Here is a 60,948-nt window from a genome sequence, read left to right as displayed (position 1 = left end):
ATTTAATCATGTTGCATAATAAAGCTCAAGTAAATATAAAAATACCCAGTATCCAAGAAGGTAAAACAAAAAGCCACAATCACCAGGCACACAAATAAGCAAGAAAATATGACCCATGATATGATAAAAAGCAATGCAAACTCAGAAAAGACGGTAGCAAGGATATTAAAAGTTATATCAGGATTCCATATGTTCAAGGAAATAAGAGGAGAGATTGAACACATTTAGGAGACACAAAAGATTTTTGTTAAAAGATGTAATTGAGAGATTAAAATGACAACACTTGACATGAAAAATAAACTGAATGGGATTAAAGGCAGAGCAGACACTGCAGAAGATTAATGAACTTGAAACTATAACAATAGAAACTATCCAAAATGAAACAGAGGAAAAAGATTGAAAAATGAAAAAAAAAAAGAACATCTATTGTCTCTTTAGAAGATAATAGAAGGCTTAAGGCAAAATGGGATTATTTGGAAGGAATGATGCTAAAGCAGTACTTTGGCCACCTCATGCGAAGAGTTGACTCATTGGAAAAGACTCTGATGCTGGGAGGGATTGGGGGCAGGAGGAGAAGGGGACGACAGAGGATGAGATGGCTGGATGGCATCACTGACTCGATGGACGTGAGTGTGAGTGAACTCCGGGAGTTGGTGATGGACAGGGAGGCCTGGCGTGCTGCGGTTCATGGGGTCGCAAAGAGTCGGACATGACTGCTCCACTGAACTGAACTAAGGCAAAATAGCAATGTATTGTGGGGTTTTAACACATGGCTAAGTAAAATGTGTGGCAAAAACAGTATAATGCCCAGGATAGGAACAGGAATGCAAAAGTAGGAAGTCAAGAGAATAATAATGAAATAACCTGGAATAACAGGCAAGTTTGGCCTTGGAGCACAAAATGAAGCAGGGAAAAGCTAATAGAGTTTTGTCAAGAGAACACACTGATCACAGGAAACATTCTCCTCCACAACACAAGAGATGATTCTACACAGACTGCACCAGATGATCAATACCGAAATCAGATTGATTATACTCTTTGTGACCAAAGATGGAGAAGCTCTATACAGTGAGCAAAAACAAGACCTGGAGCTGACTGTAACTGAGATCATGAGATCCTGTTTGCAAAATTCAGGCTTAATTTGAAGAAAGTAGGAAAAAATACTAGGCCATTCAGGTATGACCTAAATCAAATCCCATATGATTATACAGTAGAGGTGACTAATAGATTCAAGGGATTAGATCTGGTAGACAGAGTGCCTGAAAGAATTAGGGATGGAGGTTTGTAACACTCCAGAAGGCAGTGACCAAAACCATCTCAAAGAAAAATAAATGCAAGAAGGCAAAGTGGTTGTCTGAGTAGGCTTTTTAAATAGCTGAGAAAAGAAGAAAAGGCAAGGGAGAAAGGGAAAGATGTACCCACCTGAATGCAGAGTTCCAGAGAATAGCAAGGAGAGATAAAATGACCTTTTCAATGAACAATGCAAAGAAATAGAGGAAAGCAATAGAATGGGAAAACCTAGAGACCTCTTCAAGAAAATTGGAGGTATCAAAGGAACATTTCATGAAAGGATGGGCAGCACAATAAAGGACAGAAATGGTAGGGACCTAACAGAAGCAGAAGAGACTAAGAAGAGTTGGCAAGAATACACAGAACTATACAAAAAAGGTTTTAATGACCCAGATAACCATGATGGTGGGGTCACTCACCTAACAGCCAGACATCCTGGAGTATGAAGTCAAGTAGGCCTTAAGCATTACTGCAAACAAAGCTAATGGAGGTGATGGAATTCCAACTGAGCTATTTAAAATCCTAAAAGATGCTGCTGTTAAAGTGCTGCACTCATTATGTCAGCAAATTGGAAAATCCCCTATGATGAAAGGACATTTTGGGGTTTTTTTTTGGTGTTAGTTCTAGAAGGTGTTGTAGGTCTTCATAGAACTGGTCAACTTCAGCTTCTTTGGCATTAGTGTTTGGGGCATAGACTTGGATTACTATGACTATATTACTATTACTTTGCCAACAAAGGTCCGTCTAGTCACAGCTATGGTTTTTCCAGCAGTTATGTATAGATGTGAGAGTTGGACCATAAAGAAAGCTGAGCACTGAAAAACTGATGCTTTTGAACTGTGGTGTCGGAGAAGACTCTTGAGAGTCCTTTGGACTGCAAGGAGATCCAACCAGTCCATCCTAAAGGAAATCAGTCCAGAATGTTCACTGGAAGGACTGATGTTGAAGCTGAAACTCCAATGTTTTGGCCTGATGCAAAGAGCTGACTCATTTGAAAAGACCCTGATGCTGGGAAAGATTGAAGGCAGGAGGAGAAGGGGATGACAGAGGATGAGATGGTTGGATGGCATCACCAACTCGATGGACATGAGTGTGAGTGAACTCTGAGTGTTGTTGATGGACAGGGAGGCTTGGTGTGCTGCAGTCCATGGGGTTGCAAAGAGTCAGATATGACTGAGCAAGTGAACTGAACTGAACTATGACTATAGAGGATACACAAAATAATTTGAATGTTTCTAAAAACACTGAAAACAAAAAATAGCAACATCTTTTAAAATTAAAACTTCTTTATTAATGACATATTCTAATCATTTAGGCTTGTTCTTGGCATTTATTCTCAAAACTGTACCTACCTATGTTGCCTTTAGTTAATAGTAAATCCAGCAGTTTTTAAAAGCACTGGATTTTTTTTTTAAAAAGGCATCCAAATTGGAAAGAAAGAGGTAAAATTTTCATTATATGCAGGTAGCTGAATTAGGTCATCAGTTCTAATAATTTTTGTGTGGAGTATTTATGGTTTTCTATATAGAATAGAAAACCATAAATTCTATATAGAATTTAGAAATACTAAATTCTATAGAAAACCATAAATTCTCTCTCTATATAGAAAACCATAAATACTCCACACAAAAGTTATTAGAACTGATGAACTAATTCAGTAATGTAACGGGATATATGATTAACATATAGAAATCTGTTGCATTTCTTTATACTAGCAATGACATATCAGAAAAGTAAGTAAAAATAATGTTTTATAATCACATAAAAAAAAAAACCTAGGAATAAATCTGACCAAAGAGGTGAAAGACTTATTTGCTGAGAACTATGTAAATGATAAAAGAAGTTGAAGATGATTCAGAGACATGGAAATATATCTCATGTTCTTGAATTGGAAGGATTAATATCATTAAAATGGCCATACTATACAAAGCAATCTACAGATTTAATGCAATCCCTTTCAGATTACCCATGACATTTTTCACAGAAGTAAAACAAATGATCCTAAAATTTAGATGGAACCACAAAAGACACAGAGTTGCCAAAGCAATCCTGAATAAAAAAAAACAAACCCTCCCAGAATTCAGACAATAATACAAAATTACAGTAATCAAAATAGTGTGGTCGTGGCACAAGAACAGACATATGGATCAATGGAAAAGAATAGAGAATCCAGAAACAAACCCACTTATGGTCAATTAACCTTTCACAAAGGAGAAAAGAATGTAGAAGGGAGAAAAGACAGTCTCTTTAGTAAGTAGTGTTCAAAAGCTGGACAGTCAGCCGCATGTAAATTAATGAAGTTAGAACACTCCCTCACATCATACACAATAATAAACTCCAAATAGCTTAAAGACTTAAATATAAGGCATGCCACCATAAAACTCCTAGAAGAGAACATAGGCAAAATATTCTTTTACATGAATAATAGCATTAGTCAGCCTCCTAAGGCAAAAGAAATAAAAGCAAAAATAAATGGGACCTAATCAAGCTTATAAGCATTTTCACAGCAAAGGAAACTATTAAAAAATGAAAGAACAACATACAGTCTGGGAGAAAATGTTTACAAACAATGTGATTAACAAAAGCTTAATTTCCAAAATGTACAAATAGCTCCTACAGCACTCTCTCTCGCGCGCGCGCGCTCTCTCTCTCTCTCTCTATATATATATAGTAAAAAACTGGGCAGAAGACCTAAACAGACATTTTTCCAAAGAAGATATGCAGATGTTCAACAGACATACAAAAAATGCTCAATACTGCTAATTAGTAGAGAAACACAAATCAAAACTACTGATTTATCAGCTCCCCCATTTAGAATGGCCACCATCAAAAAGTTTACAAAATATAAATGCTGGAGAGGGTGTGGAGAAAAGGGAACCCTCCTACACTGTTGGTAGGAATGTAATTTGGTGCAGCCACTATGAAAAACATATCAAAGTTTCTCAAAAAAGTAAAAATAGAACTACCATTTGATCCAGCAATCCCACTCCTGGGCACATATGCAGGAACAATGAAAATTCTAAATCTAATTTAAAAAGATACAGGCACCCCAGTGTTCATAGCTGCACTATCTACAATAGCCAAAACATGGAAGCAACCTGAGTGTACATCAATAGATGAGTGGATAAAGATACACACAAACATGCATATATACACAATGGAATATTACTCAGCCATGAAAAGGGACTGAAATAGTGCCACAGCAACGTGAATGGATCTAGAGATTATTGACTAACTTCAGTTCAGTCCCTCAGTCGTGTCTGACTCTTTGAGACCCCATGAATCGCAGCACGCCAGGCCTCCCTGTCCATCACCAACTCCCGGAGTTCACTCAAATTCACGTCCATCTAGTCAGTGATGCCATCCAGCCATCTCATCCTCTGTCATCCCCTTCTCGTCCTGCCCCCAATCCCTCCCAGCATCAGGGTCTTTTCCAATGAGTCAACTCTTCGCATGAGGTGCCCAAAGTACTGGAGTTTCAGCTTCAGCATCATTCCTTCCAAAGAAATCCCAGGGCTGATCTCCTTCAGAATGGACTAGTTGGATCTCCTTGCACTCCAAGGGACTCTCAAGAGTCTTCTCCAACACCACAGTTCAAAAGCATCAATTCTTTGGCGCTCAGCTTTCTTCACAGACCAACTCTCACATCCATACATGACCACAGGAAAAACCATAGCCTTTACTAAACGGACCTTGGTTGGCAAAGTAATGTCTCTGCTTTTGAATATGCTATCTAGGTTGGTCATAACTTTCCTTCCAAGGAGTAAGCGTCTTTTAATTTCATGGCTGCAATCACCATCTGCAGTGATTTTGGAGCCCCCAAAAATAAAGTCTGACACTGTTTCCACTGTTTCCCCAACTATTTCCCATGAAGTGATGGGACCGGATGCCATGATCTTCGTTTTCTGAATGTTGAGCTTTAAGCCAACTTTTTCACTCTCTTCTTTCACTTTCATCAAGAGGCTTTCTAGTTCCTCTTCACTTTCTGCCATAAGGGTGGTGTCATCTGCATATCTGAGGTTATTGATATTTCTCCCAGCAATCTCGATTCCAGCTTGTGCTTCTTCCAGCCCAACGTTTCTCATGATGTACTCTGCATATAAGTTAAATAAGCTAACTTAGGCAAAGACAAATATTATATCACATGTGGAATCTAAAAAGATGATACAAATGAACTTAGGTACAAAACAGAAATAGACTCATGGACATAGAAAACAAACTTATGATTACCAAAGGGGAAAGGGAGGTAGGGATAAACTAGAAGTTTGGGATTAACAGATACAAATTACTTCATATACAATAAACAACAAGGACCTACTGTATAGCACTGGGAACTACATTTGTTTTTTTTTTTTTTCCCCAACTCTGCCGCAACTACATTTGATATAATAATCTATAATGGAAAAGAATCTGAAAATAGAACATATACCCATACATATATTACCATTTTGCTGTGTACTTGAAACTAACACATTATAAACCAACTATACTTCAATAAAAATACATTTCAAAGCTCATGATTTAAAAAATTAGCACTGATTTTTTTTTAAATTAGAAAACTTTTTCATATATATATATATTTAATTTTATTTTATTTTTAAACTTTACATAATTGTATTAGTTATGCCAAATATCAAAATGAATCCGCCACAGGTTTGTAATGGGAAACATTTTAAGTCACTAAGAGGGGCTATGCATGGGAACTCCTCCAGATCTACAGTTAATCTTTAACTAATCTCTTACATATTGCTAAGTCACTTTAGTCGTGTCCGACTCTGTGCGACCCCATAGACGGCAGCCCACCAGGCTCCCCCGTCCCTGGGATTCTCCAGGCAAGAACACTGGAGTGGGTTGCCATTTCCTTCTCCAATGCATGAGAGTGAAAAGTGAAAGTGAAGTCGCTTAGTCATGTCTGACTCTTGGCGACCCCATGGACCGCAGCCTACCAGGCTCCTCCGCCCATGGGATTTTCCAGGTAAGAGTACTGGAGTGGGGTGCCATTGCCTTCTCCCACTCATTACATATAACTGCTGTTAATAGAATCCAGGCCATGAGGTGCTTGCCTCAAAGGATATTTAGGGTGGTTTCAGCTCTTTATAATTCAGTTCAGTTCAGTTCAGTCGCTCAGTCGTGTCCGACTCTTTGCGACCCCATGAATCGCAGCACACCAGGCCTCCGTGTCCATCACCAACTCCCGGAGTTCACTCAGACTCATGTCCATCGAGTCAGTGATGCCATCCAGCCATCTCATCCTCTGTCATCCCCTTCTCGTCCTGCCCCCAATCCCTTCCAGCAACAGAGTCTTTTCCAATGAGTCAACTCTTCGCATCAGGTAGCCAAAGTATTGGAGTTTCAGCTTTAGCATCATTCCCTTCAAAGAAATCCCAGGGCTGATCTCCTTCAGAATGGACTGGTTGGATCTACTTGCAGTCCAAGGGACTCTCAAGAGTCTTCTCCAACACCACAGTTCAAAAGCATCAATTCTTCAGCACTCAGCCTTCTTCACAGACCAACTCTCACATCCATACATGACCACTGGAAAAACCATAGCCTTTACTAAACAGACCTTAGTTGGCAAATATGCTTTTGAATATGCTATCTAGGTTGGTCATAACTTTCCTTCCAAGGAGTAAGCGTCTTTTAATTTCACGGCTGCAGTCACCATCTGCAGTGATTTTGGAGCCCCAAATAATAAAGTCTGACACCGTTTCCACAGTTTCCCCATCTATTTCCCATGAAGTGATGGGACCAGATGCCATGATCTTCGTTTTCTGAATGTGAGCTTTAAGCCAACTTTTTCACTCTCCTCTTTCACCTTCAACATTAAAGTCTTTAATTATATATAACTTCTCTCCAGAACTACATTTAAAAACAAACTGAATCCAGGTAAGGAGTGAATGTAAGAAAATGTATCTGAATAGTAGACATTCTTGATTGGTTGAAAATTTTTTTCTTTGAAAATTCTATTCCCCCTTCAATGTCAATGGAATGTCACAGTAAAAACTACTATACTAAGGAGTCAGAAGCAGAATTCTTGATAGCTTTGTCTAACCTGGTGCCATAAAGAGGAACAACCAACATTATTGGGGATTTTTTTTTTTTTTTTTTAATGAAGTAACCTGGGTTAAAGCATTTATAGAAAACAAAGTACATAATTGCTATTTACTAGTGAGACTACTAAAAGCCAGGTAATCTAGATGTTTTTAATCACTCTATAACATAGATATTACCCCCAAATAATTCCAAGTAAGGAAGTACAATTACTTTAAAGTAACTTAGGGGTCTCTTCAAAATGGCAGAGGAGTAAGACGTGGTCACTTTCCTCCCCACAAATACATCAGAAATACATCTGCAAGTGGAACAAGTCCTACAGAACACCTACTGAACTCTGGCTGAAGACCTCAGACTTCCAAAAAGGCAAGCTCATGTCCACATAACAAGATAGGAAGGAATTGGGACAAGATTTGTGCTTTTGGGAAGGAGCTGTGAAGGAGGAAAATTTTCCCCACTAGGAAGCCCCCTCATTGGCAGGGACAGTGGAGAGCTTTGGAGACTGTAGCAACAGGTATGCAGAAGGCAAAGCAGAGAGAATTCTGCAAAGAGATGAGTGCCAACCAGCATCCCCACAGCCTATGCTTTGCCTTTTTCTAGTTTGCTTTCTGCATTTGATTTGCTCTTGGTTTTGTGTTTTTACCAGTTTTTAGTTTTGTTTTCATTTATGGGTTTGTTTGTTGATTTGATTGCTCTTTTTTGTTGCCTCTTTCTTTTTTTTGTGTGAGTGTGAAAGTGCCTTTCTTTATGTGTTTTTGTATGTTTAGTTTTGCTTTCACCATTTGTCAGAGTTTTGTCTGTTTCTTGTTTGTTGGTTGGTTTTGTTTTTTCTTTTTTTTCCTCTCCTGTGCCACATTGCTTGTGGGGTCTTGATGCTCCAGCTAGGGGTTGGGCCAGAGCCACTGAGTTGGGAGACCTGAGTCCAGCGTTTTGAACCACCAGAGAACTCCAGACCTCTTGGAATATTTGTGAGTGCTCTCCCAGAAGCTTCCATCACTACACTAAGACCTGGCTCCACCAAATGGCCAACAAGCGCCAGTGCTGGATGATTCATGCCAAACAACTAGCAAAACAGTAACACAAACCCACCCATTAGCAGACAAGCTGCCTAAAGCCATACTAGGTTCATAGACAGCAAAAACACACTACTGGATGCAGCACTAATCATCAGAGGGATAAGATTCAGTTCCACCCACCACAACAGAGGCACAGTCCCACCACCAGGAAGTCTACAGAAGGCAATGGTACAAGCACACCCACGGGGGGCAGACACAACGAGAAGAAATATAACCCTGCAGCCTGCAGAAACGAGACCCCAAACAAAATGAGTAGAAAAATATGCAGCAGATGAAGGAACAGGGTAAAACCTAACAACCCGAAACAAATAAGGGGAAATAGACGGTCTACCTGAAAAAGTATTCAGAGTAATGATAGTAAAGATGATCCCAAATATCAGAAATAGAATGGAGGCAGAGATAAAGAAAATGGAGGCCCTGATCAAGAAGATACAACAAATTTTTAACAAAGACCTTAAAAAACTAAAGAACAAACAATCAGCAATGAACACAATAACTGAAATTAAAAAATACACTAGAGGCATACACTAGCAAAATAACTGAGGCAGAAATACACTAGCAAAATACACTAGCAGAATAACTGAGGCAGAAGAAGGGATAAGAATGGTGGAAATAAGCAGAGCAGAATAAAGGGACAAAAATGAAAAGAAATGAAAACACTCTTAGAGACCTCTGGGACAACAGTAAGCACACCAACATTCAAATAATAGGGATCCCAGGAGAAGAAAAGAAAAAGTATATTAGAAAATATTTGAGGAGATCATAGATGAAAACTTCCCTACCATGGGAACAGAAATACCCATCCAAGTCCAGGAAGTCCAGAGAGTCTCACATAGGATAAACCCAAGGAGAAACACGCCAAGACACGTATTAATCAAACTAACAAAAATTAAACACAAAGAAAAAATATTAAAAGCAGCAAGGGGAAAGCAATAAATAACTTACAAGGGACTCCTCATAAGGTCATCAGCTGATTTTTCAAAAGAAACTCTGCAGGCCAGAAGGGAGAGGCAGGATATATTTAAAGTGATGAAACAAAAAACCTACTACCAAGATTACTCTACCCAGCAAGGATATCATTCAGATTCGACTGAGAAATTAAAAGCTTTACAGACAAGCAAAAGTTAACAGAATTTAGTACCACCAAACCAGCTTTACAACAAATGTTAAAGGAACTTCTCTAGGCAGGAAATACAAGGTAAGGAAAAGACCTACAAAAACAAACCTAAAATAATAAGTAAATGATAACAGGATAATAGATATCAGTATGCATGCTAAGTCTCTTCATTCGTGGCCAGATCTTTGCGACCCTATGGACTGTAGCCTATCAGTTTCCTCTGACCATGGGATTCTCCAGGCAAGAATAATGGAGTGGGTTGCCATGCCCTCCTGCAGGGGATCATCCCAACCCTGAGATCAAACCTGCATCTTTTCCATCTCCAGCATTGGCAGGCGGATTCTTTACTGCCAGTGACATCTAGGAAGCTCTAATACATATCAATAATTACCTTAAATGAAAACGGATTAATGCTCCAACCAAAAGACACAGACTGGCTGAATGGATGTGAAACAAGAACCATATATATGCTGTCTAGAAGAGATCCACTTCACATCTAGGGATACACACAGACTAAAAGTGAGAGGCAAGAAAAAGATTCCATGCAAATAGAAATCAAAAGAAAGATAAGAGTAGCAATACCCCTATCAGTTAAAATAGACCTTAAAATAAAGACTGTTACAAGAGACACATGATCACTTGGTACACAGCACCAGGTAATTCAGTGAAACTATGAGCTATTCCTTGCAGGGCTACCCAAGATGGACAGGACATGGTGAAGAGTTCTGACAAAATGTGGTCCACTGGAGAAGGGAATGGCAAACCACTTCAGTATTCTTACCTCGAGGACCCCATGAACGGTATGAAAAGGCAAAAAGATTTGACAATGGAAGATGAGCCCCAAAGGTAGGTAGGTGTCCAATATACTACAGGGAAAGAAGAGCAGAGAAATAACTCTAGAAAGAATGAAGAGAATGAGCCAATGCGGAAACGGTGCCCAGTTGTGGATGTCTGGTGGTGAAAGTCTGATGCAGTAAAAAACGATATTGCGTAAGACCTGAAGTGTTACGTTAGGTCCATGAATCAAGGTAAATTGGATGTAGTCAAACAGGAAATGGCAAGACTGAATATCGACACTTTAGGAATCAGTGAACTAAAATGAATGGGAATGGGTGAATTTAATTTAGATGATTATATTTACTACTGTGGCAAAGAATCCCTTTGCCACGGAAATGGAGTAGCTGCCATAGTCAACAAGAGTCCAAAATGCAGTACTTGGGTGCAGTCTCAAAAATGACAGAATGATCTCAATTCATTTCCAATGCACATCATTCAACATCACAGTAATCCAAGTCTATATACCCCAGCCACTAATGCCAAAGAAGCTGAAGTTGAATGATTCTATGAAACCTACAAGACCTTCTAGAATTAACACCAAAAAAAGATGTCCTTTACATCATAGGGGATTGGAATGCAAAAGTAGGAAGTTAAGAGATACCTGGGGTAACAGGTAAGTTTGGCCTTGGAATACTTAAGAAGCAGGGTGAAGGCTAACAGTTTTGCTAAAAGAACACAGTAATCACAGCAAACACGCTCTTCTAACAACACAAGAGATGACTCTATACATGGACAGTAACAGATGGTCAACACCAAGATCAGATTGATTATATTCTTTGCAGTTGAAGATGGAGAAGCTCTGCACAGTCAGCAAAAACAAGACCTGGAGATGACTGTGACTCAGGTCATGAGCTCCTATTGCAAAATTCAGACTTAAATTGAAGAAAGTAGGGAAAACCACTTGGAGAAGGCAGTGGCACCCCACTCCAGTACTCTTGCCTGGAAAATCCCATGGACAGAGGAGCCTGGTAGGCTGCAGTCCATGGAGTCGCTAAGAGTCCGACACGACAGTGACTTCACTTTTCACTTTCATGCATTGGAGAAGGAAATGGCAACCCACTCCAGTGTTCTTGCCTGGAGAATCCCAGGGACAGAGGAGCCTGGTGGGCTGCTGTCTATGGGATTGCACAAAGTCAGACACGACTGAAGTGACTTAGCAGCAGCAGCAGGGAAAACCACTAAGCCATTCAGGTCCTAAGTAAAATTCCTTATGATGATACAGTGGAAGTGGCAAAAATATTCAAGGGATTAGATCTGATAGACTGCCTGAAGAACTATGGACAGAGATTGGTAACAATGTACAGGAGGTGGTGACCAGAACTATCCCAAAGAAAAATGAAAAATGAAAAATAGATGTCTGAGGAGGCCTTACACATAGCTGAGAAAAAAAGAGAAGCAAAAAGCAAAGGAGAAAGGAAAAGATATACCCAGCTGAATGCAGAGTTCCAAAGAATGGCAGGGAGAGATAAGAAAGCCTTCCTAAGTAAACAATGCAAAGACATAGAACGGGAAAACCGAGAGACTGCTTCAAAAAAAAAAAAAATTAGAGATACCAAGAGAGCATCTCATACAAAGATGGGCACAACAAAAGAGAGAAATGGCAAGGACCTAACAGAAGAAGAAGAGATTAACAATGGGTGGCAAGATTATACAGTTCAGTTCTCTCGCTCAGTCGTGTCCGACTCTTTGCGACCCCATGAATCACAGCACACCAGGCCTCCCTGTCCATCACCAACTCCCGGAGTTCACTCAGACTCATGTCCATCGAGTCAGTGATGCCATCCAGACATCTCATCCTCTGTCATCCCCTTCTCCTCCTGCCCCCAATCCCTCCCAGCATCAGGGTCTTTTCCAATGAGTCAACTCTTCGCATGAGGTGGTCAAAGTACTGGAGTTTCAGCTTTAGCATCATTCCTTCCAAAGAAATCCCAGGGCTGATCTCCTTCAGAATGGACTGGTTGGATCTCCTTGCAATCCAAGGGACTCTCAAGAGTCTTCTCCAACACCACACTTCAAAAGCATCAATTCTTCGGCACTCAGCCTTCTTCACAGTCCAACTCTCACATGCATACATGACCAATGGAAAAACCATAGCCTTAACTAGACGAACCTTTGTTGGCAAAGTAATGTCTCTGCTTTTGAGTATGCCATCTAGGTTGGTCATAACTTTCCTTCCAAGGAGTAAGCGTCTTTTAATTTCATGGCTGCAATCACCATCTGCAGTGACTTTGGAGCCCAGAAAAATAAAGTCTGACACTGTTTCCCCATCTATTTCCCATGAAGTGATGGGACCGGATGCCATGATCTTCGTTTTCTGAATGTTGAGCTTTAAGCCAACTTTTTCACTCTCTTCTTTCACTTTCATCAAGAGGCTTTTGAGTTCCTCTTCACTTTCTGCCACAAGGGTGGTGTCATCTGCGTATCTAAGATTATTGATATTTCTCCCGGCAATCTTGATTCCAGCTTGTGCTTCTTCCAGTCCAGCATTTCTCATGATGTACTCTGCCTATAAGTTAAATAAGCAGGGTGACAATATACAGCCTTGATGTACTCCTTTTCCTATCTGGAACCAGTTTGTTGTTTCATGCCCAGTTCTAACTGTTGATTCCTGACCTGCATACAAATTTCTCAAGAGGCAGGTCAGGTGGTCTGGTATTCCCATCTCTTTCAGAATTTTCCACAGTTTATTGTGATCCACACAGTTAAAGGCTTTGGCATAGTCAATAAAGCAGAAATAGATGTTTTTCTGGAACTCTCTTGCTTTTTCCATGATCCAGCAGATGTTGACAATTTGATCTCTGGTTCCTCTGCCTTTTCTAAAACCAGCTTGAACATCAGGAAGTTCATGGTTCACATATTGCTGAAGCCTGGCTTGGAGAATTTTGAGCATTACTTTACTAGCATGTGAGATGAGTGCAATTGTGCGGTAGTTTGAGCATTCTTTGGCATTGCCTTTCTTTGGGATCGGAATGAAAACTGACCTTTTCCAGTCCTGTGGCCACTACTGAGTTTTCCAAATGTGCTGGCATATTGAGTGCAGCACTTTCACACCATCATCTATCAGGATTTGAAAGAGCTCCACTGGAATTCCATCACCTCCACTAGCTTTGTTCGTAGTGATGCTTTCTAAGGCCCACTTGACTTCACATTCCAGGATGTCTGGCTCTAGGTCAGTGATCACACCATCGTGATTATCTGGGTCGTGAAGATCTTTTTTGTACAGTTCTTCTGTGTATTCTTGCCATCTCTTAATATCTTCTGCTTCTGTTAGGTCCATACCATATCTGTCCTTTATCGAGCCCATCTTTGCATGAAATGTTCCCTTGGCTATCTCTGATTTTCTTGAAGAGATCTCTAATCTTTCCCATTCTGTTGTTTTCCTGTTTCTTTGCATTGATCACTGAAGAAGGCTTTCTTATCTCTTCCTGCTATTTTTTGGAACTCTGCATTCAGATGCTTATATCTTTCCTTTTCTCCTTTGCTTTTCGCTTCTCTTCTTTTCACAGCTATTTGTAAGGCCTCCCCAGACAGCCATTTTGCTTTTTTGCATTTCTTTTCCATGGGGATGGTCTTGATCCCTGTCTCCTGTACAATGTCACGAACCTCAGTCCATAGTTCACCAGGCACTCTATCTATCAGACCTAGTCCCTTAAATCTATTTCTCACTACCACTGTATAATCATAAGGGATTTGATTTAGGTCATACCTGAATGGTCTAGTGGTTTTCCCTACTTTCTTCAATTTCAGTCTGAATTTGGCAATAAGGAGTTCATGATCTGAGCCACAGTCAGCTCCTGGTCTTGTTTTTGTTGACTGTATAGAGCGTCTCCATCTTTGGCTGCAAAGAATATAATCAATCTGATTTCGGTGTTGACCATCTGGTGATGTCCATGTGTAGTGTCTTCTCTTGTGTTGTTGGAAGAGGGTGTTTGCTATGACCAGTGCATATTCTTGGCAAAACTCTATTAGTCTTTGCCCTGCTTCATTCCGTTTTCCAAGGCCAAATTTGCCTGTCACTCCAGGTGTTTCTTGACTTCTTCCTTTTGCATTCCAGTCCCCTATAATGAAAAGGACATCCTTTTTGGGTGTTAGTTCTAAAAGGTCTTGTAGGTCTTCATAGAACCATTCAACTTCAGCTTCTTCAGTGTTACTGGTTGGGGCTTAGACTTGGATTACTGTGATATTGAATGGTTTGCCATACAGAACCATACAAAAAAGGTCTTAATGACCCAGATAACCATGATGGTGTGATCACTCACCTAGAGCCAGACATGCTGGAGTGAGAAAACAAGTGGGCCATAAGAATCATCACTAGAACAAAGATAGTGGAGGTGATGGAATTCCAGCTAAGCTATTTAAAATCCTAAAAGATGATGCTGTTAAAGTGCTGCAATCAATATGCCAGCACATCGGGAAACTCAGCAATGACCACAGGTTGAAAAGCTGTTTTCATTCCAATCCCAAAGAAGGGCAATGCCAAAGAATGTTCAAACTATCATACAGTTGTGTTCACTTCACATGCTGCCAAAGTAATGCTCAAAATCCTTCAGGGTAGACTTTAGCAGTATGTGAACCGAGAACTTCCAGATGTACAAACTGGGTTTAGAAAAGGCAGAGGAACCACAGGTCAAACTGCCAACACCTGTATCATAGAAAAGGCAAGGGAATTTCAGAAAAACATATACATCTGCTTCATTGACCATGCTAAAGCCTTGCACTGTGTGGATCACAAAAAGCTGAGGAAAACTTCTTATAAGCATGGGAATACCAGACCACTTTACCTATCATCTGAGAAGCTTATATGCATGCCAACAAGCAACAGTTAGAACCGGACATGGAACAACGGATGGTTCCAAAATTAGGAAAGGAGTATGTCAAAGCTGTATATTGTCACTCTATTTAACTTAAATGCAGAGTATGGGCAGTGGAGAGGCCAGGGCGCCCTCTGTCCTGGACAGCATATCAGCCCCAGGGTGGCCAGTGGCAGTAGTGACGGCAGGGAGCCGTCCACTCCTGGTCATCCTCCAACATCAGGTCGACTTCCCTGGAACCCCTTCCCCGTGACTCCAGCAGGGCCTCTGCCTCAGCCCCTGAGCAGCATGGTGATCAACATCCAACAGCTGGTGAAGGTTTACACACTCAACAAGGACCAGCAGTGGGACAACCAGGGTGCCAGACATATCATCCAGCTATGTGGAGCAGCTGAAGGGCATGTCCCTGCTAGTCAGGGCCTGACAAAATGTGGTCCACTGGAGAACGGAATAGCAAACCACTTCAAGATTCCTACTTTGAGAACCCCATGAACACTATGAAAAGGCAAAAAGATATGACACTGAAAGATGAGCACCCCAGGTCAGTAGGTGTCCAATATACTACTGGGGAAGAGTGGAGGGCAATTACTAATATCTCCAGAATGAAGAGGATGAGCCAAAGCGGAAACGACACCCAGCTGTGGATGTTGTCTGGTCGTGAAGGTAAAGTCCGATGAAATAAGGAACAATATGGCTTAGGAACCTGAAATGTTATTGGACGTGGTTAAACAGGAGATGGCGAGACTGAGCACTGAAATTTTAGAAATCAGAGAACTAAATTGATGGGAATGGGTGAATTTAATTCAGATGACCACAGTACCTAACTCTGTAGGCAAGACCTCAGAAAATAAGCAGTAGCACATTTAACACTGGAAATAAAATATTTCCCTGCACATTTAACACCAAGTTTGATGTTAATGAGATTTCTAGAAATACTAAATTATGAGACATCAAATCATTAGGGAAAATGCTATTAACAAAAGATGTATATTTATACACTGGCCATTCTCTAAACCTCTCCAACTAGTCCTGACGCTCCCAACACTTTCAAATAAAAACCTGGTGCTTTCAGAAAATGAGTTCAGAAGTACAAGGAAAAAGGCAAGAGTAGGAACCTGGTAATCCACCTTCTAATACTGGGAACGGGGGATCTCTGGTCATGGAACTGTTGGGTTGGTGCAAAGTAATCGCGGTTTTGCATTGTTGATCTTTGATACTGAAATACATTCTTAAATATGGTTATGCTATACATCATTTTAATGTGCATTCCTCGCTTTATGGTTTTCTAATGACAATATTTGCTGTTTATATTTAGACTAGGGAGATAATGTTAGACAAAAAGGAAAATTAAGCAATTGTCTTATTCAAGTTCAAAATAGGTCATAAAACAGCAGACAACTCGCCAACATCATTTGCAAAGACAATAACCTTGATGATGAGGAGTGCAGTGGCCAGCCATTGCAAGTTGACAATGACCAACTGATAGCAATCAGCAAAGCTGATGCTCAAAGTTGATTCTCAATTACATGAGAAGCTGTCAAAGAACTCAAACTCAACCATTCTGTGGTTGTTCACATCTGAACAAATTGGAAAGGTGAAAAAACCCAAGTGGGTGCCTTGCAAGCTGACCAAAAGTCAAAAAAATTCTTATCATTTGCAACAAAGGACCATTTCTCATTTGTATTGTTATGTGCAATGAAAAGTGGATTTTATACACCCAACAAATGGCGATGACCAGCTCAGTAGTTGGGGCTGAGAAGCTCCAAAACACTTCCCAAAGCCAAACTTGCACCAAAAAATGGTCATGGTCACTGGTGCTCTGGTGTCCATTTGACCCAGTACAGCTTTCTGAATCCCGGTGAAACCATTATACCTGAGAAGCACACTAAGCAAATCAACGAGAGGCACTGAAAAATGCAATGCCTGCAGCAGGTACTGGTCAACAGGTCCAGTTCTTCTCCATGACAACACCCGACTGCACATCGCATAACCAACACTTCCAAAAAGTTAAATAATTGGGCTACCAAGTTTGCCTCACCCACCATTCACCTGACCTCTTGCCAAATGACTTAAGCATCTCAACAGCTTTCTGCAGGGAAAATGTTTTCCAAAATTTACTGAATCCCAAAGCATGTATTTTTACTTTATAGGAATAAACATTTCTTGTTGGTAAAAACATGTTGATAATAATGGTTTCTATTTTGATTAATAATGATGTTTGAACCTAGTTAATAAGATTTACAATTCATGATCTGAAACTCTGATTTTGAACCAACCTAGTCAGATCTCACATGTGTGTGGCTCCATCACTAAGTCATGTCTGACTCTGTGACCTCATGGACTGTAGTCCACCAGGCTCCTCCATCCATAGGATTTTCCAGGCAAGAATACTGGAGTGGGTTGCCATTTCCTCCTCAAGTGGATCTTTCCGACCCAGGGACTGAACTTTCATCTCCTGCGTTGGCAGATGGATTTTTTACCACTGAGCTACCTCGGCAGCAACACCCCACATGCTGCACCACAAAAAAGACTCAGCAAAGCCGGAAAAAAAAAAAAAAAAAAAGGAAACTGTGTTTCCAGAAGACAGGAAAAATTAGTAGACACTCATGTGATGGAGTACCATCCTCGCACCACTTAACTTTTTCTACGTAATTCACTGAAGTTTCACCTTAACTCCGAAACTTCTACGAATTAGGCCTAGACACTAGCAAGTACCCTTTAGTAAAGAATGCAAACGTTTTTCAGAAAGGAAATGGATTAGCAATCATTATTAGTAAGAAATAATGTGATTTTCCCCCCCTCCCTCCTATATCCTGGTATCAGATAAATAAATTTGAGTTTCTGATAGGGGAGAATGTAAACATTAATTTGGGAACTCGGAAGTACTTGTAGGGAAAGGTTGGATGCTTAGGTAGTTCAGTGGCACTAGCAGTATGGAAATAGGAAATTAAAAGAATGGCTGACTCCTTAATCTCTGTAACTGTGTTCAGGAAAAACCTTTTCATCAAATGCGCCTTTAAAAAACCTTATTACATATAACATAATTGAATTACACGTGGACTGCATCAGGGGCCTTAACATAATTTATGCAGTGATGCTTTGCCAAAATTTATTTCAGCTCTTTAAAATTTCTAGCCAACTTCAGGAATGTATCTTTACTGTATGTGCAAATGCTGCCAGTGGATTCCATACAGAAACCTACCTTGGTTTCACTATTTGTCATACTAAAACTTACATGCACTTTATGTTCAAAAGCAATAAAACTCAAGTCTTTGGTAATGCACTTCAGAAATGGGGATACCTTTAACAAAAAACCTGTATCCGGATAATCAATCATGAATTCTACAACAAAAATTATTTTTACCTTGCAGACTGATCAACAGCTTTTTTTTTTTTTTAAACTAACATTTACCATTATCGTTTTTAGTGTGAAATTGGTAATAATAAGGAAAAATACCTTCAGGCAAACAAAAAGGTCATGTTAGCTAGGGTCTGAAAACTGCAGTTTTCTTATCCAAGTGTTTTCCATTCAAATCATGTTTTTTTTTTTCCCCCAATAAAGATTAACATAAATATAAGCTGCTTAATAATAACCTTAAAGTCTCATAGGCTGAGGTTCAAGTATTTATACTTCAAATGATAAGGAAATAGATACTAGCAATTTCAACACCTGAAGATTTGGCATTAAAAACCTCAGTAATCAGAACTTCTATTCCTATGTTTGTGATATAAATAGCCACTGGAAAACAGGGCTTTCCAAGCTAACTTCCCATTTAATCTTAAATGAAGGGTGTGTGTGGTTTCCTTAGCCTATCACGATGCACAAGTTGATGTCTTTCCATGCTACTTACCACCACTGACATGACCCAAGGAAACAGAACACAGTACTTAAAATTTAATGAAATTTCAACAGCAAACATTTCCTATGGGATCTGGTTTCTAATATCTTCCTACTGAGAGTTAATAATACTTATTACCTGTTCAACAACTACAGAAAAAAAAATTAAAAGTGTGAGGTATAGTCATTTAAGAATGAAGTAGTCAAGATTTTCTTTTACTCAAAAAAAAAAAAAAAAGAAAGGAAAAAAATCACTTCAAAGAGTCAACTTTCATGTACAAAACACAAGATCAATCACAATTATCACTGGACACAAAGGATATTCCAAAGGTTTTTAAAAATGGTAATTAATCTCAAAAAAGAAAAATTTTAGCTTTTATATTTCATTCATTATCAAGACCATGTTTGCTTAATAAGATAATTATGCTATTGATACAAAACATACAGTATTTACACTTAAATGTACAAAATAATTTAATGTTTACAAAAATATTAGAATGTTGAGCTGACTGACACAGTCTTAAGTAATCTCTTCTAGAGAAGTATAGTAAGACCACTGATTTCCATTTCATTTCTTTTTTAATAAGTCAAAGAAAGGATGCTGCAATGCTTCATCCAAAGTAATTCTTTTCACTGGATCATATTCTAACATTCTTCGAACTAGGTCAAACAGTTTCTCATGTTCTTCATCATGACAAAGCATAAATTCCTGAGGAGAAAAATGATGTTAAAGAAGGACATTAAAAAATAGTTAAAAGTTAAAAAAAAAAATTTAATTCTTTTTTTTTTCTTACCTTCAATGGTTTGCAGCGTCTCCTAACATATCTACCAGCAGAACTATGTTCATCCCAATCTAGCTGATTATGATGAAAATACTTGCGTTTTCTACAGGAAAGAGAAGTCTTGGTTAGTTTAAAAGAAGATTCACATGCTTACCCTGCCCTTACCAGAGAACAGGGGTAACAGACAGAACCCTGAACCATAAGCAGCTCTCTCTATATACATAAGCACACAATTTCTAAATATCTCAACAATAATTATTTATCAGATATCTTAAACTATATCTTTCTTAATCTTGTACCCTATAAGGTTTTAGTATCCCACCTAAGTTGTTCCCAAATACCACATGTGTAACAATGCCAGCTTTAAAACCAGGTTCCTATAACCATTTGTGTAAATTCTGATGTCATTAGATGTGGAATGAGGCTGAAAATCTTTAACAATTCTATGGGTGACTTGTGATAAAGCTATGTTTTGAAACCTCTTATATAATATCTTATCCAAAGACATAGAGCTAGTTAGCAAAAGTGTGGAATTCAAACTAAGACTGATATGATTCCAAATCAAGGTCTTTTTACTACTCCATGTATTATTTTTGTATTGACCTAGGAAAACATTTAAGCAAAGGTTAGCCTGAGTATAAAAACACCATTTTATTTACTAGATCACAAAGTAAACACTGCATTACTTTTCAAAAAACTTGACTTCATGAAAAAAAAATCCAGAAACAAAGATGGATTTTCTGTAGTTTGAATACAGGCCACTGTATGCACCCAAGGGCTTTAATCTTAAGAAACATACCTTGTTTTCTGAATCATGTGTGTTGGTATGGGTCCTAATATTCGTTCCATCATTGCCAGGTGCTCTTTACTATCATGAGTCTAAAAAAAAGTAGGAAAAAGAAACTTAGCACGTTCCATTTCTGTACATGCAATAAAGGGAAACAAAACAGTGCTTCTGTAAAAGGACCAGGTTAGACAATTATACAATTCATATTACACTCCATTTCAGAGGACTATAACTGCATGAGCTGTATTATCTAATACAAGCCCAGTAAAACTGAAGTCTTTCTGAACTGGATCAGTAAGGGCTGTATAGCAGATGGTGAATAGGTTTTTAAAATGTATTTTATTGACATAGAGTTGATTTACAAAGTCTGAATAATTTGTTTAATGTAAAACTGAACAGTTTTTCCTTATTTATTTGTATTTATTGCAGTGTCTAAGATGCCTGGGGAAGATTACCAAAAATCTGTCTCATTTTATCAGCTGCTTAACTAACCTCCATTTACTGAATGGATAGCAACCCTGTAACACTTCCTAATCCTAGATAATAAAAATACAATCCCAGTAATTCTTACAACCCAGAGCTAAGTATGTGGGAACATGACTTTCAAGATACTACCTCAATATTATATAGTTCGTAAATGAGGAAACTTGAGCTGTGAATCCAAGTGAAAAAGTTTTATTCTTAAATCACATAGTAACAGAGTTTTGGCTAAAGTAGAATAAACTGTTAAACTGACAGCTGAAATAATACACTCCTTGAGCAGAGGCTGGCAATTTTTCTATAAAAGACCAGATAGCAAATATTTTAGGCTTGGATGGTCACAAATAGTCTTTATCACATATTCTTTTTCATTGTTTAAAGCAGGCATCAGGCAGGATACAGTTTGCCAACCTCTGGAGAGCAGTCTGTGAGCAATGCTTTTTAAACCCATTAACTACTGTGCCTAGCACACTGCTTTCAAAATGATATTCTTAATTCATGACAGGAATAAATAACACAAGCTCCATATCTTCACAAAGCACCTTAGCTGAAGACATTTTGGAGGGCAGAATCCAGATATAAACCGAATCTCAAACCAAAGTTAATAATCCATGCTTAAGATCCCAGTGATTTATAATTGTAAAACCATTTGAAAAATTTTTTATGTGTCAGAATGAAGAAAGCATGCACTGTGCTCAGCTTTTTCCTTGGCCCTACAGCTTACTACCACAAAGTCAGATACCACCTCCTAGGAGTGACGCAATAGCGACTTTCTAGATATCACTTTAATCTAGAGTACTTTTAACAAGCTCGCTACAGATCAGACAAAAGCATGAAGTGCCTCATAGCAGTAAACACATGTATTCTGCAACAGCCACCTAAATGACTTTTAATTCATCGCAGCTTCCTCCTCATCCTGCACTGTCATAACCTCAAATCAACCTTGACAGAATTAGCCAGGAACTCCCTAACAGCCCTCACCCTGCCCAGAACATACTTTGATCATATTACAACCCTATTTCAAGTTCTTCAATGTTACACCACTTGAAGCTTTCAAGAGTTTGAGCTTTCAGATATTAAGTAAAATTATGAGAAAAAATGTGGAGACCTAAATAACATTTTCGCCCTTTTACTTTGCCAAGTAAGGGCTTTTATCTTTTTAAAAATAACTATTATCTCATAAAAGGGACATTTTAATACTAAAAAAACACCAAAAAACAAAACCACCTAACAACAAAAAACAAAGAGGGATAATTTCTACTTGAAAGCCAGAATGGCAACTCTACAAAATCGTTTTCATTTTAGACCAGTCTGTATCTGGAAACCACTGACTTGTAGGATCAGCGAAGAACTAACTCATTGGAAAAGACCCTGATGCTGGGAAAGATTGGAGGCAGGAGAAGGGGACGACAGAGGATGAGATGGTTGAATTTTATCACTGACTCAATAGACATGTATTTGAATAAGCTTTAGGAGGGCAGGGAAGCTTGGCACACTGCAGTCCCTGGGGTTGCAGAGTTGGACATGACTGAGGGACTGAACTGAACTGACTTGTAGGGTAAAACAAATATCTTTCTATGGCAAACAAGTACACTACAAGTGTCAGTACTTGCCTATTGACACTATTTTTCTATGTATCCAAAACACTTGATAGCACTATTCATTCTTCCTCAACTAGAGTACCCTTCTGTATGCCTGCTGCATTTATGAACACAATTTCTTCTTCCTGATATGGCCATCACACACTCTCTAGCTTTATGACAAACTCCTACTCCTCCTCATAGCATGGACTAAACTCTCTACTCCTCAGTGATGCCTTCTCTAAGGAAACTTAACTGTTCCGTTTCTGGGTTTCCACCACACTTTTTACATTGTTCCATTTTAACAAATAGCACATTATACTCTTCACAGTTCTTGCATTATCTATCTTGTGTATGACTTTCTTGAGGACAGAGATATTGTCTTCATTTTTGTACACATAGTGCTTAGAAATGTGCCTAACATGTCACAGATGCTTAATACAACGTACTGTTTCTGAATTCTTTTAAAAAACAAGTGCAACATAACCGGAACTGAATGAAAACTGACCACAGATACACTAATTTAAATTTATGAAAGCATGTCACACACACAAAAAATGGATCACATTCACATGAACCATGTTTTTCGTATTCAATAGGAACCATATGTTTAAAATCTCCAATCACATGCAGAGTGAATTATGACCATTCACTCAGAGTAGTATTTCATTCCATTATGGTTTTAGAGGATGACTACTTTGCATATGCAAATTTTAATCTTAAGAATACTGACACACAATGGCAACTTTTCAAAACAGAAACCAAAACTTCAACAGGCCTTTAACATTTAAAGCTCACTATAGAGCCGTGCAACTAGAGGAACCCCTGCTCACCATAACTAGAGAAAGCCTGTACATAGAGCAATGAAGACCCAGTGCAGCCGAAAATACATACATACATACATACATAAAGCAAAGAATTAGTAAATAACATTTAGTAAATACATACCTGAAAGACTGTGAAACCAAGGTAATATTCAATAAGAATGCAACCAATGCTCCAAACATCACAAGGCTGAGACCAACCTAAAGCTATTTAAAAACAAAACCAAGCATTTTATTATGTAACAATTTAACTGTTAATACACTAAATCTTTTCCTGTGTGGGTGCTCTCTTTATACAGCCCATTTAGAAGAATGATAGTAAATCCACAGCTTACATTTTTAGTTTTATATCAAACATTATTCAGTATCCTTTGAGTCCTCCATATCCTTATATCAAATTATAGTATTTTAACCTAGGGGAAGAGGCTTTTTATGTAAAACAAGAGACACTAGCAAATGTTTCATAGTCTTTTAATTGCTTGTGCAAAGAGGAACTCTGTTATATCCAGTTCATGGCTGTTCTATGAAACTTTACATTTTATTAATGCAAATACAGATCAACAATTATCCTCAGAATGTAATTACTAACCCCCTATCAATTATCAGCTTGGTATCTGCGTTTCTAGTTTCCATTAAAAGAAATACTGTACTACATAAATTATGTAGGAATTATAATAGATATTACAAATATTCTAAGCACCCATAAGCAGAATTACACAGTCATTTAAAAGTCCACACAGAGGTATCTCTATATGTACTTTCAGATTGTCTACACATGATCTATATTATACTTTCTCCTTCAGAACCCTCAACAGTAGTATTATTCAAAAAAGAAAAAGACACCTAGCCTTAAGTCTGTATTTAATTAGAAAGAAAAGAGGAAACCACACAGATGTTTTCATCTTTCAAAGTTTAAGTATTTAATACAACAATAATGTACAAAAAACCTACTTTAAAAAACATTTCAATTTCTTCCAGTAATATCACTGAATTTAAAGACAAAGAAACGATATATGCAAGGTATGATTCAGTTATTTTTGTTAACCCTTACAGGGCGTATCATTTGAACAAATGGAAGATGGAGCCTGTTTCTACTTACAGTAACAGTAACACATGAAAATTTTGCAAATGATTAAGAGCTTGGACCTAAGATGAAAGTTTTCTTTTGCAACCACTCCCTTCTCCCAGTCCAGCTTTCTAGCAAATGACTGTAACCTTCTGTAGCATACCACTGTACATCATCTCATTCTGTTATGGGTTAGCTCTAACACTCTTTGGAATTTCACGTCATTCAGTTTTACTGGAATTTCCCAACTTCTGTTTATTACCAACACCCAAGATGTAAGATCAACCGTCTTCCTCTTACATCTTCCTCTTCAATCTAATTCTGCCTTTATCTTCAGGAGTAACACTTCACACAAACACATAATGAATGCTTCTAATCTTTCCATCTCTTCATTTCTTCTCCTAAAGACCAAGAATGCCAGTTTCGGATTTATATCAGCTGTTTACAGCCTGGCCACCCATGGGACTGTATCAATACCAAGAATCACTATATCTTACCCAACCTAGAAAAAGGCCATTAACTGAGTGTAAGATACACTGCCGTTTTACATACCAATAACAAAGAAAGAAATGCCAATTGTTTCGTGTTCTCCCACAATGTTAAAATGTAGGCAAAAATCTGCTTCTTAAAATTGATAAAACACAGCAAGTTATCTTTTATTTTTTTGGCTGCACTGCACAGCATGGGCACAGCATGCAAGATCTTAAGTTTCCTACACCCACTGCAGTAGAAGAGCAGAATCTTAACCACTTAACTGCTGGGGATGTTCCAACAAGTTTCTCTCTTTTTAAGCTCTGAAAATACCTCTCCACCCACATTTCTTTCCACACTATTCTCTTACCTTCCTTGCAGCCTTCAGTCCTCAACCATGAACATACTTTCTAAACTACTGCAACAGAAGCAGATTCTTTCAGACCACACTAAGCAGAAATCCTAGTAACATCAACCTCAAAGACAAGCTCTACACCTGCACTGTCCTATGAGGTAGCCACGAACTACACATCGCTATTTAAATCTAAAATTTAAATTAACTGGCCACACTGCAAGTACACAGTAGTCTACTTACGGCTACTAATGGCTACCATATTGGACAGTGCAGATGTAACACTTCTATCATCATGGCAAGTTCTACTGGCTAGTTCTATAAAATATTCTTAATTTCCTTACCCTTTTACCAATCCTCTACTCTAGATAAACACATCATTAGTTTGATTTCATACTCCTATTCTGAACTACCAGTCTTCTTGGACAAAAAGGTAAAAAGTGGAAAAGACTGATTCCATGAAAATGTTTTTTACTATCCAACCTCAGTTGAAACTTACATTCAGCCAAGTATTATGGTTATTCCATTTAACTATTATATCTCCCAGTGTCACCTGATCTGATTTTTCCCCGCTGTTTCCAAGCCCCTCAAAGTCGTCTTTGACTTCCCAGCTCTATCAACATGACCTGGTGACTAACATAAATTTTGAGGCACAAGATGCTCTTTCCCTAAGCTCCCTCTTATCATCCACCCTGCACACAGATGTATGCCCACTAGATCTTCAGCATTTTCATTACCACCAAGCTCTAGTGATGAGACAAAATAGGTGTTCCCATCATTTCAAAAACCACACTATGATGTCATTAAGCCAACAGAACTTGTTCTCTTATGATCACATAAGACTGACGTGTTCAAAAATAACGACCACTTGGAATATCTTTACAGATGGTATCATATTATTCCCACTCAGGAAAAATAATTATAGCAATGACCAGACAGCTTTTATGGAAACAGAAAACATTTTCTGTACACTACTAAGAAAATCATAGCTATCCACCCACTACCTGGCCCCCACAATAGAAACTGTAGAGAACAAAAATATCTTTTTCAATTAAAGTATCAGGAAGTCTGGTGTCTACTGACCCAAAATGACCTCTGGAGCTCTGTAATGCCGTGTAGATACCAAAGTACTATGATGTTCATCATCGTATGTTGCACTTCCAAAGTCAACAACTTTGATATCTGTGTTTTTCAGTGTGCGTTCATCACGTTTCTAGAAAACAGTTGAGTAAACACAAAGTTCAATATATAAAATACTTTACAGCACTATTCCAAAAGGCTTGCCCGTGAATTGCCTTTTTGATTTTCAATATAACCCTTTGAGAAAGGCAAAGGATTACCCTTTTTGGGTTAAACACCAGGATATAATAAGTCTTAGAGGTAAAATTTCTCATCCAAGCATCGTATCAAGCTAAATTAATTTTAAAGATAACTACCGAAATTAACACAAGTCTTTAACTTACCATTTTAGAATTATATTTGACTACATAGTCAGACTTCACAAATAAAATATTTTCAGGCTTCAGATCTGTATGGGTTAATTTATTATGATGCAAAACTACAAAAGAACAAAAAGACATTATTAGTTTCACTCACAAATTTAATCTATATTGCGGGAAGGGAGGAGTGGTGATAGACGTAGGAATCAAAAAAAATTTCATCTTGTAATATGTGCAGTTTTAGCGACAATGCTTTGATATGTTACTTATATAATAAAAACTTTATTGGTATTTAAAAATTTAAGAAAGTGTACTTACAATTTATTGACTGGCAGATCTGATATGCCATTTGCCTGATGTGGTCAATTTGAAATGGCAGAAAGCTATTTTCTTTAATGAAATCATAGGTACTAAGTCCCAAGAGTTCGAATACAATACAAACATGACCATGATGATCAAACCATTCTAGCATCTGGACACATCGGCTAAAACAGATCAAAATAAAAATGATTCAGTTTATAGAACTCTGATTATTTCATGTAACGTGATGGATCACAGTTCCAAGTTTATACTTACAAAACACTATTGGGATCAGTACTATTTAAATGCTCTAATACTTGGATTTCTGAACGAGCTGCTTCACGATATCGTCCCACGTTTTTTACAATTTTCACTGCTACATGTATGCCATCCCTTAAAAACAAAATGAAAATGATAAATGTACAGGAGGTGGTTGAAGACATGCGTCCTAAAATAATCTTTCAGGGCATGTTATAGCAGCTCCTTATTAATGTTTTTTTTTTAAAAACATTTTAACAAAATTCACTTTACATGGAGTGATGATTCTCTTAATACCTGTGAATGCTAATATTTGTTTCCAAAAGTTTAAATTTACTGAGATTTTTTCCCCCCCCTTTTAGAGGAGGATAAAAATATAAACCTTGAACAGAATATACTACTGCTGAAAGCATTTGGTCATTCACTAAGAGAGACTGATAAGAGACTGACTGTGACAGACGGTACACAGGTATTAGTGATTAAAAAGGCTTGTCCTATGTATCTCAGTTTAATGGAAAAGACAGACACAAACAACTTATCATAAAGGTTACAAGTGCTTGATATGCAGTAGACAGAAGAAAGAACCTATTGATTGGGGTTAGGGGAGTTTAGACATCTTCAGAAAGGAGGAGACACACAACTGAGCCCTGAAAGACAACTAACTGTCAATTCATTAGATTTGGGAGAAAATTCCAGCAAAGGAAACACCATCATTAAGTCATGAAGCCGAAACAATGTTTAGTTCATTCAGGGATGCCAACAGGTAGAAACAGCTACAATCTAGGGCAGTGTGCTTTAGACTGGGCGTCCATGTGCACGTGTGTGCTAGGCTGCTTTAGTCGTGTCCAACTCTTTGTGACCCTATGGACCGTAGCCCATCAAGTTCCTCTGTCCACGGGATTCTCCAGGCAAGAATACTAGAATGGGTTGCCATGCTCTTACAGGGGATCTTCCGGACCCAGAGACTGAACCAGGTCTCCTGCACTGCAGGCAGATTCTTTACCAACTGAGCCACCAAGGAATACTTCCTACAAAGTATAGAGGGAAGTGATGGTCAAGTGGTTAAGACACAGGCTTTTACTGCCATGGGTTCAGGTATGATCACTGATGATGAACTGAGATCTTGCAAGCCATGTGAGGAGGCCACCTCCACGCCCCCGCAAAGATACAGCTCTGAATGATTTTGAGGAAAAAGGTTTCCAAATCTGCAACTTCCTTTTGTCCTCTTTCCTAAAGCTGACTTTTTTGAAGACAAGCCAGCATTCAAACCTGTTTTCTTCACTATAGCCTTTTCATGTTAGAAAAGAAAACCTCATGGATGTGAAGATTAGTATGGCAAGGTATGTGCCCTAGGATGTCAAAAAAAAAAAAAATCTTTGAGGCAAACAAATTTTTCTAGTGGCTGGATAGCAAATCTTTCCAATTCGCTTAAGAAGGCCCTAATGAAGTTATAGGCTGGTAAATCATTCAAAAATTATTTTGATGATTATAAAATCTATGATGCATATATCTCAAGGCTTAAAAGAATCACTATAGGTAGCATGGAAACATATACACTACCATATGTAAAACAGATAGCCAGTGGGAATTTGCTGTATGATTCAGGGAATTCAAACCGGGGTCTCTGTGACAATCTAGAAGGGTGGGATGGGGAGGGAAGTTCAAGAGGGAGAAGACATTATGTATACTTATGGCTGATCCATGTTGATGTATGGAAGAAACCGACACAACATTGTAATGCAATTATCCTTCAATTAAAAATAAATGGATTTTAAAAAAGAATTACTACAAAACTGCTATGACAAAACTTCTTGTCTCATCTGTTTAATTGTACAGCCAAGTTTTCTAAGGGCTAATATAGCTATAAAAATGAAAGATGGGTAACAGTGTTAGTTAATGCTACTGTAGTAACCATGTGTGGTGAGTGCTTAGCTGTGTCTGACTCTTTGCAACCCCATGGACTACAGCCCGCCAGGCTCCTCTGTCCATAGGACTTTCCAGGCAAGGATACTGGAGTGGGTTGCCATTTCCTCCTCCAGGGGATCTTCCCCTCCCAAGGATCAAACCCAGGTCTCCTGTATTGCAGGCAGATTCTTTACCATTGAGCCACCTTGTGAAACCCATTTTAGGTCTAGTACGAAAATCTGTAACAGATCTTTGTGTACTTGATCAAATTGAGTACTATTAACTGGAGTGTCTCAAATACTCAAGTCTTGGAATCTCAAGATACTTTAAGAAAATTTTAATGGGACAACTAGTGAAATCTGAATCTAACCTGTAAATTAGTAGACAAAAATTGAAAATACACATAATATGCAAATATAGAGAATGAAAGAGTAAATACTATAAAATGTTAACATTTGTGGAATCTGGGTGAAGAATACATAGGAATTCTTTGGATTATTTTAGCAACCTTGATAAGTCAAAGTGGGGTTTCCCCAATAGCTTAGATGGTAAAGAACTGGTCTGCAATGCAGGAGACTTGGGTTCGATCCCTGTGTTGGGAAGATCCTCTGGAGAAGGGAATGGCTACCCACCCCAGTATTCCTGGCCTGGAGAATTCCATGGACAGAGGAGCCTGGCAGGTTACACTCCATGGGGTCACAAACAGTTGGACACAACTGAATGACTAACACTTTCACTAAGTCAAAGTATTTCAAAATATCTTAAAATGTTACTTTATGTTCACATTTTTGTGGTAGAGAGAAAAGGGTGATAAAACAAGACATTCAGGAAAATGTTCTTTATGAAAAGTGGAGTAAAAATAAGTTCAAGGAAAAACCATTTCTAAGTAGTCAAGAAAAGTTTGTTCCTGGATGACAGGAAGTATGAAGCTATTGTACTTACATTCCCCCAAACATAAGGATACATGTTTACTAAAAAAAATCAACACTTAAAATAATCTGGAAATTATACCCTCAGTTATTTTATGATGAGAAAGTTAGATGTCAATTTAAAAATGTGCACTTTTCACTCAACAGTTTTACAAGTTTCACTTACAAAAAAACTTGCAACCACAGAATACATATTCTAGAGCAAAACATGAAAAATGAAGCAGAAAGGATATCAAGTAACAAAAAGGTTATTATAACTCAATCTGAACTTTATTCTGTAGGCTTTAAGTAATTTCTTCATAGTTTAAGAAGCTGACCCTAATGTGCAAATAATATCTTTTGGAAATAAAGGTTTTTGAACCAAGATTAGCCATGCTTTATTGTCTCTGCAGTTCAGAAGTAGGGTAAAGCACTCCAAATCTTTTTTAGAAAGTTAAGGGCCTACGTTCTGAGAAACTCCTCACTGGAACACTCACTTTAATTTCAGTTGACTCCATCTGATAAGAATGTTCAACATTCCTGATCAAAATTCACATTCATAAGTAAATAAATCATACACAGTTAAAAGAAATTTTGAATACTTATACCTCCCAGGAAACACAGTTAACCAGTTAAATTCAATTTTATCCAAATTATGGATCCTTCCCCACCAAAAATATTAGAATATTCAAAAAAGAAAAAACAAACTTACATGTCATGATCAATGCATTCTACAACTTTGCCAAAGGCCCCTTCACCCAAAGTATCCACGATTTCATCTAAAGTGAGGGGGGGAGAAAGAAGTATAAGTACCTGAGCACAAAGTATCAGTTATTCAAACAATGAAAGCTTAAGTGTGGAATATTTTCAAATGATCTCTATCAAAGCATAACTAAGGTTTCAGCACTCAAAATTATTTTATTTTCAGCTGTTACAAAAACAATTCAGACAGAGCTATCTTTCTTGCTCTAATCTCAAATTCCACTGATTATTTTGGAACTTTAGTAGAGTAGAAATATTTAAACTCTATAGAAAAGAAGAAATACAAAAGAACAACAAACAAACCCACGAAAAACAAAACAAAAAAGCAATGAAGAGTTCTTTAGCCCCCCGCTGACAAACTATTCTTAAAAAGATTATTCTGTCTGCAAAGTTTAAAAAGTGTTGAAAAATATTCTATACATCTTGCTCTTAGAACGTCTCCACTTTGACAGATCAGGTGACCCTCCTCATCATCCTCTATACTCCTGGATCTTTTCCTTCGGTGGCTCTTCTGGAACGGCAAGTGGGCAGCACCAAGATCGTCCAGCCAATCAATATATCAGAGTGAATTCAGGGCAGAATACGCAATTCATTCAGCGGGGAGATATTCAGGCATTCAGATAAGCACCAGGCCACGAACAGTTGGCAGGAGCAATTTCAAATTCAGTCCCCAGAAATTCACAGGGCACAGTTTATGTTACAGAAGAAAAACATGGCAAGGAACAGATTTTCAGATAAGATACTTAAAGTGGCAATAGAAAAAAAACAACACAATTGTCTCTTTAAAATATTGACTTAATTGAAGTCTGAAATTTAAAGAATGCAAATGTCATGATCTATAATCTCTTGTTATAAAATAGCATATGCTGTGAGTTGGGATGTCTAGTTTGTCAGAAAAATGTTTTGAAATGTCAATATTAGTTCAACAAATTTATTATTTAGCAATATTTTTAAACATACACGATTAAAATATAAGGGGACAATAAAGGCTAGTTAATTTCAATGTTCAATGCTAGTTCTATTGAAGAAAACTTGGGAAGGAAAATAATTAACTCAGTTTACTTATCAAACAAGTGAAGATATGTGAATTAAAAAAAAGAACAGGCTTTTTGGACATTTAACTTCCCATTCGGCACCCACTTTCAGAACTCCAACCTAACTAATTGGAACAATGATGCACTGTGTTATGGGACTGTGTTATATTCAGGATTAAATATCCACCAGTGCAACGTTCTATATTTGTTTCCAAGTATTGGGAAATAGGTTTCTTTTAGAAAAAAAGTTTGAGATGAAAGAAAAGATGGGTGCCTTTACTTTTCATAAGATTGTTATAAAGCATAAAAATATTTTTAATATTAAAATGATGAAACTCATGATCTGGTCTACAGAAAATGAGTAAATGTAGGTAAATGAGGGCTAACTAATATCAACAAATACAGATTAGTTGTAAGAATTTTGATACTTCCTTTAAGGATTCAAGTAATTTAAAGACAATTACATTCATACAGTATTATAAACTTTTCCAAACTTATTGGCCCAATAAGAGCTTTTACACACAAGTAAGTATCCACCCAAAATAAAAACAAAATGAATCATACCGAATGTGACTGATGACTTGAACAGTGTCTATTACGCTTCCTTTTAGGACTGCTTCTCCTGCTTCGGACTGAAGATTTACTGCAGTGGATTCGAAAACTGCTTTCAACGTCTCTGTGATAATGTCTAGGAACATATCTTTCGCAGTAGTCATTTCTGTATTCATCAATGTATCTCCGGTCCCGATAATCTCTCTCATTCAAGGACCTTGCTTCTAAATAATGACTGAAAACACATTAAAGTATTAAAAATTACACTCTTCATTCTAGAATAATATGGTTAAAAATAAAACATTCTCTCAAGTACTCCTGGTTTAAACAGCTAACTCAATAAAAGAAAAAAGTACAAACTGATGGGTCAATTTATACTTAACTCATAAAACTTAAAATAATTTTACTTTAACCAACAAGTAAATGTGTTCATATATTTCTACTAATATATACTACTATCAAGAAATAAAGTTTGAGTCAAATCATTCAACATATTCAGTGCTTACTTAAGAGTCCCTTTATCTTCTGATCAAAGTTAAGACCAAAGAAAATTCACAAAACTGCTCTTCTGAAATTCATCAGTCTTAGGATATACCCATCTGTAACTAAGCTCTCTTCCTTTTTTCAGAACTGTACACAATACGAGACAGGCAAAAAAGGATTCCTTTCTTAATGTAAGTGAATTTTAGATTTCTCTGGCACAGAGAATTCTCTCAAGAAAGCTGAATCAGAGCTAAAAGGAATCAAATGTATTTCAGCGCTTTCATTTTATAGATGGCTAAACCAAGATCCCTAGAAGGAAAATGATTTGCTATGGTTGAAGAGCACATTCTAAATTCTACTGTGTGTGCCAGCTTTACACCTTATCTATCCCATCTTCTCTCTTTATTTCGAGCTTCCTATATCCTCTGAGAAATAGACAACACAGTTTTTGAAGGCTGCTTCATGTGCCAAAGATATCTAAAATACATTCCTCTTAAATGGGAAAAAGATCTTGTAATTGCTTGCCTAGGACTACTCAACCCCCTGCTTCCCTGTGCATTTTGAGTTTCCTGTCATTCCTGCGTGAGAAATAAACAAGAATTCAGGGAAAACAGCATCGCCTGGTACCAGAGTGCTTAACTTCTGAATCTACATATCCCTTTGAAAATCTGATAAAAGATATGGACCCTGTCCCATAAGAAATGCATAAACAAAACTTGGTGAGAAATTTCAGAGGCCATGGACCTCAGGAAGCAAATGGATTTCAGTTAAGCAGCCTTGATCTGATGGAAAGAAAAAGACACACATTCAATTGGCCCAGTTTCCCGTCCCCCTCTCTACCTGGGATGAGAGTCCTCTTCAACAGAGTGTGAAGCTTCAAGAGGGATGCACATGGAGCACTGAGGGAGAGAGGGGACACCTGCCCAGTCAGACACATCAGCTAAAATAATCCTAATAAGCAATGGAGTGACAGATGTTGACTAGATTGCCCTCACCAATAGGTTTCTTTTCCCCAGAATATGCTGTCATTCTTTTTCACAAAGGAGCTAAATGGTTTAGGCAGAAGTAAAGGAGAAGCATCTCTAAAACTCCTACTCAACAGGGCTGGCATCAAATCCAGGCTGGGGAGATGCAGAAACCCCTTTTCCCCTTTCTCCAGTGTCAGCCTTAAGTTCTAGCCACTGGAGAAACAACTCAGGATGTTAGGGCAAGACTTTAGGTCTATCAGTTGCTTGGAACCATATGGGATCGACATCAAGCTAGACATTACTATACTCTGAAGGGCACCTGTTTAATCCTGTAAGGCATCCTTCCCATAAAAAGCCAAAATTTATCAGAAAAAAACTAACACTATCTTTAGCTGGACTGGTGCATGAGATTAGAGATGCTGATAACCATAATCTTCAGAATAACACACACCAGGGTGAAGTAATACCATGAGAATAAACTAAAAAGCTGAGGACTTCTTCAACCTGTAACAACCAAAGCTTAGAGATTACATAAACAAAATCTACAGAATTATAAAGGCTACATGGACAGAGTGAACAGGATGAACAGATTGATTTTATTTCTAAAAATATTCACTAATCACCCAGTGAATATTTCACAATAGTTCTTCAAAATAGCCAAGACTAATGAGGCTATGCTCATTCCTTTTTATTTCCACACAGGTCCTGTGGGAGATAAAAAATATATATGAGGCAAAAATCTCTGCCAACAAATTAATGACTCAACAATGCAGGAAATGCCAAAAGCCTATATATGAGTGCTTAGGGTCACAGAGGGGAAAATCATCTCAAAATGCTTAAAACGGTCATGGAAAATCTCATGAAAAAGAGAAGAGTTGCATCTTAAAGGGAAATCAGAATTTGGACAAAGTAAAAAGTAGAAATGAGGGGAGAAAAATGGCATATTACCATCTTACATTTATAGAGCACTTTAACCACAGTGGCTCAGAGATGAGTTTGTCTACATATACTTAGGAAATAATTTCAGCAAGAGCAATTTTCAAATAGGGATGCATAAGCAAATAAGCTGCAAACAGATCATCCAGAATCTTGCATGCCAGCCTGAAGAGCTTAAAACAGTGTTTCTCAGAGGATGGTTTGTTTATTAACAATATCAAAATACTGAATTATTTAAAATGAAGATCCCTGGCCTCAGGTGAGGCTCACTGAATAATCTGATAATATGCATTTTTAACATACCTCCAAGGTGATCCTATTCACACTACAGTTTGAGAATCACTTGTGTAAGGCTTGATACTCTTAGGTTACAGGGACTTTCCTGGCAGCTCAGCAATAAAGAATCCCTCTGCCAATGCAGGAGACACAGGTTCGATCCCCACGTTGGGAAGAACCCCTGGAGAAGGAAATGGCAACCCCTCCGGTATTCCTGCCTGGTAAATACCATGGACAGAGGGGCCTGGAGGGCTGCAGTCAGAAGAGTGCAGACACAATTTAGCCACTAAACAACGACAGCTCTATGTTACAGGAAGACATTTAAGGATACAAAATGAGTGTTCATAGCTACATCAGTTTTCCTATGCAGAATTAACCGATCAAGCCTGTAGAAAATGGGCAATTCACAGGCTACTTACGAATCAGGAAAATAAAGACACTTCACAATATATGTGAAAAAAGGTACAATAACTCATATACAATAAAACTGCTTATAAATCAGTAAGGAAAATACACTTTAATAGAAAAAAAGGCTAAGAATACAAAAATAATGTTCAAAATGAACTACAATTAAAAAAAATAATGTTCAAGTGGTAAGTAAATATATGACGGAGGACAAACTCAACAGAAATTTAAAAATTCAAATGATAACAAAGCACTATTCTTGGCATTTCAAAATAACCAAGACTGATGAGAGAATGAAGGAGCAAGTTGTAGGGAATATAACTTGGTACAAACTTTCTGGAAAAATACATGAATATGTAGCAAGAGTCTTCTAAGAGTTCACACTCTGAACTATCCTCTCTCTTCTTAGAATCTATTTCCAAGAAACATGAGAGGCAAAGATTTGTACACATAGGTATTTTTTAAAATAATCAGAAATAATTTTATATCCAAATAATGGGGGATTAGCATCCTATCAAGATTACCTTTATACGTTTCTGTATTTTTCATTTTTTCCAGTAATTTTATTAAAAAACACTCTTGTAAAGTTTTGAATCTTAAAAAGACTATTAGACTACTCCAGATTATGGAGAGAAATTACCACCAGACATCTCTGGTGCCAAGAAGAAACTATTAGTCTAGTGGTTATTGGACAATCATGTTTATACAGTTAATTATTACATAAATGAACTGTTCATCAATCATACCAGTTCTTTTTTACCTACATAATGCATAATAAACTTATGAATAATTAGTATTATGACATTATGCCTTACAGAGTATTTTGTATTTATTTTAATATAGGATACAGATATTCTCTATAGTACTGGGATACGGATATTTTCTATAGCACATTAATTTAGCTCAGGTCATTGAAATCCTGGCAGAGATTCTCTTTTCTCTTCATACAATGTAAAGAATGATTAGTCTGCATTGATTACCAATAAGCTTACTGTTCTGCAGAACAAGTCTGTTTTAGCATGGAAAAGGAAAAAAATTACATACTGTTTTTTAAAGTAACCCCAGCTGGCTAATTTAGAAAGCAATCTGGCAAACAGTCCCAATGGAACATCTGCACAAAACAAGGAGAAAACATAGAACCAACAAAAACAAATGAGAAAGGGAAATTCATGGAGGACAAAATGAAAGAAACTACTCACCTAGGCTTTGTTTAATCATTTAGGAACTTTACAAAATTCCTCCAATTCTACATAAATGTATTACCTCCAAATTTTACACTGGTAAAAATACACTAAAACAGGACACATGCCATTTGGTATTTTTATTGCGGCCCTTCCCTAAATTACTGGCTACTGCCTACGCAAAGGAATGGTTCTTAAAACAGCCAAGCTTCGAAAAATTCCAAATATATTTACTGGTCTTATCTACAATACAGCATAAGCAACTAATCCCCAAAGCATGTTAACATTCTCACAGGGCACACTATTTTTCTAATCTGGGTAACTCTCCCCACCCTTCATTCTCTCTCATTTGTGGAGCCCTAAATAAGTGCCCAATGTACACATCTGCCTAGTATTCACATACAAATTGAAGGCACCTGCTGGTCCTTTAATCACTCACTTCACTCGTGTGTGTCCTATCACTTTTGTGTCTCGTTTCACACAACTACGTTACTGGCAGCAAGACTCGGTCAACTATCTCCCATAGGTCCTAAATGGATTCATGAGGGTAGGCACTCTGTTCTACTCACAGTAATGTCTAGCATATAACAGGCACTCAGGAAATCTTTTCTGAATGAGTATTTGTTGACGGATTTATAAAAACAATTTGACAGATGAAAGCTATACAAGCTAATGGCAAATCATTTAAACTATTTGTGTTAAAATGGTAGTAGTTCAAGAGTAATTTACCAATCAGATTCTTTAAACTGGTGATGTGGTTTACAATATCTGTTCTCTTGCGTACTGCTGTGGGATCTCCTCTTCCGTTTGTGACTTCCACTGTAGCTTTCATGTCCCCAGCTTTCTCTGCTATCCCAATCAGGGCAGTGAGTTCTTTTGGAATGCCGCATCTGTTAATGGAAATGAAAAGTGAGTTGTGGAATCAGATGGCTTGTTTACTAAATACAGTACTTTACATTAATATTGATTAAATACAAAAACACCCAAGACATGGGGTCGCAGAGGTTCTAAAATGTTTGTAGGTAATGTTTCCCAAGGCATGGGGGCACTACCCCACTGGTATGTCAGATGATTGATTCTAAGTGGCACACAGATCCTGGTACTAAATAACAATGTGAGACCTTAATACTTTCTTTTTCAATTCATCTGGATAAATTCTCAGTTCGGTGCTTGTCTTCAACTAACATTCGCTAACTGCTATTTTAAAAATAAAGAGTCAGGATTCAGGCTTAGAGTCTTTTCTCTTGTGTCTCCCATCTTGGCAGGCGGATGCTTTACCACTGAGACATCTGGGAAGCTTTCTTACCTTTTTCCTATGGTAAATTGCTACTAACCTCTTAAATTATTGCTATTATCAAACTGTAGGTTATTGATGTTAACTGTAAAGGTGAGCTAGTTTAAAACAAGTATCATGCATCTTTGGCAAAACATTGTAACACAAATAACTGAAGTCAGAGAAATACTTAGGGATACTAATACAGGAGATGATTTTGTTTTAAAGGTAAAGAGCCACTAATGCAGATCCTTTTTCTCAAACACTCAAGAGTTCTATTCTCTAAATCTTGAGAATGACTCTCAGCTTTGAATAGAACTCGGGGTGTGAATAGAACACAGTATTCAACCGAGAACCTGAAGAGCAATAAAAATTTTTATGAACTCATTTCTTCTAACCACAAGTTTATTTTCAGATCATCCTACAGCCTTCTTAAAATTAAACCTATCTGTTGTAGATCTCGCGTGACTAAGAAAATGAATGTGTAAGGATGCATATGGTCACACTGAAATCAGACAGCAACCTACAAACTTCATTAGGTTTTTCAGGATCTGTATTCTAACAAGTCATCCCTATCTGCCTCTCCACATCTTAGCTCTTTCACAAAGCAGATTTGTTTTTAACAGATGTCCAAACTCTGTTGAAGGCCGTGAGTTTCACAACCCAGCAAGGAGCTGAAAAAGGTAAACTGGAGCAAAGCCAGCTTAGTTAACCTCCTTCAGTTTGACCAAATGACTCAGTAACAAGCAAATGAATTCAAGTAACACAACTTAAATGATTTCAAATGGTTTAAGAAAGATTTTGAAATGAGGCATATCCTGGGAGGTATTTCCTAATATAGGTAAAATATAGGTAAAATGCCATCAGAGCCTGAAGCCACTAATATTCAGATCTTTTAACTCACTTCTCTTGCTGATTCTAACGCTATGCCCATCACACATACTTCTGATATGTAGCTTCTCTTTTAGCTTGCTTCAAAAAAGGAAGACAAAAAAAAAAAACAACAGCAAAAAAAGGAAGACAAGGCACTGGTTAAGTCCAACAAACTCTACAACTCTAGTTAGGGTTCTCACTGGAAATTGGTAAGTGAGCATTTGGATTTGACCTATGACATATTCATAGGTCATCTGAATATGGGAAACTGAAATAAACCACACTACAAATTAAGGAGCAAAAAAGACCATCAGAAAAGCCATAAAAAGAACTGTATTTTTAGTGGAATTCTTCTGACCCTTTGATTACCCCAACTGTATTTTAATCACATAGGAACTTTAAAACTGCTTAGTTAAAAAAAAAAAAACAAACTGCTTAGTTAAGCATTCTTAAATCATACCAAGCAAAATCCCATCTGATGATTGATGCTTATTATTATGACTAATACACATAGTTTTTGCAAAACATGTCTGCTGCAGCTTTTTTCTTTCTACTGTCAGCCAGTCATAACTGGCTCACTTGTGAACAAAACATAATTCTTATATAACCAGTTATCAATGTGAAAATATTAAAATAAGAGACTTGGGAGACCCAAAGTTTTTTCTCTAGCCAAGTTCACTACTTTCATTTTAATTCGTCTGTTAGGAAGCCCTCCTTCACTACTCTTCAGAAATATTTCCTCAGGAGGCCAAGAAAAGAATCCCAGACCCAGGTTACACAAATTAAGTTCCTTCACATACAAAACAAAAAAACAAAAACAAAAACCCACCCCCTAGAATTATTGCATTACCTCTACTTAATAAAAAACTCTACATGTTAGAATCATTAGACATCTTCCAATAAAAACACCAAATACAAAAAACATCAGATATGCTTATATCCCTCTTGGAAACCTGATTCTCTACTGCCTTTAACACTCTATTTTACCCAACAAATTTACATCTATATATATGGCTTTAAAATATCTATAAAGGTTAAAGTTATGATTAGATGGCTCCAAGAGGGACGTAACTGGTAACAAAAAGCCTGAAGGTGTATGTATGGAACACAAGCATATAAAGATAGCTATAAAATGAGATCAGGAGATTGACCCGGTCAGTTTGGACTGCTGTTTGCAAAGGACAGGATAAGCATACTACGGTTGCTTAAGTAATCAAGGACAATGTGATTCAAAAGCAACAGAAATGCAAATCTGCTGCAATAATGACACGCTCCACTTTAAAAACAGTTTGCACAATGGCTGAGTCTCTCCTATTTACATCTCATAAGCACGAGCTAAATTCCACCGCCTGGACTCGCAGACTTGCAGTTCCTCGGACGCCCAGTCCACAGTCCCAGCCTATCCGCCAGGGCACCTGGCCAGGGCCTTTGGCGCACTCAAGAGATTTGACCCCGGAAAATCCCCGAACGCTACCAACAGCTGAGGCCAGGCACCCAGGGGAAGGCTTGACCTAGGAGTATACTTGCTCCAGGCGGTTCTAGAAGGGTTCCTGACAGGTACTCACTCTGACCGGCGGGACGAAGCACGGCCTAAGAAGCCATGATGCGAGAGGCCTGGGTGCTCTGAAAAAACCTAGCGGCAGAGCCGAGGCCTTTTATCCCTAAGATTTTACATCTACTATGACGCCTGGGCAACTTTAGGTTTTAAATGTCACAAGCAGAGCTGTGTCCCAAACGCACCCCGGTCGCCGAGGCCCCGAATCCCGTCGTTTTTCCGACACCTGGCTTCGAGACTTACAAAACCGGGAAGCCGCCCAGCCCAGAGCACACTGCCCGAAGCCTTACCTCTGCAAAAACAAAAGGCCCTTTGGCCGCGAATTGTCGGCAAACCGCCGTCTTCTCTCTCCAGTAGCTGCGACAAACACCCTACAAAATGGCGGCCGCGCCGTCTCCCTACAACCCCCCGGCAGCCTCTAGCACCGCCCACACCAGGCGAACGCGCCTGCGTAACAGAGCTCCCGCGCTCCCTCTCCACCCCTAAGGGGCGGGTTCCACGTGACGTCAGGAATGGCCCCGCCCTCCACCACGCAGTTGTCCCCGCGGAGCAGTCACTGCCCCGAGACCTGCTTTGGTTGAGGCTGCGCCCTAGATTGTTTTCGTTCTGGGAGCACCTGGGTCAAACTGGGCGGAAACGCCCTAAACTTGTGGCGCCTGTCTGCAGCTATGGGAGGGATTATTCTGAATGCAGCACCTCTCAGCAGAGCCAACGAAGGCTCCGTTTCCTGCTCTTCCGCCCAAGTGGGCTGCACCATGGCACTTTGGCTGCCTGCCTTCCGCCTACCGGAGGACCTCAGTTCAGTTCAGTCGCTGAGTCGTGTTTGACTCTTTGCGACCCCATGAACCACAGCACGCCAGGCCTCCCTGTCCATCATCAACTCCCGAAGTTTACTCAAACTCATATCCATTGAGTTGGTGATGGAATCCAACCATCTCATCCTCTGTCGTCCCTTTCTCCTCCCGCCCTCGATCCCTCAACTCAGGCACAATCATCACGCAAGAGACAAGCCCCAAACCAGGTCCAGACTGGTGCTGGGGATAGTGTAATTGAGCCTGCTTGCAACTTCCTGTCTAAAAATGGATTCCGATAATTAAGAGGAGAGCCTAGGAAACAAGCTCAGAGGTACATATCTTTTTAAGGCCTATGCTCCTGAGAAAAACAGCAACAAAAAGAGAAGTTTTTGTTGAGACTCCTTACCTGTCTCCTGAGCAGATTTGGTAGCTAAAGTTTCCCTAACAAAGTTTTTCCTATTATTTACCCCTGTGGGTTTTATTCAAAGTATGAAAGTGAAATTGCTCAGTCGTGTCAGACTCTTTGCGACCCCATGGACTGTAGCCCACTAGGCTTCTCCATCCATGGAATTTTCTAGGCAAGAGTACTGGAGTGGGTTGCTATTTCCTTCTCCAGGAGTTCTTCCTGACCCAGGGATCGAACCCACGTCTCCAAGCAGAATAATATATGAGAGATAGTGAGCCCAGTTAAAATAAGGTATTTCATAGTTGTAAGAATCCCTGGACAGTTTCCTTGTAAGCTGTAAGTAAGAAAAGAGGGTCAAAATTTAAGCCCTGGGGAGCACTTACGGGGCAAGAAAAAAGCCTGAAAATGAATGATCAGAAGGAGAGGAGAACCAAGAGTTTGGTGTCAGAGTAAAGTAGTAAGGACGGGTAAGGATATGTGTGCTCCTTAAGTTAAGTGGTGTCTGACTCTTTGCAACTCCGTGGACTGTAGCCTGCCAGAGTCCTCTGTCCATGGGGTTTTCCAGGCAAGAGTACTGGAGTGGGTTGCCATTTCCTACTCCAGTATTCATTAGAAGGACTGAAGATGAAGCTTCAGTACTTTGGCTGCCTGATTGGAAAAGCCAGCTTATTGGGAAAGACCCTGATGCTGGGAAGGATTGAAGCCAAAAGGATAAGGGGGTGGCAGAGGATGAGATTGTTAGATAGCATCACCGACTCAATGGACATGAAATAGAGCAAACTCCAGGAGATAGTGAAGGAGAGGGGAGCCTGGCATGTTGCAGTCCACAGGGTCACAAAGAGTCAGACACAACTTAGTGACTGAACAACAACTCCAGGGGCTCTTCCCAATCCAGGGATCAAACTCCTGTCTCTTGCATCTTCTGCATTGGCAGGCAGATTTTTTTTTTTTTTTTTTTTTACCACCAGCACCACTTGGGAAGCCCAGGAAGCCCAGAGTAAGGGAGAGAAGGGGTTAAATGCGAAAAAGACTGACAGTGACAGATGCTAGAAAAGTGGCAGGAAGGGTTAGTGCTGAAAAGTGTCAGGATTTTGTGTTCTGACAAACAGATGAATAAAAGAGAAAGTCAGAAATCAAATTTGAGAGGGCAGAGTTGGGACTGTTGTGGGCTTAAACCAAATAGAATGAGTTTGTACCTTGTTGGGTGAAAGGAGGGCACTGCCATTTCATGATCTAATATCATAGAAAACGTGCCACCCACTTTGGATAAACTGAATTGTTATGGCGATTGTATCCCATGTCAAGAAGTGAAGAAGTGAAGTTGAAAAGATAATTGGAAAATTGGAAGTGAAAATTTGCTATCCTGTAGAATGAAACAGACAACTTTATTCTCCTCACCTGGAATAGCCACCATTTCTGCGTTTACAATTTTAAATCTTAGCCATCCTTCGATGTGTGTCTCTAAGATGCTGTCCCCGACTGCATTAGTTCCCACTCATCTCCCTCTTCTTGACTACTCCAGTTAGAGATGAAGCCCTCAAACAGTTGGCCAAGGCACACTGGTGTGCCTGGAGCCACCAATATACGCTGACCAATTTTGCCCATAGACTGAAATGTATTGGTTCTACAACTGATTATACTTACTGTTTCAAGAACATGTATCAGTTAGGATGTTTAGCTGAGTAGACTGGGCCATCTTGCAAGGTAAAGTCAGACTCAGCTTGAGGCATACAGAGACATAAATTAAGCTGGCACCAAAGAAAACTTATCATTTTTGCTGGAGCATGAAAGATCTTTGTCTCATGAGGATCAGGAAAGTGGTCAGGAAAGTGCACAGTTTTGCTCAAACAGCAATATAAAGTTAAAAGACAGCCAAGTGGGAAGGACACCTACAGAGGGATAAATAGACCTCACAAAACATTACCCAGTAGCAGAGTCTGCTTTGTAGTTGTTGCTTTCTTGTTTTAGTGTCATTTTGAGTATTTAAATTTGTGTGCCACTTAAATATTAAGGTCTAATATTTGAAAGTGTGTTGTGATCAGGAGGAGGCTAAGAATGTCCCATGAGTAGCATTTGTCTTATTACATGTATGGTGCTCCTAGTTACTCTCTGCAGCTTATGTGCTTTGAATAGAGACAAAAACCTAATTCATATTATTTTTGGTGTCTTAGTGGCTACAACTAAGTACATATTTGCAGGTTGCTTATGAAAGCTGCTTTTGATTGTTTTGCTCAATTAAGTTGAATTAAAATTTGAAATTTACTCCCCAAATTCCTCTGCTAGTTGGCTTAATAATCTCATTTGACATCTTAACTCTTTCTATTAAGTCAATTACCTGGAAAGTGAACACCTTGAGTCAGAGGATTTAATGAAACAAATCTGTCTAAATTTCTCGGAATCTACTACTAACACCAAGGTGTCCCTGGTGGCTTGGTGGTAAAGAATCTGCATGCTAATACAGGAGACACAGGTTAATTCCTGGGTTGGAAAGATCCCCTGGAGAAGGAAATGGCAACCTGCTCCAGTATTTTCGCCTGGGAAATCCCATGAACAGAGGCCTTTGGTGGGCTACAGTCCACGAGGTCACAAAAGAGTCGGTCATGATTTGGCGACTAAATACCAATGACTACTAACACCAGAAAAAACTGTCTAATCTGGTATCTTCATCTCAGTACAAGAACAAGTATGTCTTAAGAAAACCTTAAGGTAAGCCATATGTAAAGAAAATCTTAGTTTTGAAGACCAAACAGAGGAAAGTTCTTATTATGTATTCTAGCATATATATTCTACAGGTTTAACTTCAGACATAGGAAAAGCAGAGTTCTAGAGTAAAAGTCATCTCTGAAAGCAGAGTTCCAGAGTAAAAGTCTGTATTGTTATGTAAATTAAGTTTAACAAAAGCTTGTCATTTTTATGGAGAAACCTTTTCAAAGGCATAAAGCTTTACGGGTTTATAATTTCTAAGTTGTTAGTACTGATAATTTATATTTAATTATATGTTTTTGTGTGCTTTTAGCTATCAGTTTATACTCATTTATGTGCTAACCACTTGGTATACATGATATCATTTAATAACCTTAATAGCTCTATAAAGTGATCTTTGGTTACGGACTTGCATTCACAATTATCAAGTACCAGAACCAAGGTTCAATCTCAGGCTTTACTTGCTCCAAAGCTCTTGTGTTTAACCCATTCTACTGACTGCTTCAAATCATATAGCAAACTATTGATACATAGCGACTTACTTTACTTAGCCATTAGGGAAAACTGGCTGAGTCCATCTTTCAGTAAGACCAAAGGAGTTTGCCTTAAAAAAATACCACTTTTCAAGATGATATATCATCGAAGGCTCCTCATGATGAAACAATGAGTCAGTTTATCACCAGCACATCAAGGTCATCAAAGATCTCAGGGTGCCATATTCACTGTTCAGCAGCAGGTCACAAAGGGTCTCCCATGCAGCCCATGCTGCCGAAGATGGATAACATCCCAGGTTTCTCCAATATTTTCTGAGATTGGTTATGAGGATGTTCACACAGCACACTGTGAAGCAGGATCCAGCCCCATAGAACACTGCCAGAAACATCTCCTGATACGCAGTGCACTTTGCAGCATGTGTATGAGGTGTGGAGTGGAAGAGTGCCAGAATGATTTAGTTCGGAGGTTGTGTTAGGAATAGTGTAGACTGATCTTTCCAATCTTATTGTCAGTTTTCACTACTTCTATATGAAAGGGCTTTGGACCTGGGTTAGTAAATTAGTTTGTCAACACATGCTACCAATAGTCTCAGCTGTCAACTATCCAGGGAAACCATTGAAGGGCAAACATATTTACCTACATTCTAAACTTCTTAAGAATATTGTAGAATCCTATATAAGTATATGAAAACGTGTAATACATATATTTGTCTCCAAATCTTCTGGGTTTACCTTTTATTTTAGTGTGTGAGTATCAAGTTCATATTTTATGTAATTGTAGGAAGTATAATATCCTTCAGAGTATTCTGATGATTTCTAGAGAGGGCGTTAACTTCTCTGGAGCTTCCTGTCACCTCTCTAAATTCCCATTCCTGGCTCTATCCCTCAGTTCCTGTATACTATATTATCTGCAGTAGCTATCCTTGCTTCATAACATTTTGTACCAAGTATTGACACAGACCTCTTCTCCTTGGTTTTCTAAAGACTATGTAGCTTTTATGAGGAATAGGCTTAAAATTTTGAGGATACTTGGGTAGGTACAGGGTAGAAACAAAAAGAACTTACCTTTTAGTAGCAGAATTCACAGTTCTGAAGGTGCCAATCATTTCTCATCACAGATAATTTCTTTTTGGCTTTTACCTCCTTAGGACTCAACCGGCCAAGTTCCTTAGGATCATCCTCACATTTTCTCTCAAGAGTGTTCTCCCTTTTTCTAGTCATTCTTTCTGCCTTCATTCATTCATAAAATATTTATTGGGCGCCGACTTATACCAAACACTGTCCTAGGTGCTGAGGATGCAAAAAGCAAACAGGACAAAGTACATGCCTTTTTAGAGTTCAGGTTCCAGTGGGGAAAGAAAAAAAAGGAAATAAATATTTCAAAACTTTATATATCTTATGAAGAAAACAAACTAGAAACCAAAAGAACATCTGAGGAGGGCTGGCTAGACGTAGGATGGTAAGAGAAGTGTTCTTGGCAGATGTGACAGTTAGTTTAGGGCTAAAGAAGAGAAGAAGCTGGTCATGTGAAGATGAGACAGAACTCCACTGGAAGTCTCATTTAACCCCATATGGACATGTATGTGAAGATATTTTGACATTTTTTGATAGGAAGAAAAAATTGGAAACAATGTAGATGTCCATTACTAGGGGAATAGATAAGTAAAATGGATGTGTACTGTGTATTAGTTAAAAGCAGTGAACTTGATTTACAAATAGACCTAAAAACTTAATGTTGAGTGAAGAAGAAAATGTGATTTATAACACGATCTCATTTAGGCAGATTTTTAAAAACACCAACCACACGATATATTTTCAAGGATACATATATATTTAAATAAAGATTTGAGAGCAGATTGGAAGGGCACTGTGTTAAATACACTAGAGATGTGCTTCTCAGAATTCTGATCTTTAGAGTAGAAGACCGTTTAGGTTATGCACTCAATTTACTCTGTAGCTTTGTTGCCTTTAAAATTAGATCCTGTGTCTAATTTTCAACACAATCTTCCCTGTGGCTACAGGAGGCAACTGACTCTATAGTGTACCTTAAGCTGACAGCTGGCTGACCTGATCTTGTCGTTTTCCTTTTTTAAAGCTTTTAAAACAGCTAATCAAAGGCATTGTGTGTGTGGTAGTCACTCAGTCGTGTCTGACTCTGTGATTTTTTGGAAGGTAGCCCACTAGGCTCCTCTGTCCATAGAATTCTCCAGGCAAGAATACTGGAGTGGGTAGTCATTTTCCTTCTCCCTGGATCTTTCTGACCCAGGGATTAATCCCAGGTCTCTGGCATTGCAGGCAGATTCTTTACTCTCTGAGCCACCAGGGAAGCCCAAGGCAGACAACTCAATAATTCTTATAATTGCTATTGCCCCTATACTATTCAAGTGCTTCCTGCTACTGCATAAGCTAGTGTTTGACCTCTATTTGAATCTCATCCGAATTCACCACCAGTGAGAGTTCTTTCCTAGATCCAAGGGCTGTGTTCTTTGTTCTATTTCACCACCTTGTCTTTCTAGGAAGGAATGATAAGGGACATCTTTGCTTTATTCCTGTTTATAAAGCAACAAAGTTCCACAGTTTTACTTGTTTCATGTTGTAACTTTTCGTTGCAATATATTGTGGAAAAATGTCCAATAAATACCAATAAATACTTGTATATAACCAATCCTCATTGTTTGTGGGGATTCTGCATTTACAAATTTAGCTACTCATTAAAATTTATTTTTTTTATTGTTCAGTTGCTCAGTCATGTCTGACTCTTTGCAATCCCATGGATTGCAGTGTGGCAGGCTTCCCTGTCCTTCAGTATCTCTGGGAGTTTGCTCAAACTCATGTCCATTGAGTCAATGATGCCATCCAACCAGCTCATCCTCTGTCACCCCCTTCTCCTCCTGCCCCCAATTCCTCCCAGCATCAGAGTCTTTTCCAGTGAGTCAACTCTTCGCTTGAGGTAGCCAAAGTATTGGAGTTTCAGCTTTAGCATCAGTCCTTCCAAAGAACACCCAGGACTGATCTCCTTTAGGATGGACTGGTTGGATCTCCTTGCAGTCCAAGGGACTCTCAAGAGTCTTCTCCAACACCACAGTTCAAAAGCATCAATTCTTTGGCGCTCAGCTTTCTGCACAGTCCAACTCTCACATCCATACATGACCACTGGAAAAACCATAGCCTTGACTAGACAGACCTTTGTTGGCAAAGTAATGTCTCTGCTTTTCAATATGCTATCTAGGTTGGTCATAACTTTTCTTCCAAGGAGTAAGCATCTTTTAATTTCATGGCTGCAGTCACCATCTGCAGTGATTTTGGAGCCCAAAAAAATAAAGTCTGACACTGCTTCCACTATTTCCCCATCTATTTCCCATGAAGTAATGGGACCAGATGCCGAAACAATGTGCAAAAAAATGTTAACATAGCAGGCCTGAAGCTGCTCTTTTCAGAAAGACCTACTTTCACCTTGGCTCTTGGCTGGCATCTGAGACCTTGGCACTTGACCTATTCTCCTCACAATTTTTTTTTCTTGGAAATTTTAAGCTATATAATTTTTTTAAATTTTATTTACTTTAATTGGAGGATAATTACTTTACAGTATTGTAATGGTTTTTGCTATACATCAGCATGAATCAGTCACAGGCATACATGTGTCCCTTCCCTCTTGAACAGCCCTCTCATCTCCCTCTCCACCCCATGCTCCAGGTTGTCACACAGCACCAGCTTTGGGTTCTGTAGGTCATATGTCAGACTCCCCCTGGCTATCTATTTTACATGTGGTAATACATCTGCTTCAATGCTATTCTCTCAAATCATCCCACCCTCTCCTTCTCCCACTGTGTCCAAAAGTCTATTCTTTATGCCTGTGTCTTCTTTGCAGTCCTGCATGTTGGATCATAAGTACCATCTTTCTAGATTCCACATATATGCATTAATATATGATATTTGTGTTTCTCTTTCTGACTTACTTCACTCTGTGTAATAGGCTCTAGGTTCATCCACCTCCTTAGAACTGACTCAAATGCATTGATTTTTATAGCTAAGTAATACCCCATTGTATATATGCACCACAACTTCCTTATCCATTCATCTGCCGATGGACATCTAGGTTGCTTCCATGTCCTGGCTATTGTAAATAGCGCTGCAATGAACACTGTGGTACATGTGTACAGTGTAATAGGGTTACTTTTTCTCCACTCCCTCTCCAGCATTTATTGTTTGTTGACTTTTTGATGATGGCCATTCTGACCAGTGTAAGACGATACCTCATTGCGATTTTGATTTGCATTTTTCTAATAATGTTGAGCATCTTTCCATGTGTTTATTAGCCATCTGTATGTCTTCTTTGGAGAGATGTTGTTTAGGTCTTCTGCCCACTTTTTGATTAGGTTGTTTGTTTTTCTGGTATTGAGCTGCTTATATATTTTGGAGATTAAGTCTTTGTCAGTTGTTTCATTTGCTATTATTTTCTCCCATTCTGAGAGTTGTCTTCTCACCTTTCTCATAGTTTCCTTAGTTGTGCAAAAGTTTTTAAGTTTAATTAGGTCCCATATGTTTATTTTTAAATGTCTTTAGGAGGTGGATCATAGAGGATATTGCTTTAATTACTTTAATTGCTTTAATTACTTTAAGGAGGTGGATCATAGAGGATATTGCTGTGATTTATGTCAGAGAGTGTTCTGCCTATGTTTTCCTCTAAGAGTTTTATAGTTTCTGGTCTTAAATTTAGATCTTGAATCCATTGTGTGTGGTGTCATAAAGTGTTCTAAATTCATTCTTTTCCATGTAGCTGTCCAGTTTTCACAGCACCTCTTGTTGAAGAGACTGTCAAAACAGTATAGTACTGGCACAAAACCAAATACAGATTGATGGAACAGGATAGAAAGCTCAGAAATAAATCCATGCTCTATGGCCAATTAAACTAGGACAGGAAGGTAAGACTACACAATATTGGAGATAGTCTCTTCAACAAATGGTGCTGGGAAAACTGAACAGCTACATGTAACAACTGAAATTAGATAATTCTTTAACAGCTTACACAAAAATAAGGTTAAAATAGATTAAAGACTTATATGTGAGATGGGACACTATAAAACTCCTAGAGGAAAACATAGGCACAACACTCACTGACGTAGTTTGCAGCAATATGCTTTCCAATCTTTTTTCCAGAATAATGGAAATAAAAACAAAAATAAACGAATAGGACCTACTTAAACTCAAAAGCTTTTGCACAACAAAGGAAACTAAACAAAATGAAAAAACAACCCACAGACTGGAAGAAAATAATTGCAAATGATGTGACTAGAAACAGTGACAGATTTTATTTTCTTGGGCTCCAAAATCACTGCAGATGATGACTGCAGCCATGAAATTCTTTAAAAGACACTTACTCCTTGGAAGAAAAGCTATGACGAACCTAGACAGCATATCAAAAAGCAGAGACATTACTTTGTCAACAAAGGTCCATCTAGTCAAAGCTATGTTTTTTCCAGTGGTCATGTATGGATGTGAGAGTTGGACCATAAATAAAGCTGAGTGCTGAAGAAGGGGACGAGGAGAAGAGGTGAGATGGCTGGATGGCATCATTGACTCGATGGACGTGAGTCTGAGTGAACTCCGGGAGTTGGTGATAGACAGGGAGGCCTGGCGTGCTGCGATTCATGGGGTCACAAAGAGTTGGACACGACTGAGTGACTGAACTGAACTGAACCAACTGATCTGACTCCAAAATTTACAAACAGCTTATAAGACTTAACATCATGAAAACAAACAACCCAATGAAAAAATGGGTGGAAAACCTAAATAGACATTTCTCCAAAGAAGCCATAGAGAAGGCCAAAGTCACATGAAAAGATCCTCAGCATCACTAATTATTAGAGAAATGCAAATCAAAACTACAATGAGATATCACCTCACACCAGTCAAAATGGATGTCATCAAAAAATCCACAAACAATAAATCCTTGGAGGGTGTGGAGAGAAGGGAACCCTCCTACGCTGTTGGTGGGAATGTAAATTGTTATACTGTAATATTATTAATATTCAGACATTAAAAGATTAAAATAATGCCATTTGCAGCAACATGGATGCCCCTAGAGATTGTCATACTGAGTGAAGTAAGTCAGACAGAGCAAGACAAATATCATGTGATACTGTTTATATGTGGAATCTAAAATATGTTAAAAGAACTTATTTACAAAACAGAAATAGAGTCACAGATGTAGAAACAAACTTTTGGTTACCGAGGGTGGAGGGGGAGGGGTAATTTGGGAAACTGGGATTGAAAAATACACACTACATTACATAAAATAGATAACTAATAAGGACCTAGTGTATAGCACAGAGAACCCTACTCAATACTCTGTAATGACCTATATGGGAAAAGAATCTAAAAAATAAATGGATATATGTATAAATGACTCACTTTGCTGTACGCCTGAAACGAACACAACTTTGTAAATCAACTACATGTGTGCTAAGTCACTTCAGTCGTGTCCAACTCTTTGAGACCCTATGGACTAGCCCACCAGGCTCCTCTGTCCATGGGATTCTCCAGGCAAGAATACTGGAATGGGTTGCCATTTCTTCCTCCAGGGCATCTTCCTGACCACACTCCAATAAAAAATTTTAAAAACAAACAAGTTGACCCCCCAAAACTTTCTTTTTAGAGAACATTCAAGGACAGAGGATGTTATATGCTTAGATCCTGAAGTGGGATGAAGATGCCCTGTTGATGTATAGGAAGAAATCTAGAGACAAAAGTGCAATGAAGATTAAAAAAATTATAGTCTTGTCTTATTTTTTCCCTGAAATCAGTAAAAAAAAAAAAAAGGACAAGTAAATTCTTTCCCCAAATTCAATGGTTATTTTGGGGGTGACAACCTTCTTCCTATGAGGTATAATATACAAATTTTTAAAAAGTTGACAGCATTTGCCTTAGTTCAAAAGTAAAATACTTTGGTCCCAACAAAACAAGAGTGAATTGATCAATAGAAGCATATCCAGAGAAGACACTGTTGACCAATTTGGACAAGGGCCTAATAGATCAGTTATAAATATGCTCTTTCCTTTGTACAGGATAGTTAGAGGAAATTATGAGCATAAATCAGGTGCTCCTGAGCACATTCTAAAAGCTGGGACACATTAACTCCTCTGACTGGTTTCTGGGGGGAATGTGGGGTGACAGATGCCCTTGACCTCTGGGTCATTATGCAAACAGAGCATCATGGTATTCTACTGAGACTCCTAGAGACTTCTATGCTCTCTCACAGTGCGATGTTGTTGCTAGCATCCTGTGGCAGATGGGGGATGGGGAGAGGATGAACGAGGGTTAGGGTCACTCCATCCCAGGAAGCCCCCTGCTCTTAGATGAAAATTCCAGTGGCAGCTCCTAGAGTCCTTGATGAGTTTGGGTCTGCTTCTTCTGCCTGGTCTCTGGAGAGCCACTGGAGGACTTGGCACCTTTGGGACATCTGGAGCCCCTGGGCATCTTCTTCAGGGCACAATGAGTAAGTCCCATGGGGAAGGGCCACTGAGCCCAGGTTGGAGTGCTACAATCACATCTTGATATGATGCCAGTGACTACACCTGCCTATGTCTGGGGAGGCCTTACAAATAGCTGTGAAAAGAAGAGAAGCGAAAAGCAAAGGAGAAAAGGAAAGATATAAACATCTGAATGCAGAGTTCCAAAGAATAGCAAGAAGAGACAAGAAAACCTTCTTCAGCGATCAATGCAAAGAAATAGAGGAAAACAACAAAATGGGAAAGACTAGGGATCTCTTCAAGAAAATCAGAGATACCAAAGGAACATTTCATGCAAAGATGAGGTCGATAAAGGACAGAAATGGTATGGACCTAACAGAAGCAGAAGATATTAAGAAGAGATTGCAAAAATACACAGAAGAACTGTACAAAAAAGATCTTCACGACCCAGATAATCATGATGGTGTGATCATTGACGTAGAGTCAGACATCCTGGAATGTGAAGTCAAGTGGGCCTTAGAAAGCATCACTATGAACAAAGCTAGTGGAGGTGATAGAATTCCAGTTGAGCTATTCCAAATCCTGAAAGATGATGCTGTGAAAGTGATGCACTCAATATGCCAGCAAATTTGGAAAACTCAGCAGTGGCCACAGGACTGGAAAAGGTCAGTTTTCATTCCAATCCCAAAGAAAGGCAATGCCAAAGAATGCTCAAACTACCGCACAATTGCACTCATCTCACACACTAGTAAAGTAATGCTCAAAATTCTCCAAGCCAGGCTTCAGCAATATGTGAACCATGAACTTCCTGATGTTCAAGCTGGTTTTAGAAAAGGCAGAGGAACCAGAGATCAAATTGCCAACATCTGCTGGATCATGGAAAAAGCAAGAGAGTTCCAGAAAAGCATCTATTTCTGCTTTATTGACTATGCCAAAGCCTTTGACTGTGTGGATCACAATAAACTGTGGAAAATTATGAAAGATGTGGGAATGCCAGACCACCTGATCTGCCTCTTGAGAAATTTGTATGCAGGCCAGGAATCAACAGTTAGAACTGGACATGGAACAACAGAATAGAGTACCTATTAGTTTAAAAAAAAAACACCTACCAATAAGGTCTGTTTTATTGTGGAATATAATTGATGCTTTTGAACTGTGGTGTTGGAGAAGACTCTTGAGAGTCCCTTGGACTGCAGGAGATCCAACCAGTCCATTCTGAAGGAGATCAGCCCTGGGATTTCTTTGGAAGGAATGATGCTAAAGCTGAAACTCCAGTACTTTGGCCACCTGATGCGAAGAGTTGACTCATTGGAAAAGACTCTGATGCTGGGAGGGACTGGGGGCAGGAGGAGAAGGGGACAACAGAGGATGAGATGGCTGGATGGCATCACTGACTCGATGGACGTGAGTCTGGGTGAACTCCGGGAGTTGGTGATGGACAGGGAGGCCTGGCGTGCTGCGATTTATGGGGTCGCAAAGAGTCGGACACGACTGAGCAACTGATCTGATCTGACACCTGCCTAAGTGGCCTACCAACATATCCTTAGTACACAACCAAGGCGTCTGGCAGAGCCCCATGCATCACCTGGGGTTTCCCAAACAAGCCCAAAGGTCTTGACCTTCTTGAAGGATATTTCACCTTAAGGGCTACTGAATGGGGCCCTAAGTTGGCCACACAGTCAAGTGAGTTCTCACAAAACTCATAATCTCCTCCTAGAAAGCAATATTGGGCAAGGGATGCAATTCTCATATTTTTTGCCTTGTATTTTTATTATTAGAGAAGTGAAAATAAAGTGATGTGTGTGTGCATGTGTGCATGTGTGTGGAATAATAGTAAAAGTTGCTTAAGATGAAGACTTGTGAAAGTAGTGTCTGCACAGGGGAGAAATGCTTTCTTTCTGATAATTATCTCCTAGGACATGTGCAGAAAGTGATGAAAGAGACACAGAGATAATAACATATATCTATGTTATATTGTCAAAGAAACTGTGAAGGAAGAAACACCTGCTGCAAATTTGCCAGGAGGAACAGGAGGCTTGTTGTTGTCGCTCAGTTGCTGAGTCTTGTCCGATTCTTTGAGACCTCATGGACTGCAGCACACCATGCTTCCCTCTCTCTCACCATCTCCCAGGAGTTTGCCCAAGTTCATGTCCCTTGAATCGGTGATGCCATCCAACCATCTCATCCTCTGATGCCATCTTTTCCTTCTGCCTTCAATCTTTCCCAGCATCAGGGTTTTTTCCAGTGAGTTGGCGCTTCACATCAGGTGGCCAAAGTATTGGAGCTTCATCTTCAGCATCAGTCCTTCTGAAAAGTATTCAGGGTTGATTTTCTTTAAGATTGACTGGTTTGATCTCCTTATTGCCCAAGGGACTGTCAAGAATCTTCTCTAGCACCACAGTTCGAAAGCATCAATTCTTTGACGCTCTGCTTTCTTTATGGTCCAGCTCTCATATCTGTATATGACTACTGGAAAGACCATAGCCTTGACTATATGGACCTTTGTCAGCAAAGCGATGTCTTTGCTTTTTAATACACTGTCTGGGTTTGTCATAGCTTTCCTTCCAGGAAGCAATGGTCTTTTAATTTCATGGCTGCAGTCACTATTCCACAGTGATTTTAGAGCCCAAGAAGAGGAAATCTGTCATTGCTTCCACCATTTCCCCTTTTATTTGCTATGAAGTGGTGGGACCAGATGCCATGATCTTAGTTTTTTGAATGTTGAATTTTAAGCCAGCTTTTTCCACTCTCCTCCTTCACCCTCATCAAGAGGTTCTTTAGTTCCTATATGGGGGTCAAGAAGCAACAGTCAGAACCTTGTATAGAACAACTGACTGGTTCAGGATTGAGAAGACCTGCTGCTGCTAAGTTGCTTCAGTTGTGTCCAACTCTGTGCAACCCCACAGACAGCAGCCCACCAGGCTCCCCCGTCCCTGGGATTCTCCAGGCAAGAACACTGGAGTGGGTTGCCATTTCCTTCTCCAATGCATGAAAGTGAAAAGTGAAAGTGAAGTCACTCAGTCGTGTCCAACTCTTAGCGACCCCATGGACTGCAGCCTTCCAGGCTCCTCCATCCATGGGATTTTCCAGGCAAGAGTACTGGAGTGGGTCCCCATTGCCTTCTCCGCAGAAGACCTAGTATTGCTCAACCAAAAGATAATGCCTGTAAAAATTAACACAGTAATCTCAACCGTTGACAAATGGAGCCAGGAGGCCAGAAGGGGGAGCTCTAACACGCTACAACCATAGTGGAACGTGAAAGACTTTCTTCTCTTGCCTACAAGGGCTCAGTCAATGAAAGATGGTTACAGATGCTGGGAGGGATTGGGAGCAGGAGGAGAAGGGGACGACAGAGGATGAGATGGCTGGATGGCATCACTGACTCGATGGACGTGAGTTTGAGTGAACTCCGGGAGTTGGTGATGGACAGGGAGGCCTGGCGTGCTGCAATTCATGGGGTCGCAAAGAGTCGGACACGACTGAGCAACTAAACTGAACAGTGCAATCAATGAGAAGCTACTATAGTTTGAACTCTTTCCTTCACACCCCCCCCCCCCATAAATAAGTTATCTCTTTATTGCAAAAGATTGTATGTGGCTTGCCATGGTTGCTGATGCCAAATTGCAGTTCTTTGATGATCATGAACAAACTCATTTTTGCTGGAGAAATAACTGTCAGTCTATTTAATGTCAGCATTTTTGGCCCGCATAGGGATCCAGAGAAGACCTCCAACAACTGGAAGGTGGGTGCTCAAAGAGGTGTGATACCAACACTGAGCTCACTGATCCTTGATGCTTTTCTTAGGGACCCTGGGATTTGAAGGTTAAGTCTTTCTCCTGGATCTGAGTTGCCCTCTTTGCTTTGCGGATCTCCAGGTTTTATTCATGATCTATATTAAGGTTTTGTCCTTTCTGATTAAAGCCTTGTTTATCTTCAAATACTTGTTTGGCATATTGACCTGACTTGAAATCAAGCTGTTCCAACTGGAATTCCCTCACTTTCAGCTTGATTCCTTTTGGAACAGGGACTCTTCTATTAGATCTGTGCCATTAAGCATTCAGCCTGAGTCTTTCAGGACTGGGCTGTGCCCTTGAAACTGGCTGGTGTTAATGCCTTCAGGGTTTTTGAGCTGTTAGGGCTTTTTGTAAATTGTCCTTCTACTCTAGAGAAAAACTTCTGGGAAATAGGATCCCAGTTACCTAAATATTTTGAAGGAGCATTTGCCCCTGCCCCCCTCAACCACAGGGACCCTGGATTTTATGTTTAAAAACTGTGGTCCTTCCTCATGTGCATTTCTATGTGGACCTGAGGCAGGAGATAGATAGGCTCCAGGCCAGACATTTACAACTAGCCTCCTGTTCATATTTCTTAAGGCAGAGTATAGATGGACTCCAGATAAGAAGTTTACAGCCAGCCTCCTGTTTATATTTCAAGATAGAAATAACAACAAGAAGAGGGTAAATAGCTGGACTTTGTCTCCTGTGGACACTTTAAGATAAGAATAATGACAGGGACAGAGAGGGATTAAGCACTGCCTGGGTAAAAGATCAAGAGGTCACGTATTTCTCATCGTTGGGGTCAGGGAGACCTTGACTGCGCATGTGCAGAAAGGTTCTGTGGGGTCAAAAAGGGACGGGGCGCCAAACCATAATAAGTTTTACTAACTTTCCAAAGACCCTTGTGCGAAAATCCATCTTGGCTAAAGGATGTGCATGCACGGAGGGAAGGGGCCTGAGTCAAAGAACAAAGCAGGTTGATTGGGCAGAGAAAAACAGAACATGGAAGATTGCCCTCTTACAAATGATTTAAACTTCCCTGGAGAAAAGGGAACGCTCTTGCACTGTTGGTGGGAATGTAAATTGATACAGCCACTATGGAAGAGGTATGGAGATTCCTTAAAAAACTAGGAATAAAACCACCATATGACCCAGCAATCCCACTCCTAGGCATATACCCTCTGAGGAAACCAAAATTGAAAGAGACGTATGTATCCCATTGTTCACTGCAGCACTATTTACAATAGCTAGAACATGGAAGCAACCTAGATGTCCATCGACAGATGAATGGATAAAGAAGTTGTGGTACATATACACAATGGAATATTACTCAGCCACAAAAAGAAACACCTTTGAGTCAGTTCTAATGAGATGGATGAACCTAGAATCTATTATACGGAGTGAAGTAAGTCAGAAAGAGAAAGATAAATATCATATTCTAATGCATATATACAGAATCTTAAAAATGGTACTGAAGAATCTGTTTACAGGGCAGCAGTGGAGAAACAGACATAAAGAATAGACTTATGGACATGGGGAGAGGGGAGGAGAGGGTGAGATGTATGGGCAGAGTAATATGGAAACTTACATTACCATATGTAAAATAGATAGCCAACAGGAATTTGCTGTATGGCTCAGGAAACTCAGACAGGAGCTCTGTATCAACCTAGAGGGATGGGATGGGGAGGGAGATGGGAGGGAGGTTCAAAAGGGAGGGGATATATGTATACCTATGGCTGACTCATACTAAGGTTTGACAGAAAACAAAAAAATTCTGTAAAGTAGTTATCATTCAATAAAAAAATAAAAAGAAAAATGCATCTTTTATTGATAGCATATAGTTGAATATGGCTTTTATATGTAGTCTGACATTCTTTGCTGTTTAGTTGAAATAAATATTTCATTTACATTAAAAAAAGAAAAATGATGTCTTAGCATACTGAGAATATAAAGAAACAAAAAACAGCAATAGAGTGTCACTTTTTCCTCCCACCTCCAGCCTTAAACAATCACTAATCCACTTTCTGTCTCTACGAATTTGCTGTATTTAACGTTTCATATAAATGGAATCATATAATATTGGCTTTTTTTTGACTAGCTTCTTTCACTTAGTGTAATGTCTTCAAGGTTCATCCATACTGCAGTGTTCACCCCTTTATGTCTTTTATGAGTGAACAATATATAATGTATGGATAGATCACATTTTGTTTACCCATCATTTAAGCTGCTGTAGTCCACTTTTTGCTGGTTCCACTTTCACCATCTCTGGACCAAGATCAATGTCTCCTGTCCTCTGTCTTATTCACTGCCATCCACACCTCTCATATCTGCTTAAAATGCCAACTCTTCTCAATGGTATCCTTGACAAAACACCTACTGCTGCTGCTGCTGCTAAGTCGCTTTAGTCGTGTCTGACTCTGTGCGACCCCATAGACGGCAACCCACCAGGCTCCCCTATACCTGGGATTCTCCAGGCAAGAACACTGGAGTGGGTTGCCATTTCCTTCTCCAATGCATAAAAGTGAAAGTGAAGTCACTCAGTCATGTCCGACTCTTCGCGACCCCAAGGACTGCAGCTTACCAGGCTCCTCTGTCCATGGGATTTTCCAGGCAAGAGTACAGGAGTGGGTTGCCATTGCCTTCCCCGACAAAATACCTGTTAGGGACCCTTAAAGCTGGCATCTTCTTTCACCTAGATGGCAACTCCCTGTGGCAATCTAGCTGACTGTCAAGTTGAACACATGCTTTGTGGCATCAACAACTATAAAACAATTAGAGTGGAAGGGCTTCCCTGGTGGCTCAGACTGTAAAGAATCTGCCGGCAGTGCAGGAGATCTGAGTTCAATCCCTGGGTTGGGAGATCCCCTGGAGGATGGCATGGCAACCCATTCCAGTATTCTTCCCTGGAGAATCCCCACAGACAGAGGAGCCTGGCAGGCTACAGTCCATGGGTTCACAAAATGTCAGACACGACTGAGCGACTAAGCACAGCACATTAGAGTGGCAATCCAGGGCAGATGGCATGCATGGTCTCCAGTGCTTCCTCTTTGTATAAGCTGAAGTATGCAGGGCCCTCTAGAACCCATCATCTATCCTTTCAGTTTCTCAGCAGCTGAGCCTCTATCTTATGTTTTAGGAGTTTCCCCACTTTATGGTCTTGGGAAGAAATAACACAGTCTTCCCAGAAAATAACAGATGCTTCCATTTGCAGCCTCCTCACTGCACTTCTGGAATAAGATATACTCATGCAGACTCTGAATCTGGACATAGAAACAAGAAACTTGAAATTGAGCAACAGCTAATAGAATCTACCTCAGTGGGGCTCTGAGCTCAATTTCCTGTCCTCCTCAATGCTACAGGAGAGATGAAAACAAACAAACCACAACCCTCTATTGCACACAGCTAAGAACCTGACATGACAGAGCCTTGTGATTGTCTTGGAAGGGGCAAATGACCCAGTGTAGGGTGGTGATCAGGGGTTCTAAAATTGCCTTTCTGCAAAAGAAGATTTTTAAGATCAACTGAGGCAAACAAATGATTAAAGAAAGATAAAACAGCTCCTGAAGACTCACGTTCTTCTTCCCCAGCCTCTTTGTCTCAGGCTTTGCCTCTAGCACTGTCTTGCTCCCCTCTTCTGGGGACTTGTGCTCAGACCCTGCCTCCAGGGTCACCTTTTCCCTTCCCCCTTTATACTGCCTATTCCTCCTCTGTACCCTCAGTTTCCCCACACTAATTTTCTCACTGAACTTCCCTTTCCTCCTGAAGCTCTCCTCATCCCATTTTCTTCTGAATCCCTCAGAACCTGTCCCTTTGAATTAAGTAAGCCTTCTGAGAATCCAGAGGTTAAACTCTTAAATTTTTATATTCTTTGGACTAAAACTGAACTGTAAGCATTATTCAAAGTGTTTCTCAAAGTAAACAAAGATCCTTGCAGATTTGCTAAGGAATTTAATATATCAGTCTTACCAATCTTGTTTCTTTGATCTATATCAGTTAGATCATAAGCTTGTTGATGAAGGCTGTTTCTAGCATTGAAAGAAAATTTCTGATTGGGAAAGTCCTGAAAGGTCTAGAATTAGAACCAGGAGAGCAACCTTCTAACTTATACCATCAGGCCCAAGAAATCCCTAGATGACTTCATTGGGCAATTCCTAGCACTTTTCCAAAGCTTAATGATTGGACTAAAGGAACAAAACTCATGCTTACTTACAAACATCTGATTAATCTGTTCATCACTATTATAATCAACTTCAGGTTATTTTAAAGAAAAGTCTGGTCTTTCAGATGTTGATCCCACTCATGTAGATTTAACTCTGATTATTAATGGTCTGAACAAGGATCTAGTAAAAAGGAACAGGGTGTAATGGGAAACTGTCCACTCCAGATTTAGTTAATCTGATAAACCAGCTCTCTCACACTCTGGATGAGTCACCTAAAAGGAAAACTGCCAAAATTCTTAATCTTAAATTTCAGCAGATAAAATTTCCTAAAAGAAACAAAAAACTTCCTAGCTTCTGTTATTAGTGCAAAGAGGACACTGGAAAAGAGATTGTTAACAGACTCAAGCACTTCAGTCACCATCAGCCCTCTAACTGGGCTTTCCAACTTCTTCCCAATTCCCAGTTGTGGGGCTCCAAGGAACTGTAGGGGCTTTTCTCAATCCTCCCTCTTCGTCAGCTTGGAGAACCAGTCCTCCAGATTTGAGATGGATCTCTTCTAGTCCATCTGAGCCACTCTTGATGCTCAACCCCACTACTAGAAAGCAGTCCCTGCCTTGAGTTCAAATAATGGGGATCTCTAATGAGATTCATAAGAGATTCTTGTCTGTGAACTGAT

General features: G+C 39.2%; 1 protein-coding gene across 5 annotated transcripts; it reads right to left on the bottom strand.

Annotated features, from left to right (window-relative positions):
* Positions 1-19,055: 19,055 nt before the first annotated feature.
* Positions 19,056-40,897, bottom strand: CLK4 (CDC like kinase 4). Of its 5 annotated transcripts, none has more exons than XM_027546793.1 (14): positions 40,761-40,884; positions 37,499-37,659; positions 36,633-36,699; positions 32,533-32,755; positions 31,355-31,445; positions 30,885-30,951; positions 27,378-27,494; positions 27,120-27,286; positions 26,826-26,920; positions 26,446-26,575; positions 23,598-23,680; positions 20,602-20,681; positions 19,815-19,905; positions 19,056-19,729 (listed from the first exon to the last, which is right to left on the bottom strand). In XM_027546793.1, exons 2-14 carry the CDS (start codon positions 37,599-37,601, stop codon positions 19,589-19,591), a joined length of 1,455 nt encoding a protein of 484 aa, XP_027402594.1. In that variant the 5' UTR covers positions 37,602-37,659; positions 40,761-40,884; the 3' UTR covers positions 19,056-19,588. The 5 variants fall into 5 exon arrangements, with proteins under 5 accessions (XP_027402594.1, XP_027402596.1, XP_027402595.1 ...); XM_027546795.1 differs by lacking the exon at positions 36,633-36,699 and adding an exon at positions 33,844-33,902 and having other exon boundaries at positions 40,761-40,883; XM_027546794.1 differs by lacking the exon at positions 36,633-36,699 and having other exon boundaries at positions 40,761-40,897.
* Between the last annotated feature and the right edge of the window lie 20,051 nt (positions 40,898-60,948).

This window comes from Bos indicus x Bos taurus, chromosome 7, assembly GCF_003369695.1.
Source record: "Bos indicus x Bos taurus breed Angus x Brahman F1 hybrid chromosome 7, Bos_hybrid_MaternalHap_v2.0, whole genome shotgun sequence".
NCBI classification, from domain to species: domain Eukaryota; kingdom Metazoa; phylum Chordata; class Mammalia; order Artiodactyla; family Bovidae; genus Bos; species Bos indicus x Bos taurus.
The sequence above is the reverse complement of the archived record's forward strand: the minus strand, read 5'-3'. Positions and strand labels throughout refer to the sequence as shown.

Excerpts from the sequence above, each read along its gene's own strand:
- CLK4 (XM_027546793.1), bottom strand. The coding sequence starts at position 37,601 with ATGAAAGCTACAGTGGAAGTCACAAACGGAAGAGGAGATCCCACAGCA. Across the intron at positions 36,700-37,498 it reads CAGTTTAAAGAATCTGATTG|ATGTTCCATTGGGACTGTTT; the intron begins GTAAATTACTCT and ends TGTTTTGTGCAG. Across the intron at positions 23,681-26,445 it reads AGCTCCAGAGGTCATTTTGG|CTTTAGGTTGGTCTCAGCCT; the intron begins GTCAGTAGACAC and ends GTTTTTAAATAG.